The sequence below is a fragment of the Eublepharis macularius genome, chromosome 11 (genome assembly GCF_028583425.1).
Source record: "Eublepharis macularius isolate TG4126 chromosome 11, MPM_Emac_v1.0, whole genome shotgun sequence".
Taxonomy (NCBI): domain Eukaryota; kingdom Metazoa; phylum Chordata; class Lepidosauria; order Squamata; family Eublepharidae; genus Eublepharis; species Eublepharis macularius.
Genome location: NC_072800.1, coordinates 80,291,005 through 80,363,093, shown reverse-complemented (window position 1 = coordinate 80,363,093; position 72,089 = coordinate 80,291,005). Strand labels below are relative to the sequence as shown.

Sequence of the window (72,089 nt, the reverse complement as noted above, 5' to 3'; positions counted from 1 at the left end):
AGTTCCGGAACCTCTTGAAAATGGTCACATGGCTGGTGGCCCCGCCCCCTGATCTCCAGACAGAGGGGAGTTTAGATTGGCCTCTGCGCCGCTCGGCGGTGCAGAGGGCAATCTAAACTCTCCTCTGTCTGGAGATCAGGGGGCGGGGCCACCAGCCATGTGACCATTTTCTCCGAGGGCAACCCACTGAGTTCCACCACCTCTTTTCCCAGAAAAAAGCCCTGGAAGTGATTATTCTAATGTCCTTAGTATATTTGCATTTAATTGTAGACACACAAAAACTGGTATCCAACTTATAGCTGGTCATCACCCTTAGCAGCTTTGAGCTCCAAGGCTCTAAAAGGTATAACATTATTTCTCTGAAGACTGAATCAGTGGAGTAACAGTGGCATGAGACTCAAGTTAATGTGTACCCTCCCTGCCGTCTGTACCACATTTTAAAAGGTAATAATTGCACTAAAGTGCTGTTTTTGTACATGTAAGAGTAGCCATAATGGATTATATCAAGGAGGACCAAGCATGCAAGAATCATTCCCCACTACAATAGTTCACCTACCAACTCATAACAAGAAATGAGAAATAGTATGTATATTTTACCTATTCCCTAAAATTGTATAATCTCCACTACCTCTGGAAACACATATGGTGTTTTGACAGTTTTCCCTACCCTTAAGCACTTTTCATTACCTCTCGCCCTCCAAAAGAAACGGCTGTGACATTTCAACACATCAGATGCTGCCGCTGTATGCGGCTCCTGGTAATGGCTTTGAATTCCCCTCTTCAGGGCTTTTTTCTGGGAAAAGGGGTGGCGGAACTCAGTGGGTTGCCCTCAGAGAAAATGGTCACATGTCTGGTGGCCCTGTCCCCTGATCTCCAGACAGAGGGGAGTTGAAATTGCCCTCTGCGCCGCCAAGCAGCACAAAGGGCAATCTAAACTCCCCTCTGTCTGGAGATCAGGGGGCAGGGCCACCAGCCATGTGACCATTTTCAAGAGGTTCCGGAACTCCATTCCCCCGTATTCCCCCTGAAAAAAAGCCCTGCCCTTTTTTAATTAAAAGAATCCAGTTATATGTTTAAGTTCTTCCAATAGGCCTTGATTTTTTTAAAAAAAGTATAATCTAGCTCTTTGGGATGGGGTAAATCTAACACTCCTTTCTTTAAATTATGGTGAAGACCGTAAATGACATAAATAAAAAGATCACACTCCATGCTATTTCTTAACCACAATTTAAAAGGTTAGATCAGCACTGCTCTTAAGAGTGATTAAATGGGGATCCCTTTCAATCAGGGTTTGCTAGCCAACGCTGATAAACAATTTTATTTTTATTAGTGATGCTGATTCAGCACAGCAAAAAAAAGGCTAAGTCATGGATTGTTCCTCTAATAGAAGTTTTTTAATCTGTCTGCATACAGTATGTTATTTCATCTCAAACCTATACAGCCTCAACTGAAAGGGCTATTTGTTCCTGATTGTTTTCATTCTTAATGAGCTTAAGTACATGAGACCTATCAATAATGTATACTGGATGCATTTAAGTACTAGAATATAATATTTTATTCATACAGAGTTGAAACACTTGAGGCAGTCAAGCCTCACACAGATATTAAAATACTTAAATTCACACAAATGCTTTCAGAATTATTTACAATTTTTTCAAAAAAATTTAAACATGTCAGTTCCTAGCTACTCTGGCTACTAAACAGAAAACCAGATTTAACTCTAATGATGCATCCAACAACCTCGAAGTCTGGGAAGTATATGGATTTCCAAGATATCAATTATTTTAAGACAGTTTTAATATTGTTCTGCATGACTATTTTTGGAGACAGGTAAAATACTGCCAATCCTATTAGCTTAGGCTTGATAGTTGCATTTGTGAAGACATTAACTTCAAGATTGCTAAAAACAATATACTTGTAAAGGTTAACAAAAAGTTTATTACAGATCTAACACTTGAAGAAAGCCTCTAATCATATGTCAAATAAAAATGATACTGAACACCCCAACTGCACTATAATATTAATTTTACTCATTTCACACATAGTCTCACACACACAACCCCCTTCATTCCCTCAGCAATGAGGCTCTTTCACAAAATATGAAATAAAGACTAAAGTTATGGCAGGAATACCTGTTACAGAGAATTTTCCACCAGCAGCTGCTAAAGTAATGGCACATAAAGGGGGTGGGAAGGCACTCGAAGGGCTGCCCAGCCCCATGCACATTCATTCACCCTCCTCCCTTTATGGAGGAAGGACGAGTCCAGTTTCTGCACTAAAGCTCCAAAATATTCCAAAGTTAGTTCTGTGCCAGCCCATATCCTATGTGTATGACAGTCCCCAGGCAATGAAAAATCACTCCCTTTTTGTCACAAACCAATCTGTGCAGCAAGTTTGATAGGAGCTAAAGCAAACACCAGCCTGGCAATGACGGGATTAAAAACAGATATGCATTAATTAAGTAAGAACATTTGATTAATGTTATATAAGTTGCACTGTCTTAAGAGACATTTAAATTGCTTTCAACAGCCATATTCCTCCTTTTTGTATGTTCTTCAACATGCTTGAACTGCCATTTCCTCCAAAACCTTCAATGCTCATGTACTATTCTCAGCTGTTATTCAAGAAAAGCAGGCATCCCTTCTGTTTTGGTTATCAACAGAAGCATATTCTAGAAATCAAGAGTGCAGCTAATATTTGCCTCTGTGTGTGTTTCCCATTGAAGCATAAGGGAAACAGTCTCTACAAAGATGACAATTGTTATGTGTTTTTCCCTTGATATTCTGCTGCTCCTTAGCATTTCTTTTAAGAAACAGTGAAAAAAAACCCAAAATATTTTAATGAATACAGAATATATCATACCATTAAAAACCTAAGTTGAGATTTCATCTGTCTTGCAAGTATCCCTTGCAGTTATACAGCATCAGCATAATTTAACTTTTTAAGCAAAGTCAACTGGGTACATGAGGATTTCTCTATTATAAACTAAGGAAAAAAGGACTAGCACTAGCAGCCTTCTGGGCAGAACTGTGCTCAGCTAAACCAGCCAAGTGTAAAATATGAGCTGAATACAGTAACAGCTGTCTTTGATTCTGTGAACTGATAATTATTTACATTTAGAAATTCTTCCTATTTCAGCACACACATATGACCCAATCCTAAAGCTTGCTATGGGTTGTGACTAGGGGTGTGCAAGGCCTGCCTGTTCCGTTAAACCTGATTCGGTTTTAACTGAATCAGGAAACTGTTTCGGTATTCAGGGAATACTGAAACAGCAAGCCGATTCGGTATTCGAGTTTCGGCTTGATTCGGCCATTGTTTTCAATGAGAAAACCTTCTCCCGGCTTTCCGGGAGTCTGGGGGGGCATTTTCTGTCCAAATCACACCAAACTTGGTGGAGACCTTCTCCTAACTCTCCTCTAACTACCCCCCAAGTTTCAGAAAGATTGGACTTTGGGGGGCCATGTTATGCCCCCCCAAACAAGGTGCCCCATCCTCCTACACTCTCCATGGGTCTCTATGGGGAAAAAAAGTCATCTTTCTAGGTGGCTTGGGGTCCATGGACCTGGACTTACAATGATGCACTGGTAACAACCAGGTCTTTACAAGGGCTTCTGAGTCATATTAGTTTTCATATTACTTAACGATCATTGTGTCAAACAAGGACAATGTACTCAACTCATGGCTGTCATCCCCTTCTTGAAGAGGGTGATCACCAGAGCTCACAAACTATATGCTAAGTCTATAGAAGTATTATATCCCAGGTCATGTTGGATCTGGTCAATGACTACATGGGAGACTGACTGGGAAACCTATATATGTCCAGAAACTTCAACTGATCCAAAATGCAGTGGATAGCCTTACAGGGAACGTACCACCCCTGTGCTGAAAGATCTGCACTTGTTACCCATCTGTTTTCCAGGCACAATTCAAAATGCTGGTTTCTTATCTTTAAGGCCTTAAATGGTTTGGGGCCAGGGTACTTTAAAGACTGTCTCTTCCTATGCCGCACAGTCCATCAGTTAAGATCTGCTCTCTGTGGCCTCACCTTCAAGGTGAGGCAGGTGGCACCAGAGACAGGGCTTTTTAATTGGTGGCACCTCATTTATGGAACGCCTTTTGCCTTGAGGCGCAACTGGAGCCTGCGTTGCTTTCTTTTAGACACCAAGCCAAAAAGTTTCTGCACACTCAAGTTTTTAATGAATGGGTTGATTTTTAGCACTGTTTTAGCTGAGAAATCATTGTTTTAAGCTATCTGGTCTGTTTTTATGCTAGACTAGGGCTTTTAAATGCTGGATTTTAATAATACTTTTTACTTCTTATTTTTTTGTAAGCCGCCTTTGAAAAGCTCCTGGGCAGGCAGTATAACAATGGTCTAAATAAAGTTATTCTCCCTAACCAGTGCCCTACATAATAAGGCTTTGGATTTAAAAATGTACAAGAGGAGAAATAAAAAGTCCATATAGTAATGTTTTTCAGTAACTAATTTAGTATTTTCATGTGCGAATCTGTTTTATAAATTCCGCACAAGTATAATTTGCTGTTTTATGTGGGGTTGGTTCAGAAGTAGCTAGTGTTAAGCATGGCCGTCACTCTCTATTGAAAGCATAACTCCATCAGCTTATCCAGTAGGAGCTCAGACCAGGTCTCAGTCCTAACAAAGAAAAAAGGTGCACCTCATTAAAAAATGAATTTGTCTTATGACACTCTGGGCATTACAATTAATTACCTAAAATAATGAGATAGTGTCTGGGATTACAGACAGGTTCTACTTAACTAATAAGGACCAAATGTAGGCTAATAAAAGGTACTAGTGCCAAAAACATCAAACCTCTCCCCAAAAGGAAAAGGTTGATGAGCCAATAGGACTGGTTAATATCTATGGCTGGAGGAAAACAATCACCATTCTCACCTAAAGCATAAACAGACTATTACATCAATTTAAATTTGTAGTCTTTGAAGGGTACTACAAAAAATCCATAAATACTTCCAAAGTTCTCCTCTTTGCTTGGCCTGGGGATGAGGCTCCCGGAAGATAAACCAGGTATGCTGGTTTTAATCTCTGTAAAATCTCTTATTAAATATATTTCACTAGTCTCAGAGCATAATGTGTGGTTTGCATGGGCTAATTAACAGTATCCTTCAATCCACATCTGATAACAAGAATAGACTGCAGGAAACAAAAGACCCAGGCTGTGCTGATTGCTCACAGTAGGTAATCTGGCAAAATTTATGGCACTTATAATACCTTAGAAGAGCTATACTTTCTAGGACGAGCATACCTCAAACAGCATATTCACCCACATACCTATCATTCATGAGATCTGCTACAGCATAAAGCAAGGGCCCTCTGTTATAATTTACAGTACCATAACGGGCATTTCAGTGTGATCAGAATGTATTCAATAGTTCGTAATAATGGATTTTACTCAAAGCACAAGTAAGAGTTACCAAATGATCTGGAGAAAAAGGTCCTGTCCCTTTAACAGAGGCTTAATATATAGAAATTGGCAGTTGAAGCCTTTCATAGCATGGAGGTAAGTAACATCTCCTGAAAAACAACATCCCTGAAAGCCTCTATTAAAGGGACAGGATGTTTTTTTCTGCAGCCCCAAACGTGAGTAGAGTTTTCCTCACAGAATGGAACTTTCCTGCCTCCTCATGTGCCCTGCTACACTCCCACCACATCTCAAAATGCCATTCTCAAAGATTCAAGGGAACCCCAGAAACAATGCAAGGCCCCAAATTGGGACTGGAGTTGGGAGTCGACTCGCCCCCAAAAATCTTCCTCTTGTCACTGGAATTGCCCTTCCACAAGCATTGGCTACAATTCAATATTTTAAAACACAAAACAAGTACAAGATACAGTGTTTGGAGAGAAATGCAGTACATGTTTTATTTCCAGGCAGATGGTAAGCTTAGTTTTTGAAAACGCTTAGTCATTAAGCCACATTTCATAATACATTTATTCTGAACTCAAGCCCGTGTGCTAGAAGTGACAGCATTAATGTAGCAATAAAAACGAGTATAGAAAAGAGAGGAGGGTATCTTGTTTTGAGAACAGGTTTCTAAACATCAAAATCAGAAGGAACTAATTAGCAGTGTATCAGTTCAGCAGACATTAAGAATGCCCTAAGGCCTGTTACAGCAACACAGATAAAACCTGCCTGTACTGCATAGGACTGGCAAGTTCAACTCCATCTGCATAAAAACCTGAATACTACAACATGCGCACACAGAGTCTAGAATATTCAGAAGCTGAAACAACATTCTAGTTGCCTGTAACAACTCTTCATCATCTCCTCCCGTGCTAGATGTGCAGCGTGCCTATCAGTTATTTTTTTCATTTAAAGTTAAATATTCATGATATGACAGTGCCATAAAAGGGTGGGAACTGTAAATCTCTCGTTAAGCAATCAAGCAAGCACAACACAAACAATCCTAGTTATCTCTTCTTCCCTTTGCATGATCGCTAAAAGAAACAAGAGTTAAGTGAATTAGAATGAATTAGCTATTAAAGGTTTGAACTGCTAAAATAAATCTGGATGCGACATAAAAATACCTTCTCTTAAAAGCTTATTTCTATACAGCAGGACAGTAAGTGGCACTCAAAATGAAAAGCAAGTATTTTGGACTGGTTTACCAATGTTACAACAATGTTAACATATTTATAAACATATGAAGCTGCTTTTATGACAAATACAGTTAAACAGAACCAGACCAGTACTGTGTCCACTTCAACTGGCAGCAGCTTTCAAGAAGCGAGGCAATATCCTAATATCAAATGGACATGCCAGAGACTGAACCTGGAACCTTCTATGTACAAAATATAGGCTCAGTCTTTCAACAGTGGTACTCTACATTTTACCTATCCAGATGCTGCTACAGTGAAATAAGATTAACTCACAGATAGCACCGGACTAATTCCTACTTGTGCCTCTGTGGCTCACACAACCCGCTACCACTACAGTCTGAGAACTAGGACGGCTAATGTACACTGCCCTTCTGTGGAACAAGGGCTGTCGCATATTTGCAAAAGCGTATTATAGCACAATAAGCATATTATTCTTCAAGGCTGACAGTACTACTTTCACAATAACCTATATAAAAATATCTGTACATTCAAACATCTGGAGTAAATGGGCAGAAGCCTAACAGATTTTCTGCTTGATGCTGGCCAATTCACTCTGTACTGTAACCCCTCATTCTTGTGTGGGTTTTGTTCATGTTGTTCTTTTAAGTGTTCAGCAAGAGCCCTTCATCCCTTCATCAGCAGAAAAAGGTGTTAGCTCCAACCCAGAGTTTCTCAAGTAAAAGTGATTACATCACCCCACCTGTGTTAAGGTGAATAGTATTATCTACACATTAAGCTTATGAAATTTTCATATTGCCAATTTTTAAAAATCAATATATTTTGTATTTTAGGATTTATGAAGCCGCTTGTGATGGCAACATGGACACCATATTTCTAGTTTTCAAAGGCAGACACTTTCTCCATAACTATACAGTCTGGCAGAAATAATAGTTTTAACAGACCATGCGCACCCCAATCTTCCCTAAACTTGCAATCAAGTCATGTAACTACTACACTTTTGATGATGCAGCAAGAACTGCTATGCAGCTTCAACTGTCATCATGAAATCTACTTATGGACAAGGGTCTACAGATGGTCTAGAATCTGTGGTGTTAACAGAGGTTAACACAAAGGTGTTAACAGTATCAAAAAGCTACCTGGCATTGAAGAGCACTTCTACAGCCAGTCACATATCTAATTTTTTTTTCTAAAATCATCTCCAAAGTCTAGATTAGCTGTAAAAACTACTTACATCAGTCATGGCTTAGAACTCAGTAACAACACACACACACAGTGCAGTACTGCATCAACACACACACACACACACACACACACTGCAGTACTGCATCAATCTATTTCAAATGTTCAGTTGATTTCAACATTAGCACTTTGCAATCTGACATTATTACCTAGTTTATTATAGTGCTTCTAGTGACTGATGTTCTCTTCTGTATCAGTGCAACATTTGATTAAAACACAAGCAAGCTGGTCTGAAAACTTCATCTCATTTCAGTACTGGAAGCTCTCTCCCACGGACAGAGCATGGGCACGCACACGCATACACGAGAACAGTTTCTTCTAGCCAGCTACCTGGATGAATTCTGATACAAACTCCTTAACAAAATGGTGCCAAGCTCTTAATCTGAGTGGCAGGAAAATATACAAAAGGTCACCCCTTTTGAAAAATCGGTTACACTGTATGAGAATGTAAGCACAAAAGCTTTGTTTAAAAAAAAGTAGCCATTTCCTTAGCTTTTCCATTTCATTTACTTAAGAGAATAAATCATAACAGAACACTATTAAGTACTGTACATTTTGAAGACAGTACGTGGTGAACATGAAAACCTAAGAATTCAAAGTTAAAACCTTCAGGTTTCCATAAAGAATCTTGTCCACTTTTGCAATTTGCTTGCAGCACAATAGTGAGTGACAAGGGTTACTTTTTATTGGACCTGATGTGTGGAAGAACTCATACTGAATTCCAAGGGCAGGGATTGAAATTATGTGAGCTTCACATCCCTTCTGTAAGTCCATGAAGAGTACATTTGCCATTTTACACGTTTTGAGAAATCATCTAGAACAAACAGTAAAAACTGACTGTGGGAAATAGTAGTGTAGGTTAAGCTAAGCTTACCTTCCCTTTGTCAGCAAATGTACTTATACTGTGAACACATGCAATCCCATTACAGCCTTAAACACACCTCTACCAAAGCTTGACCCAATTCTCCTGACACCAATTGCTGTGGTATGTAATCTACCACTAAATCATATATGCCTCAATGTTGCTCTTTTGCTCTTTTTCATACAGCTGAAAATTTTCAGACTGTCATCACTACATTCTGCAAACGTTTAGATGGATTATTCTCCAGTCTCCCACGTACCAGAAGGTGGCATAGTATTGTTCCCCATTAACAAAGGCATTCATCAAATCTCACAGGATATCCCAAGGAGTTACTTTTGCAGTAGCAATGCTCATGATGAACTGGTTTTCAGTAAATATGTTCACCCAACTTTGCATGAATCTCAGAAACATGGATATGGCTTCCTCATCCATTTATACTCTTGGCCCTTGCAGGTTGCATGGTGAGGTCTTTTTTGCTGTCTGGCAGCATCTCTCCCAATTGTCCTGTTTTTTCTGCTGTCCAGGACCTGAGGCTGAAACATACGGTTTCCTTTGGAATATGCATTTCCTTGTTGCCACACATACCCAAAGGGAACTGTTGTCAGAAATCTGAATGGAGAAAATTCCATCCTTGCACACTTTCTAGATATAGAATGTTCTTCTGCTACACTAGTCATTTGTGCACAGTATGTTGGCAGATACCTTGCAGAATTTTTGAGATCAAAGATCTAATGGCATGGAGGTGCAATTATCTGAGTAAGAAGCACTCAGACGCGCAAGCAAGACATTTTTACCTACAACAACAGATGGCATCCAAAATGATGCCATCTCCATCACGAAGGTACTGTAAGAATTCTGTTCCCAGGTTTCTCAACTCAGAACGGTCTTGCTGTTCATCAGTCTGTCACGGGTGTTTTGGTATGGGGCTTCAATGATGCTGCTCATTTCCTTTAAAACGGTCTGAATTTCACTCCCAGGGCTTTTCAGGTGCCCAAGTCCTGAGCAGCAGTTACCACCAGTCATAAGTTACTCGTGTGCGTATCTGTAGACTTTGAAATATCACACCATCAAAAAATGAGCTGACAGATCCTTCCATGAGAACACCTGATATTTATCATTTGTCCTTGAGAGAAGCACCCTGGAAGCACTTCTATTGCATAGGGCATTGCAGAGAGTATTACATACCTATGTTCCTAGGCCTGGAATCAAGATACTTGCAGATACAACCTCCTCAATTCACATTGTGTACCTGAGGGCTCCTGAATCTCTGGGTGTCTGTACAACACAGCCTGCACTCACTAGGCAGGCCTGTAGGAAGTTTTATTCAGTTGCAAAGCACGGTGGTACCTGTCACAAGAGTCAAAGAACATTCTGGGTCCTGGAGGAAAGGAACATAAGGAGCTTGCTAAAGAGGAGGATTTCTCTACACAGGCAGGTATTATTGTAGCACAATCCTAAGAGGAGGCATTATTGTAGTACAATCCTAAGATGTTAGGAGTAAAGTTTATGCTGTGGTTTGACTCAAAACCAATTAAGTGCTGCAAGTCTATAACCCATTCCTCAACTTTCAGGGCGTAGACCTTACCAAAAATCACTAACTGCATTAGTAATTGCAGATAGCAAGGATTGGAGATCTAGCACAAGGACTATCAGAGGCGTGTGAGTTTTAAAAAAATATGCTAAGTGTTCACTGACTTGTGCTATTTAGCAAGCATCAACATGTTGGAGGTGGAGGAAATTGGGGCATCTACGCTGTTTCAAAAATATGCAAATGGAATGTATGCTGTGCCCTGGCAGCTCCTCTGCTCAGTAACCCTCACTTTTATCTGTTTTTAAATATTACACTTTGCACAAATTCAACCACAACACTTTCCCTAGCCAACAGGAAGTGTGGGAAAGGCTCTAAATAAGCAAGTTCTTAACTATTAACCCATTACTGCCCATCAATATGCACCAACATCATCAAACGCATCCTAAGCAAGAACTAAAGTTACAACGCTTAGAACACAAAGCAGCACTCCAGAAATGGCAACTTTATTTACATAGGTACAATCTATGGATAAAGTATTATATTATTGTCTTTTCCCCAAGTGGGAAGAGGGCATTCCTGTTTCTATCCACATTTTAAAGGCCTGAAAGAGAACTCCAGGCGCTGATTTTTTTCCCCCAGGGTGGGGAAATCTGCATAAAACATGCCTTCTCCACTGGCTGTCAGACACCATTGCAAGTGGAGAAGGAGCTGGCTGAAATTCTAAAATTCCAATTGCCTCCCAAAACTTGCAGAACTCTCCTTGGCAGGGCCACGTGGCCCCCTTTTAAAGATCACTGCTCTCAGATTCATTTTTTTAGTAACGGAAGGGAGAACAAAAGAAGTCAACTGAAATAGGACAAAAAAGTTAAAAATTTCCAGAAGAGTGTAACTTAAAAGATACTTGGAATCAATTTTAATACTTCAGCAGTGATAAGTAGCAGCTGATCAGGTATATAATTAACCAATTAGCCAAATGTCACCACTATAACAAATGGAAGTTCACCTGCATTGCAAGCATGCCTTAAAAGAGCTACATGAATGATTAATAATGCAGTGCAGGGACCAGATAAACATGTTTTCACACACTTGCTAGAGAAACAGGCAGCTCATCCATTCTAACGTCCAAAATCTAAATGGGAAATTTCTGACCACAACTTAGAGAAAATAAGGCATGTTAGACAATACTAACAAGAAAATAACAGTATCAGTGCATGCTGTAGAATCTTAAAGGATAAACTCCTGTAAAAAAGGTGCCACAGCATTTCCTGAATTACTAAGTTTAAGAACGTTATTAACAGCACAGAGCAACATAATAGGAAGGAAGTCTGAATCATGCCACAGGCTCAGCTGCTCTTAGACTTCCATCACACAAACATCAGCAGGGCATACAATGTTTCCATGATTACTTACTGGAAAAGTATCATGCAGCACTCTGTCCTGGAAAAATCTTATTACAAATAACAGAGCACTGCTAGTAACGATGGATCCAGGTTCGTGGATTCTAGAAGCACTCCTCTCCCTCTAGGGTCTAGCTAACACCATTATATTAAACAACATTTTGGAACGCTTCCAGAATGCAGCTATTTTGAACATGAAAAGGCATACATTTATTGTATTTCTACTAAGAGTAAAATAGCATTATAAATATATACTTAAAGGAACACTCAGTGCTGTATCACAACAACACAAGCAAACAAGGTTGGAGTTAAGGACACTTGTGTTGACAACTAGCTGAAAGTATAGGAAGGTTATGAAAACAGAATCCTGAAGAGGTATTCCAGGAAATACTTTAATTATATAACAACTTAAAATTCATGTTTCAAGTATACTGGCAAACATGTAATCCAGTTATTTTATCATCATGCACAGGTACTTGCCTTGGAACTAATGGAAATATATCACTAACTCATGCTGCTATATGATAAGGAGAGCCAAATGACAATGTGATGCTCATCATATGACAGTTATTTTCAGCTAAAGATACACTGGAGTCTCATTTTTAGTTACAAAACCACTGCACATTTTCCAATTAAATTTGATGACAACCTTTACTACGGAATTGAACCTCATTCCTAGACACATTTATTTGAATATTCCACTGATTTTAATCCAGTTACTTTCAAGCAGATACACTTCATTTCCTAGACAAATGATACAAAGTAAACTTTAAAGAAAATGGGTTCAGAAAGTTTGGCATGCTGGTATATTGACAACTGGCCACGTATTATTTGACTATGGTCAAAATTCCAAGAAGACTACAATACAACCATATAGGTGACAGATTTTTAAAAATTCTATTATGGTGTAATTTATTGACAAGTCAGGAATGAAGGTGGCTTACCCCCCAAGCTAAGTTGTAGTCAATGGAAAATCTACAGTGCAATCCTAAACAGAATTATAACCTTCTAATTTCACTGACTCAAAGAGCTTAGAAGGATGCGACCATGCTCAGGATTGTACCTTTAATCAATATTTGATCAGTTAATTGACCAAGAACTTAAGCAGGCAAAGGCCACATTATAATGCCCTGGGGAAAAAATCTAACTCACTGGTGAAATTAGCAGCCCCTTGAAAAAATGTTATTGCACTGATTCATTGCAAGGGAATGTCACTAAGAGATTCTTCCAGAAGTTTTTATAAACACACAAGTTCTGCATATTTAAAATGAAAATCCCCACCCCAACAGTTCAAAGCACAGCTAGTATGCTTGTTTCATTTTTGTTCATGATGAACAGGAATCACAACTATACAATGTTTGGAAAAATTTAAATGGCAAAGGCTCAAGAAAGCTCACACTGACAGCATATATTTCAGAAAGGATACTATACGACACAGAATTTATTCGTTTCTTGCTGATCACATGGTGGGATAAGGAGTTGTGCAGATCTCTGGCTATGACAAAACTTATTCAGTCACCCCCTTTCATTTCTGACATTTAACCAGGCATTATATGTTACCTTCTACAGGAAAGGGTCAATGTGTATTGGAATATTGGAAATGTTGCCCCTACTCTAAGGGAAAGTCACCATAGTGAGGCTTTAGTATTATCCTCTGTGGTTTCCCAAAGCTGGTTATGAACCAGAACTGGATTCCTACCTGCTACAGCAGGTGAGGAAGAAGAGCAGGGCAATGCAATATTGCAGGACTAGAACAAGAAAGAGCATTACAGCTGGAGGAATCACAACTCATTCCAATGGTGCTGCTGCACTCTGTATTCATCCATTTCTTCTCTCACCAACTGCAGCAAGCAGGACTCAAGCTCTTTTGGCATTGCAGGAAGAGAACAGAAAATCCCACACGTTTCTACTTATAGGGGATCAGACATATCTCACTACATAGAAGTAATTAAGTACTTTGACTCATGATATTAAAGCACAACATGGCTATACACACCACTCATGAAAGAGTAAACAAATATAGCCACAATGCATTCATTTACCGTCACAAAGCCCTATTAAATATACACAAATCAAGTTTAAGATGCATCTTAACTAGATTTAAGAAACTGTTTGGCATGTACAAGGGCAGCAGTTTATAGACTGGTACTTCCTATAATTACCTTACAGATAGCCTGTAATGGTTCGTAAAGTTTATGACAAAGGACTGTTTCTAAGATCATTTGATGCTTGATCAATTCTTGTGCTTTTTCAAAATACAGAAATAGATCTCTGATGTGGCTATTAAGCAAATAATATACTGGCATGCATGTCTTGCTCTTCGCTTCTTTGCTGAAGCAACGTTGAAGTGTTTATGACAAGGCATGTTTATTCTTGGCCTGGGCACAGCACAAGCCACAGATGCTGCCACTGAACATGCCAGTACAATTATTTGCCATTGGACTAGCAACCTGGAACATGCTGATGTCACCTCTTTCATATACACTTTTTGACGGACACTTCAGTTTCAATGATTTGCATTTCTAATATCCAGGTCCCAAAAAATATGTCACATTTAACATTCCCTGACCTGAGACCCTGCCTTGCTCTAACACCGATTTTGCTCATGGTAGCATATTACCTCATTAACAAAAAGTTATATCCACTACAGGAGTCTTACATAATGGAAAATCTATTGTATGTGCTACTTTTGCCATGAAAAGGTATTGCTTATATTCCCTATGCCTATGATATAAATGTTTAATCCTTTACCTACAAAAATATGTATCATTACAGATTTATGGAGGTGCTCCACCTATTTGCCCCAAACGTCAACTAATGTTTGTCTTATCTGTCAATCTTCAATTATAACATTTCCCATAACCTGCACATTTTTAGCATATTAATCACAAGAACATTGTATCTTCACCTTTCTCTAAGAAGTTTAGGTGCATTTTAAGCTTAGAACTATCAGGCAGGGTGTCTTAAGTCCGAGTCTATCCTTTGAGCTGTATTAACTGAGCATGGATTTGAACCTAGGTTTTCTATATTTAAACTCAACACTCTAACCATTGTGCTACACTGATTCTCAGACACAAGATGTAGAGAAATCTGAAAGTTTCTACAAGCGGCAACTGTTAATTTCAAGTTTTATGACAGTTATAAAGCTACATATTAGTTATTATAAAATAAGTAATGTTCTAGATTTTCAGGATCGGTTTTATAGAATGTTGTTCCCACAAAACCAGGCCATCTATACAAATGCTAATGAAAAACCCAAACATAATACGTACACTGAAAGCACGCCGAAAAAAGCCAAAAGTAAACTGGCAAAGCAGGAATGGAGAGGAACCTACAACATAAATGGTAGACAGAACAAGAATACCACCAAGTAATTATGGAAGGAAAAGGGTACCCAACAAAAGAAATTATCTGTTACGTATGGAAATCTCTGGTACCCCTTTCACAGCTATGCCAAATTTTCATCCATCAACTTTTTGTTTTGGTATAAAAGGCAGCACAGGATAACATAATCCCCACTCAAAAACAGAGCATATAGGGAACACTGTGACATCATGGAGCCACACAGTCAATCAAATGTGGCTGTTAAGTGTCAGTAAGACCAAACAAAGCTAACTGAAAGTTCCCTCACTGTCAATGGATGGCAGGAGGGAACACACCCACTACCAAGGCAACTGATACTCTTATTTTGCAAAACAACACTATAGCAGCTTCATGCATGCATAATAGATCATAACAATATGGCATAAATCTGGCTGCTTGAGGGATGCATTCTCCATCTTGCCATGGTGCATGAGGGGATGAAACTGCTGCAGTGCAGAATGGCAAAAGAAGAGCATCCGCTCAGGTGCCTCAGCAACGGGACAACCCCATGGTCATATTCGGACCTTTTTGCATATTGCCAAATGATTCTAAATAGAAGAAACCCTATGCAGACGTTGTAAAAATGTTCATGAAAACAGGAGCCATTTCAGCTCAGCTTTCCCTTGAACTACTTTACAAGGAGTCCTGAATCAATGCCGTTCTTTAAGAGAAGAAAGTTAACTGGGGGAAAACTTTCATAATTCAAAAACTAAACCTTACCATTTTTTTACTCATTATAAAGAACATGCAACACAAACATGTTCAAAAACACATTCATAGCCATTGTTTTACGTACACAGTGGTTTGATTTTACTTTGTGGCCAGCTGTGAATTTAACAGTTTTCTATGTTGTTACCAATGCAACTTATTGTCAATTATTAGAAAAGTTGAAGAAAATAAAATGTGTTTTCTTTTTATTTCATTTACACCCGCCTTTCTCCCAAATGGGGACCCAAAGAAACTTACAGTATTCTCCTCTCCTCCATGCTATCCTCACAACCACCCTGTAAGGTAGATTAGGCTGAGAGTGTATGTGACTGGCTCAAGGTCGCCAAGCAAGTTTCCACAGCAGAGTTGGGAAATGAACCCAGATCTCTCAGTTCCTAGTCTGACCACTATACCACACTGGTTCTCTATTAGAAGGGGGTGCGGGAGAAAGCTCCCAAACTTTTGGAGATGGCATCTAAGCTACTTATCACCTCAGACAAAAACACTTTACATTACAATGCACAGATTCTGTTCAATACCTAACACTATCCACTGTACTCGCTGTTCCTAACCAAACATTTGCACTTACCCAAATACGCTTTCTACTGTGTATGTATGATTATGCATGTATCAGACACTAAGGTATGTACCTAGACATGCTCCCCCATACCAAATACATGCACCTCTATACAAATGGATCCCGCTATTCTTGTATATACTAAACATTAAGATGGTCTTGGCAATTTCTCATCCTCTTACTCATAATAAACCATATTTCAAAACACACAGCCATTCACAGAAACCAAACTGCACTTTGCTCTCACAAAAGCTTGTTGCAACCAGGCTTCAGAAAGGTGACTTCTCCAGCTCCCTCTGATACACTTGATAAGGTGTAAGGACAAAACAGATTGGGGAATGGATCATATTAAAGCTGTACTGACAACAGGCAAACATATCAATCATGTTTTCTTAATACAAACCATAGTGAAACCTGAAGCTTTGTTTGCACGTTAAAAGTTCCTAGCGTGCATTCAGCAGACACACCCACAAATTACTGTTTTGTGTTCCATGGAGATACTAACAGCATGGAGCGTTAGAAACATTTTGGACCACAAATCCAATTAGGGAAAGGAGACCTGTCAACATGTGTAGGAATCCTGCCTAACGGGCAAGTCAACAGTAGTAGGAAGAATAAGACAGGTAGCACCTGAAGGACAGGCTGCAATGCTCTGAAGAGTAACTGTTTACAAACTCCACCCCTCAGACTAAACAGAGGGAATACCTATAAGGTGCATGCCTAACAGGAGAAAGTCCATAAAAGCAAATTCTGAGATACATGTCAGAACCTATGGGATACAGGGGAGGAAGATCTTTTGAGTAGGATTGCTACCTCAGGAATGAATTTTATAATGCTAAGAACAACACTGCAAATAGGGGACCCATGCAAAAAATCCTCAATACATTATCTTAAAAGACAACTACTGCAAAAGGAGGGCTTTGTGGGAGCTACAAAAGGAAGTTGCATTCTTAGAAACGTGAAACAGAGAAAGAATGGGTAAAAAAATTCTAAAATGAGGGCCAACCGTCCCAGATCACTTCTGACATTTAGAATACTTTCGAAGAACTGCCAGATCCGTATCTTGCTCTTCTAGACTCCAGACCAACATGGTTATCCACCTGAAACTATTTTCAAAGAATACAGAATAATCCCCAGATTACAGATAAGACAACATCGGATCACTTTTCAGGTGTAAAGTGATCCAACTGGAACTCACTCTTAGGAGTAAATTTAGGACTTTGTGACCAAGCAAGTCCCCTTTCAGGGAGGCCAGAGATGGTCTGTAACAAGACTGTCACTGCCTGGTAAGTGCTTAAGAAAGAAGGGGTTTCAGCTCAGGGGGGAGGGGACAAATCCCCTCCAGAATCATTCAGCCTAGAAGCTGAGTCCTAGCATATACTTTGAAAGTCAAGGAGCAGCAATGAAAACCCATGAAGGAAAGCTAAGAGCCACAAGCAGACTCAGGACAGGGTCTGTCTACATCAGTGGTTCTCACTGCCACCACACCCTTGGTTCCATAAACTCATTCCCAGTGCCCCCTCCCCTCCCCTATAAAAAGCAATATTCAAGATAACTGTTTTCACCACCCACTAAGGAAGATGATAAAATCCAAACATTCCAACAACTTCCACCAGATTTCAGCACCATGCAGAGGCAGACGCTTGAAGTATTTTGCTCTGGGCTCTAGCCTGGCCGATCATAAATAAGTGAACAACGTGCTAGGAGAGGGCCAGCTCCAGCATCCCCCAGCCACTCCCTTGCCTCTTAGCACCCCCTAGGGTAATCCCACCACCCCCTAGAGGGTGGTACTGCTCACTATGGGAACCACTGGTCTAGGTTTTGGGTCCAACAGGACCTTAAAGACTAACTATACTTCCAAGATACGAGGTTTCGAGAGTCAGCGACTCTGGAAAGCTCGTGCCTTGGAAATCTAGTTGGTCTTTACGGTGCTATTGGACCCGGATCTTGCTCTTCGACTGCAAGCCAACACGGCTACCCGCCTGAAACTGGTCTTGGTGGACTGCCCAGTGAAAACCTCCCCGCCTGCACCTAACGAACAGGGCTCCGGTCCCCGACTACCCATCTTGATCTAGGATTAAAACACAAACTTCAGCCCCTTAACTAAAGCAGCCCAACCGCCTGGATCCCGGCAGCACACGCTTTCGTGTTTCTCGCGATCCGACGCGGCAAGCCCAGGAAAGGCGTGCCACCCCCGCCAGCTCCTCTGCGGTCGGAAATTAAGCGCCTGTCCCAGGAGACGGAGAAGGCAGCGCCAGCCCCGGGCGGCTCAGCCCGCAGCTCGCCCGGCGGAGGGGCAGGGCAGGGCAGGGCAGGGCAGGTCGGACGGGGCTCCCGCCCGCAGGTCGCCCGCCCGCCGGGCCAAGCGCTCGCTCGCTCTCACTCACCCATGCGGGCAGGTCGCCGGTGGAGACGGCGAGCCGCACGGCCCGCTCCTCGTCGTGGAGGAAGGCGAGGGCCCGGCCGAGGCGGGAGCTCTTGCCGCCCCGGTGCCTCTGCACCCAGAAGAGGCAGCACAGGGCGACGAGCACCCAGCTGAAGCTCAGCCCCAGGTAGCCCAGCACGTACACGGGGAACACCAGCGCGAAGCTCCGCGCGAACTGCGACACCAGCCCGGCCAGGTCGACGCTCAGCATCGACGGGGGCGGCGGCTCGGAATCCCCCCCGGGCCCGGGGCTCGGCCCGAGGTCGGGCGGCGGCGGGGGCCCGGAGCCGCTCATGGTCGCTCGGCGGCGGCCGCGCTTCCTCCCGAGGCGGCGGCGGCTGAGGCGCTGGCTGAGGGGGGCGGGCGCGGAGGCAGGGCGCGGGCGGGACCGGCTGAGGCGGCGCCTCGCATCTCTCTCGCCCTCGGGCGCGCGCGCTCCCGCCTCACGGGCGCTGACTGACAACAACCGCCCGCTTCCGGGTTCGGAGGCGGAGCGGCCCGCCGGCCTCGGACCGAACCATTCTCGGAGGCGAGGGGGGGGAATGGACGGATGATAAAACTGACTAAGCCATTGCGGTGGGGGGGGGGTGTTAGAACTTGCTCAGCCGCTCGCCTACTTTGGGGGAGGCTCCGCCCCCTCCTATCCCACCCGCCCCCTCCTGCCGCCTATGGTCGCCTGTTACGTCATCGCAGCTCCCTCCCTCCCCGCAGTGGCGTCGACTTCGGTTTTCCCTCCTCTTTTCACTGACCCTGTCACGGTGTAATCCCCGCGCTGGCCCTCTGGCTGCTGGTACCTCATAAATTCCTAAAAAGGGCGCGAGGCGTCAATATTTGCTGACTGAAAATATGCAGAAGGAGGCTAATTCCAGGCGCGTAGACGTGGACACAGGAGTCCTACCGCTTCTTAAATAACAAACAGGAGTCTTACTGCATCTTAAATAACAATGCAGTAGAAAAGAGCAAGAGTCCAGTAGCCTTCAGGTATTTAAAGAAGTGAGCTGTGGTTCACGAAAGCTCCTACCCTACCACAAATTTTGTTAGTCTTATATAGGTGCTACTAGACTCTTGCGCTTTTCTACTGCTACAGACAAACACAGCTACCCATCTTGATCTAATAATAATGTGATTATCTTATTATTTAAGGTATAATAATAATAGCAATAATTATCATTACATAACAATATGTATGATTAGTGGTAGGTAGCTTTTGTAAGCCACAGCTCACTTCTTCAGATACCTCTGGCTCTCATACCCTACCACTAATTTTGTTAGTCTTATAGGTGCTACTGGACTCTTGCTCTTTTCCATAGGCTACCCATCTTGATCTATAATAATATGTAATTATTATTAACCCTATTTATAGCCTGCCTTTCTCACTGAGACTTAAGATGAATTAGGCAAGGCAGCGTAGTCAATTTCAAATATGTTTCAATGAACAATATAATATGTTTATTTAAATTATTTATTGTCTGCCTTTCTCAAGGCAGATTACACAAAGAGAGTCAGTACAGTAAGTTTCAAAGATATTTCAATAAACATGTAACAAGCAAATTTGCAAACCAGCATAAATCTAATACAGAGTTGAAGAAATACTCAAACAGCATGAGCAATTCATATTAAACAACATAGGAACTACACAGTAGGATCATACTTATAGCAACAGTAGTAGAATCTATGGTCTATCACACAACAACAGTAGTAAAATCTATGGTCCCTCGTTATTCTTTTACTGATGGATCTCTTTGAGACCGCTTCCTTACAGTACTACCTTCCAATCTGAGTAAAAAGCCCTGTGGAATAATTAGTTTTGCATAAACTTTCCTTAGATGTTCATTTCATCGTATACATGAAGTGTACATCCATTAGGTAACAGGTAAAAGGTAGTCCCCTGTGCAAACACCAAGTCATTACTGACCCATGGGGGGACACCACATCACAACGTTTTCTAGGCAGACTTTTTGTTACAGGGTGGTTTGCCATTGTCTTCCCCAGTCATCTACACTTTACTCCCAGGAAACTGGGTACTCATTTTACCAACCTCAGAAAGATGGAAGGCTGAGTCAACCTTGAGCCAGCTACCTGAACCCAGCTTCCCCAAGATCAAACTCAGGTCGTGAGCAAAGCTTGGGTTGCAGTTCTGCAGCTTACCACTCTGAGCCACAGAGCTCTTACTACATCCATTAGGCAGAGATATTTATTCTTGAAGCGACAAACAACAGAGCTAGCAATGTTGCAAAGGGTGGTCTAATACAAGATTCAGTCCAAAGTGTAATCAATCTACTCAGATCATGTTAGTAACATTTCCAGCATCCCATAATTCTGCTGTAGCTTTAAGTAAACTTGTACACTAATTAATTAATGTTGTTTGTTCCGGTGCTCTATGGCTTGCGGGCAGTAATAAAGATTGCTTATGTGTACCTGCATTATGGATGTACGCTTCATACATCTGATAAAGTGAGCTTTGATTTACGCTGAAATTAAATGAGCTTTGACTTACGCTGAAATTAAATGTGCTAGTCTTTACAGTGCTGCTGGACTCTTGTTTAAATCAGAAAAGGCCAATAAGCCTTAACATAAGTTGCTGTTTATAATGTGTTTTCTATGTGCAAAACTCTACACATGTCATTCCCCCCACCCCACATTGGGCACAGAAACTAATTATTTCCACATTAGAGCTAGAGAATGGAGATTATGGCCTACATTTCTGACAGGAGATAAATTGGTGTCTGGACTATACTTCTTCAACCTGAAGATGGCTGGTGATTGACCTCACAGAATGTTCTTCCTCTATGCAAAATAAACACTTAATAACAAAAAAGCTGTGTGTCATGAGGAAAAAGTTTTAAACTAGTTTCTCCAGTGACATCTAGTTCCCTGTAAGCGAGGATTTATTGTGCATTTGTACAGGAGCCTTCAGTCGTTTAGGCCTTTACCTGCAGTTTAAAGTGGCACTATCCAGGAACAGCCTTACCAGTCAGTCAGAACTAGGCCTGTGAGAGTGTGACTTATATAAAATGCTATTTTGCACGACTATTATGGCATCTGAACCTCCACTTCCATCTTCTAAGGAGGGTTTGTTGAACTTCAAATATTTTTAATTCTTCTCAGCCATATTTCATATCCTTGAGGCAAGATAAGCAGAAACATCACACAATACTCCCAAATAACTGAAATTCCTTTTGAATATAGTAATGTATGGTAACTATATTAAGTTGTCAAATACCAAGGAAAAAGGCAAATGTGTAGAAAGACAGTCCTTGCTCTTGAGCTTTGTAATCCAAAACAGCAAGGTAACGTAGGAGGCTATGTTTTTTATGGTGTGCACAGGATTTATATGACAGCAAAAGATGTAAATAAATTGGATAATATTTGTGAAATAGATTCTAGTGTCTCGTGTGGCTTTCCATACCTCTGTCTGGAATTAACCCATCAGTTTAGCATCTGTGCTAACCTGAGCATTGAAAGCCACTGAAAATTAGAAAAGTTACACATTTTCAAAAGCAAGAGTAAAGATGCACTTATTCTAGGGCAATTTTATTGGCATTTCATACCTCAAAGCTACCTGTACTAAGGAAGCTAAGAGTGCCAAGCAGTGTTCTGTATGCCTAAGCCATTTATTTCACTCTCTCTCTCCCCTCCCCCACTACTTCATAACTTACTAGTTTTAAGCAGACTAGTAAAATATAAAACCTAGACCACATTTAAATAGCTATGAAAATCAATCAAAATTGCATAAAATTTCTCAACTGAAATAATGATGAGTCTACTATTATTTTCTAATAAAAGAGGTAATGTCTCCTTCTTATCTATATTTTGGAGCAAAGGAAAAAATTAAAAGATTTCTAGCTTCAGAAAAATAGCCGCATTCAAAAGTCATATGATATACCAGGGGTGGCCAAACTTGCTTAATGTAAGAGCCACATAGAATAAACATCAGATGTTTGAGAGCCGCAAGACATTATACATTGAAGTGACTTCAGATGAAGAGGTGGGTTTGGGGAGTGTCCTGAAAGTGACATCACAGGAAGAGGTGGGATTTGGGTACAGTATGCTGGAAGTGACATCATTGGAAGTGGTGGAGCTTGGGAAGAGCCATCACCCGACCTTTGACTTGGAAGTGACATCATGAAAGTGATGGCACATCCTTGCTAGCCTTCACCCTCAAAGTCCCCAGGTATTTTCTGAGTCAGACCCAGCAACCCCAACATTTTTATTGAAAATATGAAAGACATGGAAAGAAAGAAGGAAAGGGAAGGAAAGACATGGAAAGAAAGGAGGAAAGGGAGAGAAGGGAGAGAGGGAAATAAACTAAACTAAACTAAAAGAAGGAAAGATGGAAAAGGAGGGAGGAAAAGACATGGAAAGAAAGGAGGAAAGGGAGGGAGAGAGGGAAATAAACTAAACTAAAATAAAATGTATGGCCACAGCAATACTCAGAGACCTTCAAGAGCCACACAATATGTCTAGAAGAGCCACATGTGGCTCCCGAGCCGCAGTTTGGCCACCCCTGTGATATACAGTGTCCACACGCCCTATAATACCACAGTTACCTGCTCTCTCAGAATACGGTTGCCTATGATACCTCCCTTCCAGAACTCTAGATGGTAAGGCATTTAGGTGCACCAACATAAAGGCATGTCTATACAGGGGAACAGTCAAATATGAGCAATAGTCAGGAAGCTGACCAGATGAAAGAATACCAACAGAGTTGAGCAAACACATTGTGCTCTACAAATCATGCTCTACAAAGAACCTAAATAAATGGTTCTTGATCATGCACATGGTGTCTTGCCTGGTGACTGAATGGAGGGAGACCAAGGAAATAACAACAACAACTACTTCAGGACAACTTAACACTCACTCAGAGCGGTTAACAAAGTGTGATAAGGAGCTGAAGTAATGGCTCTACAAGTTTATCCAAATGAGAAAAAGAGACCTCTTTAGTGTTGGAGTGAATGTTGGATGTTGGAGTGAATGACTTTAAGAGAAAAAACCTTTATCCAAGCCCAAGATGATTGTCCCAGTTTGGCTCAGAGGGCCACCCTTGCTACACAATTCAGAATTCCAGAGATGGAACATAGGAATTTAAGGGAAATCGAATCAAAGGACTCCCCTATTTTACAGGCCCTATTTCCACAAGACTACATAAATATTAGATGTTATTTATAGGAGTGCTTTGGGATTACTAAATAGATGGCTTACAGACTGAGGCAGCAATATTGAGCATATACATCTCCAAGCTTAGGACTAGGGTGCAAGAATAATTTTGTACAGTTCTTTGGAAGGCAATGATTGCCTGGAAAGAATCAGTAATGTCAGGAACGATTACAACATTAGACAATCTGTACAGAAACATATAAACATTTCCTCTGTTGAATAATTGTAGAAGTTTCCAACTTTTCTTCCTCTTCATCGAGCCCAGCTCAACCTTAAAAGGAACCGTTTTATACCATCAGAGCCCTGACCCATGGAGCTAGTACCATCACTTCTGATTTGCAGGGGTTTTCCCTAAAAGCACATGTGGAGCCGAGACTTTCTCCAGCTTGCTGCTTGCAATATTTTTAATATTCAAGATCCCTGTTACAGGGCTTTTTTTCAGCTGGAACGCGGGGGAACGGAGTTCCGGAACGTCTTGAAAATGGTCACATGGCTGGTGGCCCCACCCCCTGATCTCCAGACAGAGGGGAGTCTGATCTCCAGACATTTTCTCTGCCCGGAGATCAGGGGGCGGGGCCACCAGCCATGTGACCATTTTCTCCGAGGGCAACCAACTGAGTTCCACCACCTATTTTCCCAGAAAAAAAGCCCTGCCTTGTTACATATCAAGCATGTGCTCTGCCTCTGAGCTAAAGAACTTCCCCTGAAGAAGAGCCACCCTGGATCAGTCCAGTGGTCCATCTTGTCTATCATCCTGTTTCACACAGTGGCAAACCAGTGACTCCGGAGGGCCAACAAACAGGACATATAGGCTAAAGCCTCATAGTAGCCACTGACGAATTTATCTAATCTCCTCTTAAAACCATCTATACAAGTGGCCATTTAGGATTTTTCTTCTTGTTTTAAATGTGCATCTCCTTGCGCTTGCCAGTACTGGACTGCATTTGCCATGTTGTTGCCAACTCAACCAATTTGAAGAGATCCTTATGGAGCTCTTTACATAAGAAAAACAATGCTGGATCAGAGCAGCAGTCCCTCTAATCCAGCCAGTGGGCCATCTAGTCTAAGGCTTTCAGTTCCCTTTGGCTAGAAAGAGTGCTGTGAAGAGAAGAGCGTAGCTTGAGAAGGAGACGCAAGAGATAGGAAGTCTTTGTAGATCTGCAGCAGTACCAGAGACAGCCAAGCTACAGCAGAGGTGGCATTGCAGCCACCCCCCCACCCCCCAAGTGCATGCTGGAGATCTCCTGGAATTACAACTGATCTCCAGTTGACGAAGATCACTCCCTCTGGAGAAAATGGCTGCTTTGGAGGATGAACTTCACAACAGTACACCCTGCTAAAGTCCCTTCCTCCCTCCCCAAACCCCACTCTCCCCAGACTCTATCTCCAGGAATTTTCCAACCCAGAGTTGGCAACCGTATGTGAGAGACTCGCAAAAGGCCTCAGTGATCCAATAAACAACTCTTATCAACTCCATGGTTCCAACTTAAAGTTGCTAATTTTGAGTTTTATGTATGACCCTCCACGTTGAAGTAAACTCTACTTGTAGTCTATGCACTACTTGTGAATGATTATAAGTTGTTGGAGGGCCTGGGAATCTTTTTGATACTGTATTTTTGCCTTATTTTGCCTACTGGTGATTCCTCCTCTTGGTTAGGAACAGTGGAAGCCAATGGGCTAGAGGCACCGCTACTTTATTTGATTTTTGCATGCAACTCCTTCCGATAACCAACCCAGGTCCTATAATTCCCCCCCCCCTCTCCCAAAAGGGAACTGGGGTTACATATGCTTGTACTGAAGTATAGCTTTCTGGATATATTCTGACTTTGTGAATAAAATGAATAAAACATGTAACAATTAATGCATCTGGTGAAGTAATCTGTGGTTTGTGAAAGCTTCAGCCTTAATAAATCTTTAAGCCTTTGCTATTTTGGCTAAAACTTGTTTAGTTACCACTTTTTCCCCACTACTGAGTCAGCTAAAAGTGAGAGGGGAAAGACGCTAGATTTGGTTTCTTATGTAAGAGGCTTGTTTCTGCCACTTCAGGAGTTACACTTGGATAACTTGTCTAAGAGATTTGCACAGCTGTCACACAGGGACATATGATGACCTCAGGTTATTTTAAGAGAAGCGGAAAGCAGCGGCTGTATTTATTCAAACTGGAGTACTGCAAGCATTTCTGAGACGCTCAGGTCAAACCAACAGCTTCAGTATATTTTAATGGAGAGGCACAGCAGCTCCAACTCAAAATTTGCTTGTGCTCTAAGACATGGAGTAAATCCAGATGAAACCAGAGCAGCTTAAAGAAGTCCTATACAGCAGTCCTATACATTCTGGCTACGGTAGCTTGTTGGGGCTGGACCAGGATTCTTGCTTGCTTTGGAACTTTGACAGCCATTGACCACTTCATACAAATCCAGGTACTAGAACTCGGGACTGTATCACTTCAGGTGGAGGAGCTGTATATTTGAACACTCCCTCATGCAAAAAAAAAATCCTGTATGTATTAAACTACACATTCAGGAGATGGCTATACTAAACCTCTCTCTCTGATATGCTGTGACACCAGCAGCATAATCCTAAACAGAGTTACACCCTTCTAACCCATCAACTTAAATGACTTAGAAGGCTGTAAGATCTGCATTGTACAGGATTTTGTCACCACTAAGATATCCATCTGTTAGTGTAAAGTGGTACAGTCCAATATCACTTTATTTAATAAAAGGTAACGCCAAGGGACTTTCCACTGATTTGCATTTTCATACATTATTTGGTTAAAAGGAGCATGAAGGTGCCAAGAGATCGATTGCTTTGCTTGCCAAACTCTACAACAAAGGGCTCCTCTTTTATTGTGACTGGTAAAGCGCAGAGAAGAACCAATCAACTTAATATTCCAACACTGTTCTCATGGGGAAGTGTAATTAAATTAGATTAAAATGTAAGCCAATTCCCCCTTTTAAAAGGCTATACATGAATTTTGTATTACTGCACGTAATTGTAATTTGAATCAAAATTGAAGGTGCCTTCTTCCTGTTCTTGATGGCACTTGTGGGGATGGGAAACCCCTAGTCTTCCTTTCAGGTAAACAGGATACTTCATATATGTTTAGATTCCCACATATCCACTTTCAGGTTAGCAGTGATCACTCAAAAATGTCTTGTAACATTAAACAGTGGCATGTGTGTCTGGTATGTGCTGTTAAGTTGCTTCCAACCAATGAAAACCCTTTGAATTAATGACCTCCAAAGCATCCTATCATTAACAGCCTTGATCAGGCATAGTATGTGCATAGTAAGATGGTAATTAAGAAGAATTACAAATATCTCTTGTAGAAACGCAGTACTGATGTAAAATGCCGAACTGCTTCTAGGTGAAATGTTTAATCGATTACTATACATCGATTAAAAGCAACACCTGCCTAGCTACTACTACCCATAAGAACTCTGCAAGACATTCTGCTCTTTTCAAAACCAATTGCTAAACTACTTTTTCGTGATGTGTGACCTTATTTTCCTACACAAAACGTGATTCTGTTTTATATACAATTTGTATTTTGTGAAGAGCAAATTAAGTATCTGGTTCTATGTAGATTTAGGAGAAGCACACACTGATTTCCGTGAACATACCAAACACTGTATAGGACTGAGATATAAGTGTTGTTGTTAGTTGTATGTCTTTGTAGTAACCTCTTACATCTAGCATCCCCCTACTCCTGAGTTTAAGCACATACTCAGTGTATAGAACTGGAGAAAAGACATCATATCCATGTGCAGGTCCAAGAAGGATTTTTGTCTTAGAACAGTTAACCTTCAAAACACATCAAACATGAGATTCTACCAAGCTTCATATTTCTTCATTTCTGCAGAATGTGCTCCAAGAAAAGATCAAGTGTTTGCCAGACAGGGCAATGACCCACCTCAGTCATTATGCTATTCTTAAGTGCTCTTCATACATTATGCTGCGGTTACAGTACATACATTATATCAGCAACTCACATAATAATCTTTTTGCAAACCAGCCAGCACGATTACTCCTGTACTACAAACTGGAGGTAGTGCATAAATAGCACCAGGGCTTTTTTTCAGTGGGAACGCGGTGGAACAGAGTTCCGGCACCTCTTTAAAATGGTCACATGGCCGGTGGCCCCACCCCCTGTTCTTCAGACAGAGGGGAGTTTAGATTGCCCTCTGTGCTGCCGAGCAGCGTGGAGGGCAATCTAGACTCCCCTCTGTCTGGAGACCAGGGGGTGGGGCCACCGGCCATGTGACCATTTTCACCGAGGGCTGTTTAAACTTTAAAAAACTCCCCCCTTATTCCAGCTGACCGAAAGTGACATCATTGTGCGGTCTTGAGTTCCACCACTGAGTTCCACCACCTCTTTCCCCAGAAAAAAAGCCCTGAATAGCACTGGCTTGCCTAAAGTCACCCTGAAAATTCACAGCTAAGATTTGAACAAGGGTCTTCTTAGCTCAGAGTTCACAGTCTTAACCATTGTACTACATAAGGTAGCATCACATTAGTGGCCTTCAAGTTTTCTGCTTTTAGAGGATACTTTCTAATTGCTGTGCCTATCATAGAACCCTGGTGTATTCCAGAGGATTCTAAGGCATGTTATATAGAGTGCACACTTAGTTCAGTTCACAAATGTTTGGGATTTCAATATTGCCATACACAAACTGGGGACATTCCCAAAACACACCCACCAGCCTCCTACCTCTGCAGGACATGTAAGAAAGGTAAGTGCTGATAGCTCTGCCCATGTACACAAAACAGATATTGCATGGGCTCTGTTGAGAAAGTTGATGCTTGCAATGTGAGGAAATGCATCTCTCTGGCTGTCATTTATTGGCTCATAATTGGTGTGTGTATGGCCACTGCTATGATCTCTAAACATGTCCATCACTCAAAAGGCAACTAGTAGCAGAAAGGAGCCATTTTGAGTAAGGGACACAGCAATGATCAAAACCAGCCCTTTACATCCACTGCACCACACCTCCAGGCAACCCACGGATTTCAGCCCATAATGTAACCTCAAGCAAACAGCGGAACAATGAGCGTAGTACACCACAGCAAGGTACTTCACCTTTTCTAAAAATGTCTTTAACATTCCATGTCAGTAATCACTCAAAACAATAAATGCAGACTAACAGTTTTAATAGCAATATTGATCTCCTTATATACTCTCCATTCTCATTCCTTTTCCCTGCCAGGAATTTCTTTTCCTATTTAAGTGAGTTTGGCATGATATCCTAGCATTTCTAATTAAAAACAAAACTAGAATATTAATGTTATTCTGACTAGTATTAAAGGAGGTCTGTAGGATCTGTTTTTCTAAACTTACAGTAAATGACTAGTTATAAGCAGCATATGAATGGAAACTTGGCCATCAGCAATACATGACTGTATCACTCGCACACACACACTTTTTTTAAAATGCAGGGGACAGTTGGGAGTAGGATTGCCAGCCTCCAGGTAGTGGCTGGAGATCTCCTGGAATTACAACTGGTCTCCAGGCCACAGAGATCAGTCCACCTGGAGAAATGGCTACTTTGGGGGGGGGGGGGGTTGACTCTACGGAATTACGCCATGCCAAGGTGTATTCCCTCCCCAAACCGCACTTTCTCCAGGTTTCACCCCCCACCCCACCCCAGATCTTCAGGAATTTCCCAATTTGGCGCTGGCAACCCTAGTTGGGAGTAGGGCATCAAATCATTTTAAACCACACCATTAAATATACTAACCACTTCTCCCTCGCTCCTTAGCGAGCAACCTGACTGCAGCACTCTCTGACGTGTGTATGTGGGAAACAATGGAACAATGGAACAACCTGATGCAATATTGGACTCAGTTCATTCGTTTATAAAACAGACATACGAAAGAAGCGAATGTGTCTACTTCTAGACAGGGCCGTGCAAGATTTTAAAAGTTTGAAAAGGAACAAAAAAAGTCCAGGACTATTATCTCAAAGCTATGAAAAGTCCTTCAGCATTTTTAAATCTCTTGACTACAACTAACACGGTTACAACGCCGAAAATTTGATGGAAATTTCCTACTGCCATTCTCCCGCTTCCCGAAACTACAAACAGCTTGCCTTCATTTCCCATAACCCTTTGTAATCAAACGTCCCACCCCCACAACCCTATTTTTCACACGATTGGTCGGCGGGATCTATTCTTTTGGCCAATCAGCGATGATCTCGTATTACCTCGCTGTTGCTAGGCAGAATTCCATGCGGTTGCCTAGGTTTCCTAACCTAGCTGCGGCCTGCAGATTTTAGAGTCCGAGATGAAGCCATAGCGACTTGGAGATGCTGGACTTTGGGGTGCCGCTATGGAAGGTGATAAGGTAAGTGGCCTTGGCGAGGACAGGGGACAAGACAGTGGTGTCAATCTTGTACCGGTCTCGCCCAACCAGGTTGTCGGACGATTGTCAACTCTGGCTCGGATAATGCCTGGAAATTAGGGGATGGGATGTAGAGGGCAGAGTTTTGGGAGGGGTGGGAGCTCCGCGGGGATGTGATACCGTAGAGGCCAAGCCCCGTCCAGCTGCCATTTCCTCCAGGAGACCTGATCTCTGAAGTTTGGCAATCACTGGTAATTCCGGGAGAACCCCAGGCCCCGCCTAGAGGTTGGCAACCGGTTGCTTTTAGGCAGATCCAGGACGATTGCTATTTCCCTGTACCATAGGCAGGCAATTGCTGTTTAAGTCTCAAGCATATAAGCCCTGTTGAGCTCCATGGGACTGTCTTCTGAGTAAATGAGCACGGATTGCACTGCAGGGCGGAATTCCTAGGCACGCTTACTTGGGAATAAGTTCCAGGCAATCTTCCAAGTAATCATACAGAGGCTTCGGCTACAGAGGGCTGCCATCCTGTGCTTGCGAGTAAGCCCTGACACCACCACTTGAACTCAGTGGTGTTGGCTTCCAAGTAAGTATATGAAGCATGCTGAGGTTGTAAAGTGCATTGTGCGATGCACCATGCTCCTATGTACCCTTTCAGGGCATGAAAGTCCCAGTGTGTTTAGTAAGGTTTACTTTCACATGAAGTGTGCTTGGAATTCATAGAATCATAGGATTAGAAGGTACCTCCAGGGTCATTTAGTCCAACCCCCTGCACAATGCAGGAAATTCACAACTACCTCCCTCCCACACACCCCTGATTCCTCAAAGTTGCCACTGCATGTATCAGAGCGCAGTCAGAGGAATGATCATTTCACCCATAAGTGTGCACTGGAAGGATGGCAGAAGTGTACGGTACTTGGTTCACAAGCATCATTGTGAGCGTGGCATGGTAGCGAAAGGATTCAGATGAGTAATTGATCTGCATTGAATAAGCTTGAGTGTGCTCCTCTAGTGCTGCAGCAACCCACCCATTACTGTACGCTTTCCTGTCACTCCTCTACATCTCTGAACTTCTGTTGCTGTCATTTCTTAAACCTGTCTTTGTACTTCCTTCTCCTAATCTCTCTCTACCAAACAGAGCCAGCTTGATGTAGTTGTTAGACAAGGCTCTAGAAGAGTCAGGTTCAAATCTTCTGCTCTGCTGTAAAGCTCAATGAGTAGCCCTGGGTCATTCACACTCTCTCAGCCTAGGCTACTTGACAGGGTGGTTGTGGGGCTGAAATGGAGGAGTGCTGAACCATGTGTGACTCCTTGCAGGAAGGGCAAGATAGAAGTATACTGTCCATTTTCTAGAGGAAGTTTCGCTTTTTCCCCCCTGGAGAACCATCGAGAAAAATAAGGAATCATCTTAAATTTGCATGCAAAAATTGATATGTAAATAATCATTTTAAAACTTTTTGTGTATAACCATTTTGGGGTGCTGTCTTCCATTCAAGGTCATCTTCCTTTCAGATAAATATGGTAAAGAAAATGTCTGGTCGTGGGCTTGGCAGACCATAGTTTGGCCCTTGAAACTCAACTTCTAATTTCTCAGATTCCAGTCTCATTTGTGGGACAGAATTAATTCAATTTATTTAGTAAATAAATAAAACTTTGCCCCTCAAATGCTGCACTGGGGACAGGGAAACCCCTGATTTCCTGTTTAGGTTGACTAACATAGTTGTTTGTTGTTGTACCCCATTCCTTGGATTTTCCTAAATTACTTTTTGTGCTGTTCCTCTAACCATGCAGCTTAGTCCTAAGCAAGTTTACTTGAAAGTATTTTCCACTAAATGCAGTGGATCTGATGCCATATAAATATTCAGAGGATTGTAGTTGAATAATTGCTTTGAGTAGCGGAGAGTCGATAGTTTTATGTTCTTTGCTTTTAAAAAACTTTTAGATAAACTAATCACCGCTAAAAGAAAAAAAAATCTGGCTTTTAGTGGATTTGGTCCCATAAAGTACACAGGCTTAAACCTTGGTTGTAGGTTAGTCTATTTTTCTAGTTCAGCACTGCCAGACATTAATTGAAGAATTAAATTAAAAATCTGTTGTTCTTATTTTTATTAGGGATAAAGGCTTAGGGATAAAGGCTTTCCTACACTGATTAACTTGTTGCCTTAAACAGATATGTTTGCATGTGTTATTCTGTCTTCTCCCCCTGTTTGGCAGTCCCAGCCCAACTGCATTATTTTGTCTTCGCCATTTGATTCAAACATTATACTATCTTGCGATCCACTTACAGATTAGCTGATGTTACCTTGTTTTGAAATCTGCCTGCTGATCGACAGAAAAGGTTTTTTTTATTGTAATCCACCTTGGGTCCCACTGAGAATGGTGGACTATAAATGAAAGTAATAAATAAATATTGGATGAAACATTGAACAATTCATGTTTTCACACCAGCAGCTTTTAAATTTGGGCTGCTTAATGCACAACGCTTGTCTTATGTCCTACACTTTTGTGTAGGAAAAAAAGTATATGCCACTATATTTGACTATACAGCGAACATAAGAAGAGACCTGACGGTTCAGACAGATGGTCTTTGTAGTCCAGCATCCTGTTTGACACAGTGGACAGATAGTTGCCCTGGGTAGCCAACAAGCCAAGCCCCTCCTCAGTGAAACAGAAACTGGTATGATCTTTACACATGGCACTTTTCCCTATATGCATGTAGGAAAGATGCGATATGAGATGCAGCTCTTAATAACAGTCAGAAGAGAGATGGATACAAGTAACCCACCCTGTCTTGTTCCATTGACTTCACTGAGGTAAACGAGATCCAGTTGTTTGAAGTTCACACTAGAGCTTGATGCAAGCCCTCTTCCTTTAATCTCACAAATCGGGACTTCAGGTTTTCTCCCCTCCCCCCAGTGCTGCTAGCACTATAGGATAAGGGCCAATGCAGATGTGGGTAAATTGCTGTTACAGGCCCAGATGCTCAAAGGACAATGTGTGAATAGTCCCCACCCAGTTTAAGAAATATCTATATTCCTTTTCTAGAGAAGAACCAGAGAAGACACTTGGAAATCAGATGAACTAAAGAAGCATCTTAGGGTAATATTTATAAAATACTTGATTGATATCGTTCTTCTATTGATATTTTATTGTGAACTTAATGACTAGGGTCCAAACAGCTACATTTTAGGTGCACACAGACAAAAACTTAGGTGTTCACAATGGACTTTTGACAGTGTTCTGAGAATAGTACATTCCTATCCTCAATAGGAAAGTTCTTTTTTAATTCACTATATTTCCGAATCAGCTGGCCCATGTAGCATGGGTGTTTGCCAGTCAATAAATACAAAGATCCCCTGGATGTGTCGGACTTGTAGAACAGTTCTTTGAAGCTTAACCAAATAATGTTATACATTCATCTCAACCCCCCCCCCCCGGGTTTAATGTTATAGATTAGTATTCAAAGATACCCAGATCCATTGGAATTTTAGATTAAAATCTGAAATTGCCTCTTTTAAGTGCCTTCAGAAGAGAATATTCATAAAAGATTTTCAGCACTATTCTAAGCAAAATTACTCATGCTGAAATAGAAATGAAATGCTTGCTGTAGATCAAGGTTAGCAAACAGGTGGTCATATCCTTACCTTCCACCTAAGCTACTTTATCTGGCCTCTGGTGGCTCTTCCACATTTTAATTAAGGTGTGTTAAAAACTCTTGTTCCTAATTTTCGCTTGTAAGAAAAAAGAAACATTGAGGTTATTACATTACTCTTGCACGTTCTGGAAAGGTAATTCCCTGTCTCTTGAAGAGATCTTTCAGGAAGCAGGTATTCCTTGGTCACCTTCTCCAAATGGTGACCTTATAGTGTCCAAGCATCTGTGTTCCACAGCTGTGAAGGCTCATTCCCAGTCAATGCCAATTTTAATATAGATCCTGACTTTAATGGAAGGCCATAAATTATCTCGGCTTTCATATCAGAGTTTGAAAAATACAGTGGCCTTCAAGAATGCAGAAATTGGCCATTTCTGTTATAAAATAAATCTGAGCACTGGCTGATTCCACACACGTTGAATAATGCACTTTCAATGCACTTTATCAATCATTTGAGATGGATTTTTTGTTCCGCACATGAAAAAATCCGTTTCAAATGATCTATAAAGAGGATTGGAAGTGCATTATTCAACGTGTGCGGAATCAGTTAAAGGTCTATTGCACACTAAGCAATCCTAGGATTTAGAGCTTCCATTGTTTGTGGATCTCAGCCATAATTTGCAAAAGGTGATGTTTGGAAAATGAGAAGTAGTATACAAGCATTAGTTATTATTGTTCCTGGTTTCATTTTTCAGGGATCTCGATCAAATAGTCAGTCTGATGACAGTAGACATCGAGAGAGAAAACTGCAAGAAAGAGATGGCCGTGATATTGATGACTACAAATTTTCTTTGCACAAAGAACCAGACAAGGACAGAGTAAAATCAAAAGAAAAAACAGGTGAAAAGGCAAGGTTTAAATCAAGCGAAAAGCATAGGGAAGAACGGAAAGAGAGAGGAAGAGAAAGAGATCATCCTAGAGAACGAGAGAGAGAAAAGGCTAAGGCTACTCACGACAGACACACCAAAGAAGAAAAACATAGTGCTGGAAAAGGTGGAGAGCAATACAGTGGAAGAGAAAGAGAGAGGAAGCATAGGAAAGATGATCGTAATCATACACATGTGCAAAATATGGTGGACATTTATGGGGAAAGGAATAAAGAACACCACAGAAGACGAGACAGTGATTATGGAGGTGGGCTGATTTGTGCACTGTATGCATTTTGAAATAACCTTCCTAAAATTAAGAAGAACGCCACAATTGGTATTTTGTTTGACTATTTTCATTAAACGTGTGATTAGAGGCTGCTCTGGGCTTTAGGGTTTTTTTTCTTTTCATCTTCTTTTTGAATGCAGTCTGCCTACAGTAAGATGGCAGATTCAATAAATAAGGGTGTTCTTAACCTTACTTTTGTTTTTTTATTTTATTTACTTATTTTATTTTTTTATTTTACTTCATTTATACTCCATCTTTCTCCTCAAGGTAAAAGGTAAAGGTAGTCCCCTGTGCAATTACTGACCCATGGGGGGACATCACATCACATTTTCTTGGCAGACTTTTGTTACAGGGTGGTTTGCCATTGCCTTCCCCAGTCATCTACACTTTACCTCCAGGAAACTGGGTACTCATTTTACCGACCTCGGAAGGGTGGAAGGCTGAGTCAACCTTGAGCTGGCTACCTGAACCCAGCTTCTGCCAGGATCAAACTCAGGTAGTGAGCAGAGCTTGGGCTGCAGTACTGCAGCTTACCACTCAGGGGACCCAAAGCAGCTTACGTCATTCTCCTCCATTTTTTTCCTCACAACAACCCTATGAGCTAGGTTAGGCTGAGAGTATGTGGCTAGGCTAAGGTCACCCAGCGAGCTTACATGGCAGAGCATGGAACTGAACCTGGGTCACCCAGATCCGAGTCAATCACTCTAGCCATATATGCACTGGCTCTCAGTTCCTTGATGTTCCCATTTCTACTTTCAATGGAATCTGTCATTACTCCTGTGGGGCATTCTCCCTAATTTTTGGTGTGTTCTTTTGCAATTTTCTCTGCATATGCATTCAGAAAGCCAGTTTTATGGCTTTTCACGAAGGCCAGTCAGCCACAATGTCCTTAGATAGCATTGCCCTTCTAGAGGTATGTTTCTTTCCCATGTTCTAATGCATATAAAACATACAAAAGGGATTGAATTGGAAGACAGATTAGATACTTGAAGTGAAATCTAAGAAATGAGCTAGTCTTAAAGGGAAATTAGACTGGTTTATATACTGTTTTTTCTAAGTTTTCAGCAATTCCTCACCCCAAGTATGATACATAATGCAATCCTAATCAGAGGCCTTTCTGTTGAAGTCAGTGGGCTTAGAAGGAAGTAACTCTGTTTAGGATTGCACTATTAACTTAGCTTTTATATAGAATGTGTGGATATATTCCTGTAAAATATGTTTGAAATTCTTATAACAAGCCTAAGGGTTTTCTTGCAAAACTGGACATACGCATAGACTATAAGATAGTGGCAGGGTGATCTTTTTTTAAAAAAAAATTTATTGGATGGGTTAACATACATTCCACCAGTCATATTACAACATACTTTCCCATTATGTTGATATATATGTAGCCCACCCATGGCAGGGTGATTTTACCTGTATACCAGGGCCCTAGTTGGGGTTGGTGGTGCTGAGAGCCAGTGGGGGTGATAGGAAATACTGATGGTGGAAAATAGGGTAAAGTCAAAACAAAAATGCAGTCCATTTTTTAATTATGTAATTTGTGTGCTGTATTCTTGCTTGGAGTGTGTTAGGTGGAAATAAAGGGGGGCGCATTCTTGACTTTTGCCTAGCACCTCAAAATCACTAAGAACCACCTATATAATGATACTCCAGTGGTCTCAAGATTTATTAATTTTATTGATTGGATTATATTTTAGATCATTCAAAAGCGAGAGGTGAAGAAAAAGAAAGAAGACATTCAGAGACAAAGGTAAGAGAAGGAAAGACATTGGCGGGCGTTACACAGCAACAGAAGATAAAAGTGAGAGGCAGCTAATAAATAGATTAGGCAAAATCTCCAGTGTCAATGGAAGTATCATCCCAGTAGGTAATCCCATTCTGTCACATTTAAACACAATTCATTTGCTGTATTTTTTGGGAATGCAGCAACCATGTCAACATGAAAACATATCAATTTTGCACAAAACTCAAAGTACACACTCCTCAGAACGCAATGGCATTTCATGAACATTGTCTAGAACGTATCACCAGCTATTATTATCATTGGTATTGTGATTATTAGACTTTTTGTACAATTTAGCTGCCTATGAATTAATGCAAGAGCTTGAAAATGTCTTCAAAAGAATAAAATTTGTTCTTCAGGATAGAGTTGGGCACAAACCAGGAAAAAACCGAACTGTGTGGTTCGTGGTTTGTCCCGTTTCATGAACCATGAACTTTCACGAACTTGCCCTAGTTTGCGAACCGGTTCGTGGTGTGTGAGGTTTAAATACCCTTTTCCATGCTGCTGCGAAGCAGAATGGAAAGGAGCATTTCACCCCCACCAGTTTGTATCAGCTGCTTGTCGGGGAGATCCCCGACAACCAGCTGATCCGGGGGTTTAAATGCCCCTTTCTGTGCTGCTTCGCAGCGGCAGGGAAAGGGGCATTCCCCCCACTGGCTTGGGTCAGCTGCTTGTCGGGGAGATCCCCAACAAGCAGCTGATCCGGGGGTTTAAATACCCCTTTCTGTGCTGCTTTGCAGCGGCAGAGAAAGGGGCATTTTACCCCCACAGGCTTGGATCAGCTGCTTGTTGGGGAGATCCCTGAAAAGCAGCTGATTGGGCAGTGAAATGCCTCTTTCCCTGCTGCTTTGCAGTGACACAGAAAGGGGCATTTCCCCCCCTGCAGGCTTGGATCAGCTGCTTCACGGGGAGATCCCCGACAAGCAGCTGATCCAGGGGTTTAAATGCCCCTTCTGTGCTGCTTTGTAGCAGCAGGGAAAGGGGCATTTCACCCCCCACCAGCTTGGATCAGCTGCTTGTCAGGGAGATCCCTGGCAAGCAGCTGATCTGGGGGTTAAATGCTACTTTCTGTGTTGCTTCACAGCAGAAAGGAAAGGAGCATTCCCCCCACCGGCTTGGATCAGCTGCTTTTAGGGGATCTCTCCGACAAGCAGCTGATCCGGGGTTTAAATGCCCCTTTCTGTGCTGCTTCGCAGTGGCAGTGAAAGGGGCATATCACCCCTGCAGGCTTGGATCAGCTGCTTGTTGGGGAGATTCCCCGACAAGCAGCTGATCAGAGGATGAAATGACCTTTTCCCTGCCGCTTCGCATCAGTACGGAAAGGGGCATTTAAACCCTCCAATCAGCTGCTTGTCGGGGATCTCCCTGACAAACAGCTGATTGGGGGGGTTTAAATGCCCCTTTCCATGCCACTTTGCAGCTGCACAGAAAGGGGTATTGGGCTTTTACATGAACCAAACAAACTGGCAGACCAGTTCGTGGAAGTTCATGGAAAATAGGCTTCCACGAACCACTGGTTTGCGAAGCACGAATCGGCCCAGTTCGTGTCAAACTTTAGTTCATCTTGCAGTTCGTGCCTATCTTTACTTCAGGATATTGGCCTTAGCCTTCAAAAATTATGGAAGATCACAGGCCGTATTGAAATTTGTATATTGAAACCATCAGAATACCCATATTGTAAATTAGAAGGGTTTTGTTTTGTAAGAACAAACTAATGAAAATGGACAAGACACAAAGCTTTTTTATTTTTAATTTTTTTAAAAATGACGTATCTGTGAACTGTAGACATTTTGCTAGGCTGGGCCATCAGGAGAGTATTTGCATGTTGTGACATCATCTCACCGCCCTCTTTTGCTGAATAGAATGAGCAGAGCCCTGGATGGCTTGAGAAGAGCTGAGCTGTCCCCACTGCTATTACACAGACATTTCTAAATTCTATAAATAAAATAAGTTCAGATTTGATGACAACATACTAAATATGTTTCAATTTTCCCTAAAAAGGTTGTGCTGGTGGGGGGTTCCACAGCTTCAAAATTTCCAGTAATTTTATTATCTCTATCAGTAGTCAAGATAAGAAGGGCTTTCCCTCCTTGTCTGCTACTTTCCAGATCAAAGAGGTATAGAACCTCCTTGTGGTATCCAGACTACTAGGCAACTGGTTCCATAAGTTCTATGCATCTTTATTATCATTTCTGAGAGCTGCTGTAGCATAGCGGTTAAGTTGTTGGGTTGTGAATCAGCACTCTGCTGGTTTGAATCTCACGACTGCCATGAACTCAGTAGGTGACTTTGGGTAATCCACTCCTCTTAGCCCAGCTCCCCAGCTGTGTTGTGGGGATAATAACAACATTGACTTTGTTCACTGCTCTGAGTGGGGCACTAATCTGTCTAGAATAGCAATGTATAAACACAGTGTTTTGTTGTTGCTATACATCAATCTTTCTGATCCAAATGTTTTGGATCATGTTTAAAACCGTTTCATGTTTAAAACCGTTTCTTTTGCAGAATGGGGAGGCCAAGAACTTTGTGAGTGAGATTTCAAAACACAGAGATGAAGAATGCGAACACAGACACAAGTCACACAAGGAGCATGACCCTGACAAAGACAGGAAGAAAAGGCACAGGGAGAGGAAAGAGTGGGAACGCTCGATGGTGGAAGGAAAAGAGAAGCAGTTGAAAGAAAGAAGTCTTACGGCTGACAAGGATGGGGAAGAAGGCCACGCACCCAAAGTACATAAGGAGCGACCCCTTCACGAAGACAGACGTTATAGAGAGAGCAGTGAAAGGCAACAGAAAGAAAACAGTGACATGAAGAAAAGAGACCACAAGGTTTGTGTTTCATTGTCTTTAGATCTGTAGCATTGCCAAGAGAAGTTTTAGTCAGGAACTTTATCATTTTGCCTAGAACACAGTTTTCTAGAGGAAGAAATTTATTACAGTCTCACTTTTGCTTAGGCGAGGAAATAGAAAGATACTGTGACTTGAATAAAAAAGTATTACATGACATTTTTTCCCAAAGAGCAATTATTAGTTAAAATGTATTTTGATGAGGTCACTGATGATTAATGTTTTATTTTATCAATCATGTTTATATCCCATTCTTCCTCTGTTGGGCTTACTTATTTATTATTTCTTTATGTCATTTATAGTCTGCCTTTTTCACTGAGACTGAAGGCAGAGTACACAGTGTGAGATTAGTACAGTCAATATCAAGAACATTTCCATAAACAATGCCATAGGGTAAATAGATAAAAGTACACAAAGACGTAACATTAGCAGGAATCCACTACAACATAGTGGTGAAGTCTGTGGTTCCTAACTCATTAGCAGATCATCTGAGATCCCCTCCCTACAATACAGCCCTCTGAGTAAAAAATCTTTTTGAATCATTCGGTTTTGCATCATTTGCGGAAAGCCAGGAGAGTGGGGGCTCTCCTGACCTCCTCAGACAGACCATTCTACAGGGTAGGGCCCTCTACAGAGAAAGCCCGTGTACGGGCTGCTGTTGATTTTGCCGATGTGCAGGATGGCATCTGCAGGAGACCCTGTTTGGAAGAGCGAAGCTGCGGTGGAGTAGCATATGGAGGGAGGCAGCCCCATAGGTATGCTGGACCAAGGCCGTGAAGAGCTTTGTAAGTGATAGCCAATACCTTGAACTGAGCACGGCAACTAATGGGTAGCCAATGAAGTGACTGCAGGAAGGGAATGATGTTCATGCTCCTGTTCGCTCCTGATAATGGTTGAGCCGCAGCATTTTGCACTAATTGGAGTTTCCTAGTTAGTTTAGATGGGAGACCTGTGTATAGGGCATTAAATAGTAAAGTCTTGATGTTACCATATCATGGATCCAGGTGGCCAGATCGGCTGTGTCGAGATAAGAAGCCATTTTCCAGGCTATGGAGAGGTTGTAGAAAGCATTTTTTTGCGGCTGCCTTAACTTGGTTTTCTAGTAATAGCGCTGAATCCAGTAGAATTCCAAGGTTCTCAACCACGTCTGCAAGGGTCAGACGAACTCCATCAAAAGTGGGGAGTACAGTGTCCTTCGGGACCTCTGCCTTCCCAACAAGCATCACTTCTGTCTTGTCTGGGTTCAGTTGATCCAGTTAGGAAGCAGCAGCTCTTGATAAGAACCAGAAAAATGAATATCAGAGTATAAATAATCAAACGACTCATAAGTCTCTCAGAGGTTACTGGTCACATATGTTTAAAGCACACTTTCCCTTGTAGTTGAAGTACTGATGTAAACTCACTTAACAGCCCGAGCCTGTGTGTGTCTACTTGGAAATAAATCTGATTGCATTCAGTGGGCCTTGCTCCCTAGTAAGCATGTATGGAAGTGCAGCCACTATCTAGCATGAGGGCTGTGTCATGATACAGCACTCAGCTGCATGTTTCATTTATTCATAATCTTCTGCACACATGCAAGATCCACATCAGAAGAGGAGCATGTGGTAAGCCACTTTTGGTTTCCATTTGGGAGAAAAATGGAATTTGTGAGTACTGTTGTTTGCTTTTCTCACCTAGAATTTGTATTTTAGTTATTTATTATTATAATTATTACGTCTTTATTATTATCTTTTCACTGCTTTCTAAGCCACCTTGAGAATTTGGCAGGCAGGGTGTACATCATTTCATTATATATAATAAACATTTTTGTCTACTACAAAAATCAAGATATCTGTGTTAAATATTTTGATATAAGGAGACCCTCTTGTTTGCTTCCCTCAGATAGGAAGATATTGAATACAGCAAATGATTGTAATTGTAAAAATTATTTTTCAGCATAGGGAACACAGAAGCCAAGGGAGAAGCTCAAAGCATGAAGGTGAAACTGACTATCTACATGAAAGGTATGCTGTATTTAAATACTTCATATTATTTATACTTATTTAGAAATGTGTCTCCATTGTCCAGAGCAGCAAAGGAGGAGGATATGTCTATCAAAGGCTGTTAGTCATTATTACTAAAGGAAACCACCATTATTAATAGCAGTAAACCCCTGAATTCCAGTGCTAGGAGGCCGCTTCAGGGGAAGGCCTTGGTCTTCATGTCTTGTTGGCCCCCTCCAGGGCAACTGATTGGCTGGTGTATGAAAAAAGAAGCTGGACTAGATAAACCGTTAGTCTGATCCAGAAGGCTGTACTTATGTCTGTATCTGTTATTTCTTGAAATGTTCCAACATAACTATTGTGGTAGATGTTCCAAAGGAACATAACTGGACATTCAGTGCAATCCTAAGAAGAGTTACTCCAGTTTCAATGGGCTTAGATTGGTGCAGAGTGTTAAGCTGCAGAACTGCAGCCCAAGCTCAGCTCACACAACCTGAGTTGGATCCTGGCTGAGGCTGGGTTCAGGTAGCTGGCTCAGGGTTGATTCAGCCTTCCATCTTTCTGAGGTCGATAAAATGAGTACCCAGTTTCCTGGGAGTAAAGTGTAGATGACTGGGGAAGGCAATGGCAAACCACCTCGTAACAAAAAGTCTGCCAAGAAAACATCGTGATGCGACGTCCCCCCATGGGTTAGTAATGACTCAGTGCTTGCACAGGGGGACTATCTTTACCTTTACATTGGAGTAACCCTTTTTAGGATTGCATTGATTGTAATGTAAGGTGGTTTGGAACTCTGCTGACGAGCGATATCACCAAAGTTCATAAGTAACTGATTTGGAATATGAAGTTGTTAGCTTCGTGATGCACTTGCATATTTTGATTTGAGTATCATTTTTGTAAAAGCTCTTAGGTTCAGAATGTAAAAATTATCATAGGGTTTTCTAGACTACTTTTTGGGCACACAAGCTTAAATTTTTAAATGTTAACTCTTTACAGGGAAGTGGGCCTTTTGTTCAGCTTATAATTTTTTGCTCACACTGGACCACTAGAGTTGCCAACAGGCCTGGAGAAAAAAATGTCATTTTAATGTATAGAATGCTTAATGTGTGTTTAGTATGTGGAAATGGACAGCTGAAGCTTTTCATGGCGTGGAAGTAACTAACATAACCTGGTAAACAACATCCTAATAAGGCTCTGTTAAAGAGACTAGACAATTTTCTCCAAGCCGTCGGCAGTCGTGTTGACCACTGTAGCAAGAAAGGCTGAAAATGTAGAGTTGTGCTCTAGTGCAGATTAAAAAAAAATAAAGTCACAAAAATGTAATTTTTTAAAATCCCTCTTTACTAGAAGAAACAAATTTTCTTCCTGTGTATTTTTCTTACCTTCATCCTCATCATGACAGCACTCCAGTGCAGAGGAAAAAATAAAAAATAGCATTTTAATAATCAAAGGTGCCTATCCAGAAGAAACCAGGATTCTTTAGTGGTATTCTCAGGGGACTATTCCCATCTGCCAGGCCCCATTGGCTCATATGCACCAACATAATATTGGCAAAAGAGATCGCTTGGGAAAAGGTGAGGTTTTCTCTGAGCATTCTCCCAGAAAATGTGTTAGTACTGAGCCTATTACAAATTGAGCAGAGAGGAGTTTGCTAATTCTGACAAAGAATGGATTTCTTTATGTGAGAGAGCCACAGATCACATGTCCTTTTAGTTATAATGGAAGCAGGAAGAGATGAAGCTCTCCTGTTCTCTCTCTTTCAAAATTTCCTTTTAAGGTCAAGATTCGAGTCCAGTAGCACCTTACAATCCAACTAGATTTCCAAGGCTTGAGCTTTTGATAGTCAAAGCTCCTTTAGTTGAAATCTGGTTGGTCTCTAAGGCATTACTGCACTTGAGTCTTGCTCTTCTACTGCAGACCAGTATGGCTAACGCCTGAATCTATCCCTTTAAGGTGTAAAGCAGTTCTGAGATATTTTGTTTCTTTGGAAACAATGTCTTTTTTTTAATATTTTATTTTAAATTTCCAAATCCAATAAACAAAGTTAACAAACAACTGCAAATGAACAAACAACCATATTCATATATATATAGATATACACTTGTCATTTCTATTGATTCTATACATAGTTTTGTACTAAAAGAAAGAAGAGAGATGGTGAATGATAAACGAATTTGCTAATTCAAAGAAAACTAAAGCTTTATAAACTTAGTAGCCATTTCTTCAGTCTTGTGCAACAAAGAATAAATGTTTAGGGGGTTGTTGATTAGTAATAGTTATAAATTCAATAAATGGTAACCATTTTGCTATAAAGTCAGTTTCTTTTGGGTAGTGTTCATTTTGATATAATCTATCATATATTTTTTCCTGAATGTAGTGATCCCATACTTTCTCTAGCCATTTTTCTGTTGAGGGTACCTTCTTTGATTTCCAGTTTAAGGCTATCAGATTCTTAGCTACCACTAAGAGGTTACTGATTAATTCTCTTCTAATTTGTGGAATTTCAATATTGTTCCATTGATTCAAAAATAAAATTTTGGGGTCAAAAGGGATTCTGTAACCTGTTATTTCTTTTATGAGATCCAATATATCATTCCAAAAAGTTTCTATTCAAGGACACCCCCACCAACAATGTGCGAATGTCCCTATATTACCGCAATCTTTCCAACAAAGTGGTGAGTTTGTTTTAGTTATCAATGAGAGTTTTTTTGGCGTTATATACCACCTATGGAGTATTTTGTAGGATTGGATCTGAGACGCGATTACTTTTGAGTTTAATAAGTTTGAAGTCCAGATTTCTCTCCATTGTTCTGGTGTGAATTCTGTTTTACAATCTAAATGCCAATTTGTTTGACATCTTAAGAGTTTAATTTGAGTTGAGGCTAAAAGGATGTTATGTAGCTTTGAGATTAATCCCTTTTGTTTGAGTGCTTTAGTATCCAGTAATAGTTCAAAATCAGTTGGATTTTTTTTAAAAAGTTTCCGTATTTTCAGTTGTTGTAACATATTTGAGAGTTGGAAGTAATTAAACCGATGTATTTTATGTTTTATTTTGTGTTCTATTTCTATTTTGCTTATGATTCCTTTATTTGTTGCTATATCGATTATGTGGGTCATATTTGATTGCAGCCACATTTCTTTAAAAGCTTTCGTTTGCCCTGGTGGGAACCAGTGTTGTTCTATAAAAGGTGAAAATCTTGATATTTTTGGCATAATTTTGTATCTGATTTGGTCCCGAGTGTTGATTATTGCTCCTAAGAAGGGGTTATTTATTTTATAAGGACGATCTTTTTTAGTGTTCCAAAATAAATTTTGTATTTTGTTGTGTTGGATTTCTGATTGTAATATAGTAATCCAGTCAAGAGCATCTGGTGAGATTAAAATTTGTAAAGTGTTAAACAATCTTGTGGCTGTTTGGTAAAGTTCCAAGTCGGGATAGTTAAAGCCTCCTTGTTGTTTGTTAAGTCTAAGCACTTTAAATGCAATTCTCGGTTGGGAAACAATGTCTTTTTGGTGCATGATCCTTTTCATTCGATCTATTTTTTTTCTTTATAGGAGTTCAAAAGAAAAAATAAAAAGCCAAGACAAGAGTGAAAAAGAAGACACAAGACAAGTGAGAGAGTTTTATTTTGGTGATACTAGAATGTCAGAAAATCACGGAGAAAGAAAATATACAAAGGAAAAAACAAAGCCGCAAAGAGAAAAAAAGGAGAAGTACTAATATGGGGCACGATCCTGCCAAAATTAAGCAGTTTTAGTCCTTGTTGATTTCAGAGGTAAGCGAGTGCTTACTTTCTGTCATTGACTTGAATCCAGCAGAACATTTCCAAAGGCGGAGGGAAAAGCATGACTTTCTCATGTCTCCCCTGCTCCCACTGTCTTAGACATCTTTACTTAGAGCGGAATAGCTCAGTATGGTGTCGTGTATCAATTAAAAATTGCTGTTTAGAAAGATAAATGTAATATATCCCAAACTAACAAATGGCCAAGGAGTACTTTGGAACAGACACCCGCTGAATACTGCTTGTAGCTGGGCATCTTCTCTGCAGCCTCTCAGAACTCAAACGACATGTCACCAAATCTTTCAGTGTGATTTTTAAGCCTTAAAAAGCAGCTGGACGAAAGCCCCCCGATTTGTTTCGATGCTGCTGCGATGTGGATTTTGCCCCTACACTCATTTTCTAGTATCCATCTATCCTCCCCTGATATTATGCCTTTAATAGCAGCTGGGGGTGGTGGTGTGATTTCCGCTCAGAAAACAGCGCATAGCAGAGGGTCAAACTCTGCCTTCCCTTAAAGCCACACCACTTCCTGCAGCTGCTTTTAAAGTATGTTGGGAGATCTGATTGCGGATTAGCAATATGTAATTTGATCTTAATGTTTAGTCATGAATGACGTTCTTTTACGTGTTAAGATTAGACATCAGGCTTTTATGGGGGTTGCTCCTGGCTCAGCCAGCCTTCCTGTATATGGGATCACAGTTTCTACAGAAATGCTACCATCTTTGAGCAGAAGAGGCAGGATTTCTTCATCAAAAACAATATACTCTTCTTTAGCTTGTCCTTTGAATTGTCAGCAAGTCTTGCCTACATTGTTTTGTCCTCCCAAATAGCATCTGCTGTTCGTTTAGCCAAGGTTTAACTGGTGCCACAATTAGTAAAATATACCTATTTACAGATCAGTTGTTGTGGATTAAAATTCCTTATCAGTATAATGCACAGTCGTCCTCAAAAGCACATAGCTACATGCCAGTGTCAAGCATGTTTTTCAATTTGGCAGGTAAATCCCCTGGAGCCAGATGACACATGTAACATATGCAGACTCCTGCTGTGTACAAAAATGAATGAACTTTCAAAAATTGTGCAGTTAATATAAGGTATAATTAGTCTAGGAATGGCCTTATTGTTAGAGGTGATTATTGTAGTGGGGTGGGACTTTCCAGATGACTTGTAAAAAAAAAATGGTAGTTTCCCAAGCGTGGCCACAATTTGCAGACCCCGGCAATGTAATAACCATCAGTACAAGCAACCCTGGTAAACTGCAAGCTTCTCACTGGCTGACTGCCATCTCATTTGATGGTGTGTATTGGCTCTGGGATGCTTCCAAAAAAGGACGGAAAAGGAGTGAAACGTTCCAGCAGTAAATCCCCAGTGGGCTATTACGGAGGCAGCAAATTAAAGTACTTCTTCATACCCTTCCTCTTCTATCTAACCATCCCTGAACCCCAGTACTAAATACACTAATCTGTAATTCCTTGAGGCTTGATTCTGATGCAGGCACTTAAGGCGGGCATGTTACTGTCTGCAGGCTTGCACCTTTGCACCTTAAAAGGATGATGCACGTCCTGGACAATAAGGTTTACTATTGAGAATTAAGCTTCTAATTAAGTTCCTGGCCACATTTTAATGATTTCCTCTTACAGATGTTTGTATATTGATGTATTAGCATCACAAAGACGTTAGCAAGGAGGGGCGTACTAAGAAAGGCAAACCACAAGCAAAGGCAAAACAAGAAAAAATGTTGCAGTGCTTTATTACTATGGGTTGATGAGCAGGAGGCCGGTCTTTCTTTGCCTTCTCCAGCAGCCCCCTAACACCATTGAAAGGCCTATGCTATAGGTTAAGGAAGACTCGTTGACCAAATAGCAGGGGGGTGGGGCTGCAGCGAGGACTCTGGATTGGGTGAAGTGGCCCTTCCGACCTTTTGTGCAAATGGAGACGTTCCTCCACCATGCATCGCAGGCCAGCAGAAGAGGGAGGTGGGAATGATTTTTGCTGATTCCCTTTCCAGCATGGCAGAGTGGTTTGAACGTTGGACTAGGATCTGGGAGACCCAAGTTCGAATCCCTGCTCTGCCATGGAAGCCCTTTGAGTGACCTTGGAACAGTCACACACGCTCAGCCTAACCTGCCTCACAGGGTTGTTGTTGGGCTAAAATGGAGGAGAGGAGGACAATGTAAACCACTTTGGGGCCCTACTGGGGAAGAAAGGTGAGATATAAATTAAGTAAATAAATAAAAATAGAGTCGCCTCTTATGCCTCAGGGCATTTTGTCTACAAGGCTCCCTCAACTGTAACTCACTCTATGTGGGGCTGCCCTTGAGCCTGACCTGGAGATTACAGCTGGTACAAAATGCAGCGGCACGTGTTATTATGAGAGTGCTAAATAAGGTGCATATAACACCGTTCTTACGCGAGCTGCATTGGTTGCCAGTGGAGTACCAGATTAGATTCAAGGTTCTGGTATTGACCTATAAGGCCCTGTGCAGACTGGGACCAGCGTATCTATGGGACTGTCTCTCCCCATATATTCCCCAGAGGACACTCCAGGGGACAAACAGCTGTTGGTGGTCCCTGGCCCCAAGGAGGCCCGCCTAGCCTCGACTACAGCCAGGGCCTTTTTGGTCCTGGCTCCCACCTGGTGGAATGCTCTTGTCTGCTGAAATCAGGGCCCGGCAGGACCTACTATCTTTTCGCCAGGCCTGCAAGACACAGTTGTTCCGCCAGGCATATGGCTGAGGCTGGGCCTCCGCCGGCCTGGAAAAAAGGGGTGTATAAATCTTAACCCTCCCTGTGATGGCTGTCCACCATCCTGTTTTAAATGTGTTGTTTTTAATGAACATGAATTTTTAATTGTATTTTTAATATATTGTTATCCGCCCTGAGCCCGCTCATGGGGAGGGTGGAATACAAATTTTAAATAAATAAATAAACTGCCCCCCAATCAGTTTTTCAGGGATCTTAGGGGGATGCTGGGCGGAAAAGAGGATGGGGAAATACCTGCTTTGTGGCTCGTAGGATCGAACCCAGAGTCATTTCCTTAAGAGCCCAGAACAGCCAAATAAGGTCTCCTACACAATAAATTCCATTAATGTTTTTAGTTGTACGGTTACATAACAATTTAATTCTACTGTTGCATCTTCCTTGCTAGGAACTGAGAAAGGACATCGCTAATCCCTCTGATTCTGATGCAGATTATGATAATTATTCAGTGAACTACGAGGAAGATTTCGAGGTGAGTGCGAACAGGCAGCCTTTCAAGAGGTCAGAGGGATGATACTAATGCTGCTGATCTAAAATGGATGAGAATAGAGGAATTTTAGTCTCTGTGATCTCAGAGCCATTTGTGAAGTCTGCATATAAGTGATGATGAATGCTGGAACAAAAAACAAAATACAGCCAATACCGTGGTGTGAACCCTTGTTGCTTCTTTCAAGCAGATCAAACGGATACTTCTTATAGGAGATAGTTGTCATCTCTTGAGGTTTCATTGTTGGTATGAAATCCGCATTTAAATAGATACAATAGAGGTAAATGGAAGGCAAAGAGGATTTGCAGATGTAGAATTGGCAGTGCAGTAGAGATCACTGACTTGCTTTTGTAGGACAATATCTGAAGTACCTCATTGGATTTAGCTGCTCATTTATGCTCTGAAAGAAGTAATTACTCTTGTTCTTATTGAAGGATTACGAAGATGATTTTGAAGACATGGGCGATGAAGATGAAGTTGAGAGCCAAGGGAATCGAGAGCGAGAAGAAGAAAAAGAGGCCGAAGAAAAAGTACAGAAAGTTCCTGTACTCAAGAACTCAGAAATAGAATTAATTCAGAAAGCGATTAATGCCGAAAATGAGAGAGTGAAGACCTTCCTCTCTGAGCAAAGGAAGAGTGAAATTCTTCCTGAAGAATGTGAAAAGGATCTTGGAATGGGTATGTGAAGAGGCAATTGCTTGTTTGTTTAAACAAAATTCCGTGCTGCCTCTCCACCCAAATATGGTCTCTAAGACAGCAAACACCAAACCATTAAAACATTTCAAACATTAAAACAGCGTTTAAAACACAAGTGTATAAACTCTTTAATACAACTAAATAAACATATAAACATATGCAAAAAATCTTCACCTGCTGGAAGAAGACAGTGATAGAGGGAGACAGATGAGGGAGTTCCAAAGTTTCGCTGCCACAACCAACAGGGCTAGTCTTCAAGGGCAGCCCCATGTAGAGCATATTGCAGTAATCTAATCTTGCTGTTACGAGGGCGTACACCACTGTGGCAGGATCTTTGCCACCCAGGAAGGGCAGCAGCTGCTCACCCTGGTCACGACGACTGCTACCTGTTTATTCAACCATAGGTCCAGGTCCAGCAGCACCTCTGAGTTACGAACCTGCCTCTTCAGGAGGAGTCAACCCCTCCAGAACAGGAGACATCAAACCTTCCCCCCACCAGTAGCACCTCCATTTTGTCAGGATTAAGTTTCACTTTGTTTGCCGTCATATTTAGATGCAAACAAATTTCTTGTACATCACATTGGATCCTGCAGATCTGTTCATCTGTCAGAGGCGCTGCTTTCTGGCAGAATAAGTCTTCTGAGTATCTTTCATCAGGGTAAAGCTGGAGGAGAGTGCCTCCACGAGTAGAACAGATCCATAGGATCCAACCCAAGTTGTACAACTTAAGGTCAAAGTCTAGTTCTAAATGTAGCTAAAAATAACAACGTTGATGGATGATGCAGGACCTTCAGTCATCATCAGAATCATATTCAGCTGTATCCATTGTTGGAAAGTTACAGCCTTCTCAAACTACACAAAATTCATATCCCATTTATCCCTTTTCTGTCAATGGCAGACCCTGTATGCAGCCCCCAGAACGTTGCAGGCCCTGCAGAAGACGTGTTCCCTGGGGGAGGTTTCTGCAGCTATACACTTTGGGAATTGTGGCTTTGACAGCTATCTTGAAATGCTTCCCAGGCTTAGTTACGTGTCAAGTCAAGAGTTGCTGCTGTTGTTGGAAGGCTACTAGTTTTCTTGGGTCAGCCCATTGGTAAGAAAGGGACAAATCTAGGAGGGCAAGTTGCTGCCATGATTCTCTGCTCAAGCCGTCTTTCCAGGCACAAGCTCTTCTTTTGTCTCTGTCCTGATAAGCTCAGCCTTCTTATCTCTACCGTCCAAAATCAATAGGGAACCCAATGCAAGGATTTTTCGTGTGCATTTTCATAGTACTCAATCAGTGAAATCCTAAGCAGAGTTAATCAATGGTCTTAAACTGGATTAACTCCTTTTAGGATTTTACTGAATGAGTTATTTGCCACTTGCATTCTTTATCTTCCTTAATTACACTATATCTTATTAGATGTTACCCCAACTGCTGGAACAGAATCTTGTATTTGAATGCTTTCCCATATCAAACATTCTGTGCATGTAGAACACTACCATACAGTGTGCAAGGCTATGCTAAAATTTTCCCCTGCCTTGCTACTTTTAAATGAGAAAGGGTTTTTGACACAGGCAAATGTTCAAACGTGGTCACACGCCATCTGTCTTAAGTGGTTTTATCCAGGAAGGATCTTAACTGTTGCTGATTTTACTCATTTAAATTGGCTTTTGAGCTATGATGCAAAGGTAGAATGAAGTTCCAGTGAAGTTTACAAGATTTATTTTCACATACTGTGTTTATCATTTGTATATTAGAGTATCCTGTTCTCTTTTTTAAAGATTTTGTTATATATTTTCTTAATAATCCAACAGAAAGACAAGATTCGCCCAGGAGAAGTCCTGCTTCTGGGAAGTTCATGGATTTCCAAACCGCCAAACATCGCCAAAGTATCAGAAAGGTTGCCAGTCAGCAGAAGTATGTAGTATTGAAATAGAATCACCACTGCATGTAACTATTGCAAGGTGGTTTTGCATGTAATATTTTAATTTTTGTAATGTAATGTAACAAAGTGCAATAAAGTGTTTTTATGTGGAATTTGTGTGTGCTAGGCATAAATTGATTGAATGCCACTCATCCAGTAGAAACAGAGATGCATGATTGCATGATTCTAGAATAACAGTTTTCTGCAGAGATGCCGGGGATGACATAAAAGACATTCTGGCCATTTCCATGGTGCATCATGCAGGGCATGGGACATAGAGTGATGTGATCATTTTGGAGACTCCCAATTTATATAATACAGGAACAGCCCACTAGATTGGATCAAATATCAATCTTGCATCCTATTTCCAACAATGACCAACTAGCTGCTTCCAGGAAGCCAAGGCTTGAAATTCCTGGTGAGTTGGCACTTTCTGGGGCATCTCATTGGCCAATGTGTGACATAGAATGCCGAACGAGATGGACCATTGGTCTGATCCAACACAAATGGTCTTGCGTTCTTATGAAGTCAGTAGTTCTTCTACACTGCCTGCTAGCAGCTGAGTGTTCAGTGCCATACTGCTTCTGAATATGGAGGTTGTCTTTATCCATCTTACATACTAATAACCAAGTGACCCTGATCTGAGGATACTTAAATCTAGAGATTGGAGTCGTGATCAGACAAGACAGATCTTCCTACACACCTGAAAAAATGCCCCAGGTCTGCAGAAAAATCTGAAATCTAAAAAAACAAACAAACCCAAATGATAAGGAATGCCTGTATCTTTAGCCAGATGCACTCAGTGGCAGTTGCTAGATAACCATAACAGTTCAGCCAGTATTCCAGGCTTGGTTTCTGTCCAGAAAAGGCAGGGGGAGGGCGCATGGCCCTTTCCAGGACTGTTTTGGTCTTTGAGGGAGGACTCGTTGGGATCAGACCCAGAAGCAGCTACCAGGCGACTTGATACCGCATGACTTGCATGATTCACCCAGGCCCAGCTGCTTGTTTCTGTTCAGCAAGAGGAAACAAAAGGAATAAACCACCATGATAACTGACTATAATAGATAATACAACAATGTAACTTATAATAACAATATGACAAGGTTATAATTAGAAGGTTACATAATTCTCCCCATTGTCCACATTCATTACATATAAATACTCCTAAGTACATTCATAATACAATACTTTATAACTATTTCCAAAGTCACTTTTAGTGCTTGTGTTTAACTCAAGGTTTTGCAGTTTGGGATTCATTGTAAAAGTGTTTTACACAATTTCATAAATTGTGTAAAGAAATTTTCTGTTGTCTGACTATGCATTAATTTACCAATGGCTGATCCAGAGTTCTCTTAATAAGGAAGAGGGAGAAAAAAATTCTCCCTATCCACTTTCTCTAAACTTTCATGCACCCTCTTGGTGGTCTTTCTTTCTAAACTGCATTGTATCACTATTTCTTTGATTTTTTTTCGACTGCTTCTCTCTAGTACCAGACAAAATTGTTTCATCATAGCTGCGCGTAGAAAAATTGAACATTTTCAGCCTTGACTGAGCCAGATCTAGTGCAGTATTAGGATATCACATGAACATTATTTTTGGGCAGGAGGATTTTCTTTCCAGCCTTTCTCTGCATATTCCTGTGACCATGTTCCCAAATATTGCTTTGAGTCACATCATTCCATTTTTCCTCAGGGTGTTGGCTATTTGGGATTGTACTTTTGTAAAACGTATTTAGAGCTACACCGTTTATCACATTTTAAAGTGTATATCTAAGATGTTTTCAGTATGCAGTTAAAAGTGTACATTTTTTGCAGAAGTGCATCTTGCGGCTTCTTGTGTGTGTGTGTGCGTTTTGTGCCATCAAGTCACCTCCGACCTATGGCGACCCTATGAAGGAAAGACCTCCACAATGTTCGATCTTTAACAGACTTGCTCAGATCCTGCAAACTGGAGGACGTGGCTTCTTTTATTGAGTCAAGCCATCTCGTTTTAGGTCTTCCTCTTTCCCTACTGCCTTCCATTTTTCCTCGCATCTTCTTGTAGAGTGTATTTGGGGGTGGGGGGCAGCAAATACATGTTGCTCCTGTATAATGGAGGAAGTAATAGCAGTTTCAACAACATGCAGAGTGCTGTAAAGTACACAGAAGTAAAAACATTTCCCAACCACAGAGAATGACCTTTACTTCATTCTCTTCATAGAAACATGCAAAGAACCCTGATGGATCAAACCCAGGTGTCCAAACAGATGCCCCTGGAAGGCCTGTAGGCAGGGCGCTGAAGCCAAAGTCTCTTCCAGTGGCTAGGCTACCCCCCAGCAGGTGCTATTCAGGGATATCTCTGATACTGAAAAATGGAAGCTCTATTTAGCCCTCGTGGACAATAGCCATCGATACTCTCCAGGCAACTCTCAAATCCCCTTTTCATCTATGAGAACAAAACGGCTTACTCAAAGCAAATGTGAATTTCTGACCCAAAAAGTTCCTTCAGTATATGTGTCTGGGTCCTGAAGAGCTTCCTTTAACGCTGATACTATGTCTAGACTCAATATGCCATCTGTCTGTATGATTTATGCTCATTTACATTTTGCTTTCTTGTAATGTTTTCAAGGAAACGTAGTTCCGAACTGCATCGCCTTATTGATCTGGACTTTTCAGTCAGCTTCTGTTTGTTGGATTTGCCTTCAGTGAGTGAATATGACATGTACATCCGGAACTTTGGGAAAATAAACACCAAGCAAGTAAGCACCCGACTTTAAAGAATACAGCATATTCATCCTCACTGCTTGCATTGTTTCTCTGGACAGTAATTTTTCTTCAGTTGGTTTCATTTGGCAATGGGTGTATCAACACTAGTGGTCTCGAGGCTATTGTTAATGTCCTTTGAATTTTCTGTGTGGAAAGAATGAGATATATGTTGCAGAAGAGAGAATACAATAATAAAATGCTGTTTGTCAATAGTAGTGCTTTTTAATGTAAGTTTTATAGCCATGAGAATCTTCAGCTAGTACAGTCCATGAAAAGGTAGATGCCTAGTAAATCTCATCAGGCATAATGTTCTAAATTATTAAAATAAAGGATCCTCCCTCTCCCATACCTATTTGAAATCCTTCCTCTTTCTTAGAAACCATAGTTTCCCCATTATCAACCTGATGGCAGATTATGGTTTGGCATCCAGGTGCCCAAGAGAGAGAAGGAGGGTGGAGCAGTAATCCAGGTGCACAAGACAGGGAAGAAAGTGGATGAATATTTGTCAGAGATGCTTTAGGCTGATCCTGCACTTTGCAGGGGGTTGGACTAGATGGTCTGTGTAGCCCCTTCCAACTCTATGATTCTATGATTCTATGAAGTGAGAGGGGTAATCTGGATGTGCAAGGAAATGGGATTTCACAGAGCGGAGGCTTTGGCTTGAATGACCAAACCGTGATAAGCTGTGTGTGTATGAACTAAGGCAGTGAAATTAAATCAACTTTAATCAATCATTTGTTTCACTGTGCTGTTCAATGGGTTAGGTGTACGCAACTCTAAATTCTGTCCAGAGGTTTATAGGAAACTATATTTCAAGTGAGTTTGCCTCTGCCTGTACTCTAGTGCCTTGACTGTTGGTGACTGGTGGGATGTTTGTGTTAGATACAGTGTTGCTTGTTGGCCATTTGGCTGCTGAGGAAATGCTGCAAAATCATGAAAAGTACCACTTCTAGCTATGATACAGGGGATAGTTCAGCGACGTCCAGGTTTCCATAGAACTCAGTCAAACAAAGTCAAGTTAATGTGCTTGATTCTAAACAAATATTTTTTAGTTCTTAAAATTGTACAAGTACTGTGTCAGGTTGTTGGGAATTGAGTTCCAGTATTTTGTTCCCAACATAGGTAGCAAAAATAAATATTATTGCTAAATTATAAACAAATGTAACAATAAAATTGAGTATGTTAAAGGTTATGTGAAATATGAAACAACTTGAGGTAGAGCAGATTTATGTTTCAAAGCGGAGTGCAGCTGCAAATGTTTGAAGCCGACAAGAAATTCTTGCCAATAACTTAATCTTTCTGTTTTAGGCCTATGCTCAGTGGAATGAGGATAATCTAGAAAGAGATGTTCAGACTGAAGAAATAGAGACTCGGGAAAAATGGACACAGCATCCAGGAGAAACTGCCATTGTGTGTGGAGGTGATCTGAATAAGTTATATACTGGGGGGGGGGAGATGGGGGCCAACCCAAGTGCAGCGGCTCAGTGGCTGGCAGGCTGGGACCAGTTGTGCGGTGGCTGCTGAGTCGGCCCAGGCTACTCAGTTGCACAGTGGCTGCTGAGCCAGCCTTGGACTAGTCGTGTGTGTGATGAGGCTGCAGAGTTCACTGCCAGGCCTATCCCCAGTGATTCCTCCTCCATCAGAGAACAGAGGAGGGAGATCTTTTTCTCAGTTGTTTTGGCATCAGAGTTACAGAAACCAAAGCTTAGAAGGCTCAGCAATATTTGTTGTTGTTGCCTAGCAACGTCTAAAAATAGTACCGAGAGCTTCTTTTCTTAAAGCTACAGGCATTATTTCTATTATTTTGAGACGTTTTAATCTCTTGATTTATTTTTTCTGCAAACCTGGGACTTCCAGGCTTGTAGAGAAAATCTCCCCTATCTGTCTCTAGCTCCATTTTGTGGAATCCACGCATTGTGGTTCGGTTTGGAATTAGATATATGATGGCTGCAGTCCTGAGAATATTTTCTTGTGAGTAAGTCCCACTGAATAAAATGAGATTTACTTCTGAGTAGACTTGTTTAGAAGTGCACTCTACAGAACTTTAAATACAGTGTATTTTTTAAAAGGTTAAAAAGATAATATTTCACTCTGCATCTCCATCCTCAAGCAGCCTGCAGTGCAAGCAGCTCATGGAGCTTTTGTGCAGCTTATGATAGTGATTTGGTCCCTGTTTGTAAATGTGTATCTCATTTCAGGTTCAAAAAGTGGCAGTGATGTATCTGTCCTTACACCAAAGATTGATTCCCAAAGACTGGCAAATTTCTTGCGGTCTGCTGGTCAGGTAAATTATGGAGTTTAATGTATTATTTGTTATTCTTATATATATATTTTAGAGACGGACTGAGTCTCTCTGTGTGTTTTTCTGTCTCTAGAGTATATTTCCCAAATTAGGCATGGACAGGTATTAGACCAGACATAGATTCCTCTGTGGTCCGTTTGTTACCGGAACTGGTCTCCTTGCAATAAAATGATTTGTGGGGGGATCAGCTAGCAAGGAGGATGGCTATGCAAGAGGCCGGTAACCACAGGGATCTGTCCCCAGTTTCTACCAGGTCCCTTCCCAAGATAGCAAATGAGGCCGGTTCTTAAGGTCCAACAATAACTTTTATTAAGAACAAAGTGACATGCACATGCACGTGCAATTCCAGGGTAAAAATACTCTCTCACACACACACAGTCCTAGGAAGCTTAGTCAGAAGTTGGGAATAAAGAAAGAGGGAGCAAATATATCTACCTATCCTGAAGAGAGGGTCCAGTCCGCGGGAGAAGAGAGTAGCTTCGAACAATCAGCGTCCTCAGCCAAGAGAGAAAGAGGCTTGGGCAAACCTCAAGGGAACGGCGCTTGTGGATCTGGAAGCGTGTACAATTTGAATGAGCCCAGGGCCCTACCTTTATAGGTAAAATGTGCCCTGAGGTGGAAGAGCCCACCTAGACGTTAGAACAAAGACTCCAGTGGTCAGTTCCTGGGTTTGACAAAAGGTTTGAGGACCTTGATTAGTAGCTGCCGGGGTGTGTGAAAGCAAATGCAAAACATGTTCAAGCGCTGTACAAAAGGGATAGTTTGTTAGTGAATTCCACCAGAGCTAGGTTGATGGTTTTTAGGTGGGGACTGTACTTTCCCAAGAATGACTGTATATACTTAAGAATGTCATTTGATTAGCTCCTCAGTCAAGGACAGGAGATCTCATCCTGGAAAAAGGGAAAGGAATGTGTTAGGTAGGGATGACTCTGCGAGACCTTTGTTGCAGTGGGCACCTTTGGGGCTGGAAGGATAGTAAATCCAATCACCTCAATCACTCCGCATTCCTGTGCAGCATTCCAGGCATGCCGTGTTCTCCCAGGTGGGACTCAGCAACTGTTATAGGCTCTCTAGTGGCAATACCGCAGCCATTTTAACTCCAGAGGCCTGAACATCTTTAATATCACAAGCAGCCATATATAAAACTGCTATTAAAATGGCGGAGGCCGGGTTGACCGCTTACACCTTTGCAAACTCAGTTTTTCTTTCATGCCTTTAAAGCAGCAGGAAACAGAATACTCTCCCACCAGTCACAACAGCAGGACTCTGTACCCAGACTTTTATTTTGGAAGTCTAGCTTTCTCACAGTTAAAGGGAGAGGAACAATTTATTTCATTTCTGTAAATAATTACTTTTGAAAGGTGATTGCAGTTTTGCTTGAAGAAGATCAAGTCGCAACACAGCCCAGACGGAATCTAAGATCACGACAGACCAGTCTGTCTATTAGCGATAAGTGTTTCCAGTTGAACACCAGTCTTCCTCTCCTGCAAGGTGAGAGAGTTCCCCCTTCGCCCTTTAGTAGAAACGCTTCTTCTTTGCACGAGGTTAGATCTTTGCACAGAAATATAGAGTCACTGAATACAGGTCGTAGATCCAGAGGAGTCAGCCGTGTTAGTCTGTAGTAGCAAATCAAAAAGAGTCCAGTAGCACCTTTAAGACTAACCAATTTTATTGTAGCATATGCATATGCTACAATAAAATTGGTTAGTCTTAAAGGTGCTACTGGACTCTTACTGAATACAGGAACCTCCATGTGCAGAGGCAGTATAGCTCTGAATCCTAGATGCTGGAGACAGGCAGTGTGGGGAGAGATTCGTGTCTGTGCCCTCCTTTTGAATTTTCAGAGGCATTTTGCCACTGCTGTTAGAGTGCTAGCTGGAGCTTGGCTTGATCCTACAAGGCAATTGTTATAAAGTTGCCTCATTGTTCCTCTAATCTGCCTGCACTTGGTTACAGAAGCATGTCTGGTAGTTTCTCCGGATTTGCACCTATCCAGTGCACAAAGCATGTGAACTGACTGTGAATAGGTTCGTGCATAACTGTCTCAATTTGTCTAATATGTTTTCAACACCCATATTTTGTTAGTGTTGAGAAGCATAACAGCTAAGCAGAAAAAGTGAGTGCTCTAAACCCAGAGCACAAGACCTAGATGAAGGCAAAACAGTTGCTCAACACAAGACCTAGATGAAGGCAAACAGTTGCTTAACAGTTGCTCAGTTGTGGTGTTGCTGAATTGTTTGTTGTCGGTGGTGCAGAATTCCTTCTCTTTAAGCAGCATTCCCTAAGATATTATGCAATTGGAACAAATCTGTAGAGGTTGGCACCTGCAGGACACCCTTCTAAAAGGACAGAAACTTGCCAACGCTTGCTTGTCTGGATCCTCTTTCATCCCAGCCAGCTCTTTAGGCTGCCCTTCACTTAAGATATACAGACTTTCCCCAGGGCTTTGCTATACCTAAATAAATCTTAACTTCATGTCTTGCCCTCAGGCACTGGAGAGAACTCGGCTTTCCTCCCAGCAAATTGGTTTCTCTCTTCCCAAGGCTCTTTGCAGTCAGCAGCATAAAACTTTTGCCAAGCACTCTTTTTCAATAGCAAATTAACCTCTGCCATTGATCTGGAGATTATCGTGTATATTTATTAGCATGTGATTACAGAAGCTATAGGTTTTCAAACCATATTGTAGTGATTTGGGGTTTTTTGTATTTATGTTTTCTTAGGTCGAAAAGTTTCCTGCTTACACATCTCACAAGCTCAGAGGCAGGCATTGCTTTCTGTGCACGAGTTACCAGAAAATTCAAGTGATCTACAATTGGACGGAAAATACATCATCTGCGTGTGGAATGTCTGGCAGCCTTTAAATCCTCAGAAAATTTTATGTTGTAGATCGCAGGTATACCTTTAAGGACATCACACCATTGTCTACACCAGTAGCTCCCAAACCTTTTAGCAACGCACCATTTTGAGAATACTCTAGTTGAATGTGTACCTTTAACATCCTAGATCCACACCACCCACATTACCAGATCTTACCCTTCTAATAACATTTGATTTATATACCGCACTGCAAGGACAACATAACGCCCACTCTGAGCAGTTTACAAAGTATGCTATTATTATCCCCACAACAAACACCCTGTGAGGTGGGTGGGTGGGGCTGAGAGAGCTGGGACTGACCCAAAGTCACCCAGCTGGCTTCAAGTGGAGGAGTGGGGAATCAAACCCAGTTCTCCAGATTAGAGTCCCACACTCTTAACCACTACACCAAACGGGCCCTCTGCAGCCAGTAACCCTCTCTGTCTGCTCCCACCTACCCTCATACTGGGGTTGCAAGGAGAGAAGAAGAGAGACAGAAATTTTAAATAAGGAAATCCTCTTTTCAGTACTGCCTGTGGGAAACCAGAGTATTACAGATGAGACTGAATCTTTTACAGCGCTTTTCATCTCTCTCTCATACATTCACATTCTGTCCTTGCAACATCCTTGAGAAGGTGGTAGAGCTAAGAGAGCATGATTGTCTCAAAGAGTGCAGTCGTAAGCAAAGTTACTCCAGTCTAAGCCCATTGATTTCAATAAGCTTAGACTGGTGTAACTTTGCTTAGGATTGCACTGAAAGTGACCTAGTGCTTGGTTGGAAAAGCGAGATCCACACAGCCCTTGAAGGATGTGTGAATACTTGCAGGTTTACCTTTGTGGGCAGTCAAGAATGCTCTAGAGATGATATGAGAAGTTTTTTCTTCTAATGAGTAGGATTCCCATGAAACCAGAGTCTCTAATTTCTCTGAATTTGTTGGCCTTAGATGGTGAGTGCAGCTGAACCAGCTCCCTTTCCAAGCTGTGGTTCTGCAATATTTTATGTTGTTGCACAGGTAACATGCTGCTGCTTTAGTCCCAGTAAGGCTACTTTAGTGTTCGCTGGAACAGTCGATGGTTTGGTGTTGGTATGGGATCTCAGAGAGGACTCCAGGATGCATCACTGTATAAACTTCAATGAGATGAACTGGGCATTTCGATCGCCAACATTTTCTACAGGTTAGTTAATGTGTCGCAATTTATATTGCCATGTTCAGTCTGAACGGGCAGTGCCATAATAAATGAACAAACACAATTTGTAGGTCTAAAGTTGCTTCCATTTGATTAGATTTTTTCTCCTTCATTCCTTGCAAAAGACCTATGTCATATCAGTATGACGATGAGCTGAAAGAGGGAACCTCATATTCTCAAAACCAACAGAAAATGTTTCTGTAAATGGGCCTCGCAGTTATTTTAATCCAGAATTCAAAATCTGATGTATTTCCAGATGGATCACTTTTCACAAAGGCAATATTTTATACAGCAGTCTAGCAGAGAGATGCAAGTTGGTCTTCTCACCATTCAGCCTCTGAGGATAACTGCTTTGAGAATTTTCTTTTCTCTCGCAGAGAACTGTATTCAAATCAGCACTTAAGATGCCTACTTAAGAGCCCCTCAGCTTGAAAAGCACTGGTGTTTTCTATTAAAATAATTTTGATCACTGCATACCAAACTTTTTCTCTCGTGCCGCAATAGAAAAATGGCTTAAAAATGGAGGCCTTGAGTTGGATGTTGTGGTTTCCTTTTACTATGAGGAAAGCTTCAGCTGGAGGAAAGACTCCAGCAGAAAGCTTCCTTCGTCCTGGAGAAGATTCTTCACAGCACAAGAGGCCCATTAACATTTTTTGCAAACCATGCAGCTTTTGAGAAAATTCATTTTTGCATCAGTTCATCAATCACTGAAGTCCTAACCAATATGATTGAGAGCAACTATTGAAAACAGTATGGTGGGTTCAATCAAAAGGAGGAAAATATATTTATTTACTTACTTCATATACACCCTGCCTTTCTCCCCGATGGGGAATCAGAGTGGCTTTCACTGTTCTCCCAGTCATTTGATCCTTACAACAACCCTCTGAGGTAGGTTACACTGAGACCATTTGACTGGCTCAAGATCACCCAGCAAGCTTGCGTGGCAGAGTGGGGATATGAACCTGAGTCTCCCCAATCCTAATCCGACTCTAACCATTATATCACACTGCTTTCAACTAGCAGCTAGCATGTGCACCAGACACTTGCACAGAGCTTGTGCAGTTGGCCACGCAGTGCTGTGACAAGGAAGTTGCATGAGCCCTTGCACAACCAGAAGAACTTCAGATTTAGTTTCTTGCACAACACTCTGGCATGAGACTTAAAACATTCCTCCTGTGAACAGAAAGTACTCACTGCATGTGGAGGGGCGGTGTTGAATTCAACCTAATTTATCAGTACATCGATTGAACAGCTTTTCAACTTTCAGCATTCTCAGAGTAACTTACAGAATGGAAGAATGAATGTTGACTAGTGTTACTATTCTGTGCAGCCTCCAGTGGGCTGTTCTTTGCAGCCTCTAGTGTTACACAATGAGTCTTGGCTGCTCTGGGAGATGGTGGAAGCCAAAGGAGGAATCTGCAGTGGTTTGTTTCTTTTTAAAATCCTAGATGGAGTATTTACATCAGTAAGCCATATGTGTCCCATACTGACAATTGAACCTGTAGCAACAACCATCTTCAAGGAACAGAACTGTGGGCTGTCCTATCTCTCATCTCGGGAAGGTGTGTGGTCTGCTCTCCAGAGATTAGCAAATGTTATTCAGAGAGACTTGTTGTAAATACAGATATTGGTGAACTCCAGAGATTGGTTAAGATTCTTTTGTTCCAGAGGATCCTATTAGCTGGGTATTTCTTGCTGCTTCTATTGAATTTCATTGCTAAGTTGTTTTTATTATATTTTTTGCGGATTGGGAAGGGGTAAGACAGTATCTTATGATATTTTAAACTGTTTTACTGGGGTTTTACCCTTGTGAATTGACTTGATGGGTGGGAAGGCAACATGAACAATTTTGTCTCCGCATTTTGGATCAAGTTCTTGCATGGCTTCGGGTCAGTGAATGTATCTCAGTCTTACAGAGGCTTTCTGTAGACAGAATCAGATAAGAAGCAGGATTCCCCTAAGGACTAGTGAGGGGGGAGGGATCTCACTCTCCCTCACTTTTCCTCTTTCCTTCCCCTGACAACCCTGTCGCCTCTCCCCTTTCCCTGCTTCCTTTTCACTCACCCATCCACTCAACTGTGTTTCTGTCTAGGGATGTGTGCTTTGGGTTACGGATGTTTTGGCATTCCCGAATCAGCCTCATCATTGCTGAAGTGATTCAGGAATGCTGAAGCAAAGCTTACCGAAGTGTTTCAGAATGCTTCGTTAGGTTTCAGGTAGCGTGGAAGCAGTCTTTCCCTTGCCATTCCTGAGGAATGTCAAGAGGAAACAGTACTTCTACTGCTAGTGAGGATTTCTAGGTGGCTGGGGGTGTCATTTTGCAAGCAAAATGCACCAAATTTGCAGGGGACCTACTCCTACCTGTCTTCTCAAGACCCCCCAAGTTTCAGGAAGATTGGATTTCAGGGGGCCACGTTATGGCCCCCCAAAGAAGGTGGCCCTATCCACCACCAAGCTCCATTGTTTCCTATGAGGACCAACCGCTCCCCCCAACGAGAAAAAAAATCACTCTCAAACCAGTCTCTTTTGTTCCTTATGGGGAAAATTAGGGGGACTTTCTAGGTGGATGGGGGTGGCATTTTACAGGCAAAATGGATCTGGACTTGACTGGACCTGATGGCTGCACCTGGAGGAGACTGGTTTGAGAGTGATTTTTTCTCTTTGGGGGGAGGGGGAATTTTTCTTAGTGTGATTTTCTAGTGTGAAGTTGTTCCCTTTGCATCAGGTTGGTCCTCATAGGGAACAATGGAGATCGGCAGTGGATAGGAGCACCTTATTTGGGGGGATGTAACATGGCCCCTCTGAAGTCCAATTTTTCTGAAACTTGTGTGGTCGTGAGAGAAGGGTTAAGAGAGGGTCCCCTGCAAGTTTGGCACATTTTGTTTGCAAAATGCCACTCCCAGCCACGTAGGATTCCCGCCCCCCCCCCCCAATTTTCCCCATAGGGAACAATGGAGGCCGGTGGTGGATAGGGGCACCTTCTTTGGGGGTCATAATATGGCCCCCTGAAGTCCAATCTTCTTGAAGCTTGGTTGGTCATGAGAGGAGGGTTAGGAGAGGGTCCCCTGAAAATTTGGGGTTATTAGGGAAGAAAATGCCCCCAAGTCCCTGGATAGCTGGGAGCGGCATTTCCCATTGGAAACAATGGCTGAATCTTCTCTAATAATCCCGAAGCAGGTTAAATACCCTATTTCTGCCCCTTTTGCCTTGGTCTTCAGCTTTCTCTTCGTCCCTCTCCTTGGTAGCCCCTGCAGCCTTTCCCCTTTCCTTCACTCCCATCCAGCTGTCTGCTCCTCCCCTATTCCACCTTTACCTCCGGTTTATCCCGTTTTTTCTCAGTCTCTTTTTCCGCTCCTATCCTTGCACCATTAGTTGAAATTACCTGAGACATGGAAGCTTTGACAATGTTATTTGGGATTTCTTAACAACCTCCAAAATGGCTCTCTCACATCATAGTCTTGTAAGATCTCTGATGGAATTCTTTCTTAAAGTTGCAGGCATTGGTGGGGTGGGAGCAGGTTGGGAGGTAGTTAAATGTCCAGGTTTTTTTTTTTATTTATTTCAAAACTTTCTGCAAATCTGTAGAAAAATCCTCCCTTTCTGTATCTGGCCCCATTGTGTGGGGCTTTTTGAGTCACGCTCTGGGGACAAGTTCAGAATGAGTTATATAGGTACTTGCCTGTCGTTTATGCAGATACATAGGGTTAAATTCTACAAATCTCAAGTGGAAGGTGCTTGCAGCTCCTTGCAACTCCACCCACCCCAAATCTCCTGAGTCTCCCCAAAGCTGATGCTCAGATCATGAAAATCCTGTGGACAAAATGGCATGGGACGACTGTGAAGAGGGGAATTGGGTGACACTGCCCCCATTTCCTTTGTGCACCGGAGCTGGCAGGAGCGGGATCAATGTTATTTGCTTTCCCCCTCTTGACAACAGCCTTCTCCTTGTACCCCATAACAATCTGTTCACTGGCTCCCGTGACTCTAAGCATCAGATTTTCAGGACACTGTTAGGGGAAGGGGGAGGTGGAAAAGATCTGTGTCCGTAAGCACCTTTGTGCTCCTGTTCAGAGAATCCAACTCATAGTGAGAGAATGATGCTTTTTCTTTCCAGAAATGTCAGGACTTTCATTTCAGATTGCCTCCATGGATGAAAATGGGACACTCAGTCTGTGGGTGAGTAGCGTCCTTTCAAGAGTCATTTCGTAAACGTGATCCCAATGTTTTCTTCCAGAAGCACTGTAGTTGCAGGGCAGTTGCATTTTCCCAGCTTGATTCTTATGAGAGAAGCTCTGCATAAATGCCTAACATAATCTAGCCACCGGAATATGCGAGCTTTGTACATCCCTGGCTATTGTGAGTGCCCCGTGGGATGCTGTTGCATAACTAGCATGAGCATCTTTTGGCCGATGCCCGTGGAATCACCAGCCGTGAGTAACGTGGTGCTTCCCTCACTAGCGATATGCCTGTGCTGTTCGTGACATTTGACTTCTGTACTTTTTCTTGCCTCTGGAACAACCTCCTGGAAGTGGTTGGAGGCGTTCCTACCCTCCAGTCTTTCCAGAGAGGCTGCAAAACAGAGTGGTTGTGGAGCGCTTGAGCTTGAGCTTGGCAAAATGGGGAGTACCCCGCGGGTGGGGTCATGAGCTGTCTTTAGATCGGTTTTTCGTGTTTTTATATCTGCTAATGTTTGTTTTATCCAATGGTTTTTATATTGTTGTTACCTGCCTTGGGTTCTGAGATGTTCAAGAGAAAAAGTGGGCATATAAATATTTCAAATAAATCAATGAGGGTTCAGAGGTTGAGCACACTACTTCAGTACGGCTAAAGCTCAGGAGTAGTTTGTAGCTCCGTTAAAATCAAATATCTTTGGCATCCTAATGCACTATGTTTTTTTTTTAAAAAGGCAGTGATCTTTCAGTATTAGGCTCTTGAGATGGAGCTGCATTTCATGACTTGTAACTGTGAATTTGCTGTTGACTTTAATTTGACTGAGCCCAAGCCGAGTGCATATAGGCCAAAATTGTCTGGGGATTAGAATTTGGACCTGGAGATACAAGTGGTGTGAATGCTCCCGTAGGGTAAATGCTCCCGTACACAAATGCAACAAAAGAAGTCATAGAGTCAAATGTACAACATGGTTGCAGTTGATGTTTTCCCTCGGCTTTCTCTCTGTCGTTTTTTCCTCTCTGCTTGGCACGAAAGGTATTTGCCTAGCCAAAGTATCCTGTTTTGGTGTGTAGACTCACATAGTCTTCTGTTCTTTTGCACAGAGGTGCAGATCTGCCAAATGAATTTGTGAAGAGAATGGGAGATGAAAAAGAATTTCTTTTTGAAAAGAATAAAGCCAGCAAAATAGGGAAGAAACCCAGGACGTCCTTTGGGCCGTGTCTGCCGAGCAAAATTTGCAGGGGATAAAGACAAAAAAGCCTCTGCTTTGCGTGCAGCTGCTCCTAGGCTCAATCCCAAGCATCTCCAGCTAAAATGATCAGACAGTTGGGCAAGACCCCTGCTTGAGAGGCTGGAGAGCTGCTGCCAGTCCGAGCAGACATTACTGGTCTTGATGGACTGGTGGTCCGGTTCAGCATAAAACAGCTTCCAGTGCTATACAGGGTTTAGCTGCTGTGTGGTCATGGCTATAGTGAAAGGGCATGAGAAGCGACAGTAGACGTCTTTTACGGAATACCTGCAATGATGCCTTTGTGTGTATGTTAATTCTTGCCATTTTCTAGGTAGTTGTTGAACTTCAAAAAGAGGATTTGTCTGGCTCACAAAGGGATTTAGGTATGTAAAGCTCATTAAGGAACCAGATGCTCCTGGAAGGGGAGGGAAGAAAAAGTGGCACATTGAGGCAGCAGTCCTACAAAAAACTTTTCTTGGAGTGCCATTGAATAAAATGGGACTTGCTTCCAAGTAGACCTGCTTAAGATTGAGTCCCTAAGAGAGCTACATTGTTAATAATTATGGGAGAAAAAGTGGAGGCCTGGATTGGAAGCAGAACTGTTCTGGATAACCTTAAGATTAACAATAGAATTACATACAAAATTTATGGGAAGTATTAAAAAGAATTCTTTCCTAAATGCATTCCGGGCATTGAGGTAGTAGCCTCTATCAAATTGAATTTGCCAACAGAATTGGAATCTTGAATTCATATGTTATATTTTATTATTTTTAGGCCTAATTCCCGGGGGGAAAGTAAAGCTGGTTCATAGCTCTACCATTCAACTAAATTGCAGGTAAAATAATATATATGTTTATTCTGGAATAAATATTTATTTCCTTATTTCATGTATATCCCACAGTAAATAGGCAGAATTCAAGGTAACATGCAAGGACTTGTCTTTGAAAACAGTCTGGAAATTTCAATTGACCCATAATGTTGTGGCCAGACTGTCATCAGGGGTTGGTTACAGGGATCATATCGCCTCTCGTTTCAGGTTCCTGGTTATCCATATAGTTCAAAGTGCTAGTTCTTAACTTTAATGCCATAAATGGCTTGGGGCAGGTATCAGAAGGACTGTTTCCTCCCATAAAATCCAGCTTGCCAGTTAAGATCTGTCTTTAACCGGGATCCTTATCTATAGATGTATAAAGCAAATCTGTGGCCTAAAAGGTCTTTCACACTTTTGACAGAACAATATTTTGGAGCAAATATCATTTTCAACAGTACTGACAACACTAAACAATACAGGTTATAACCATGGTATGGCTGAACAACCTGTTCTTACTCAAGCTGAGCAGAATATGCCCAGTGCTTGAAAGAACGATCTCCTGGGAAATTTACATACAGCTGCTGCAGCATAGTGGTTAGGTGATTGGGCTGCGAATCAGCACTCTGTTGGTTCAAATCCCATTACACCCATAAGCTCAGCAATTGGCCTTGGGTAATCCACTCTTCTCAGCTAGCTCCCCACCTGTATTGTGGGGATAATAATAACGCTGACCTTGTCTACCAGTCTGAGTGTAGCACCAATCTGTCCAAAAGAGCAGAGTTATGATGATGTTGATAATATTTCTATGCCGCCTCTTGAGAGTCCTACTTGAGGCAGCTTATAATGAAAACCAGGTCACAATATGAAAAACAAGCCATTAAAAACAAGCAGTTGGACATAGGCAGCTTAAAAACTATCCACAAAACAAAAGCAGACCATTACAAAGCTGTAAGAGAAAACCCTCAATTAAATGCCAGGCTAAAAAGATGTGTTTTAGACTGTTGCCTAAGTAGGCACCAGAAGGGCCTCAAGGGAGAGGGTGTTCTAGACTCTAGAGGCAAGGTGCCACCACAGAAAATGCCCTGTCTGCAGTTGCCACACCCCTCACCTCTGAAGGCGGGGGCACAGAGAGCAGGACCACAGACTATATACCTCTATAGATAATGAACCTGGTTCCCTGTTTTTAAGAAACCCTGAGAATACCCAGAACTTTCCATTGTTACTGAAATAAGGAAAAGCTGTGGGAGAAGAATTGTATCTATTTATATTTTCTTTGCAATTCCCCAGCCATTCAACAAAAGATCCCATGTGCCTGGGGACATTGCAGCCATTGAATATTAAATTTCTGCCTTCTAACCCTAACCATTTCATTGTGGGCACAGATCTTGTAAGTAAAATTCTGAAATTAATTTCTCTAGTATCTCCTTTCTGTTCCTAGTTGTCAATTGTAGACTTGTTTAACTTTTTAAATAACATCATCTCTAAATCTCCATCGGAGGTCGTAGTAAAATTACTGTAGTGTTTACATCTGAACAAAGTGAACAAATGCTTACTTATTAAGCATTTTAATAAGCAAGCATTTAATGTTACGTAGCTAATTGAAGAAACCTTCATTTTGTGTTTTTTAAGGCCGTAGTGAGTCATGGTACAAGGCATGAGCTAAGAGCTCCTCCTAAGTTGTTCAAACCGCAGCAAGGGGGGCCGAGATCTACCCGAGTCACGGCAATGGACTTCTCCCCTTTTGGAAAGCCACTGTTTTTGGTATGGACACCCTTTTACGTTTCATGATTAGAACTGTCGGTGTTGCATCAAGTTGCTGAGGGTGAATGTGTCTGACAGTTGGCTTTTAGTTGTCATGTAGCCACATGGGAATGAACCCTGTGCTGGACTAGCCAATGCATTTCTGTTAAGTTTTGCAAGTAGTATCAAAGTCACCCAACCCTGCTGTGGCAGCTGTTCTCATGGCACATCTCAGTGTATTAGAGAGCAATCCTAAGCAGATTTACTCAGAATCCCACTCAAGTCTATTCAATGTGGCTTACTCCCAGGAAAGCGCCTTTAGGAATGCATTCTTAACTCTGCTTCCTCTGAAGACTGAATTTTAAGTCCTTTATAGTGGCAGCATTAAGCTTATCACAAGTTATTTGAAAGAACAGATAAACAGCATCTTTCTAGGAACAATTCAAAGTGTGGGTTAGAAGAGGGTACTTGAAAAAACACCTCCTCCCATTCTGTCCAGCCTGCCAACTAAGCTATTCCACGCAAGCCCTGCTCTCCATGCCCTCTTGTCTCCAGTGGGTGGCAGCGAGATATAGGGCTTTTTCAGCCATGGCACCTCATCTGTGGCATGTCCTTCCCCTTGAGACTCATCTGGTGCTTACCCAGCTCTCTAGTGCCAGGCCAAAACATTTCTTTTTACCCAGGCTTTTTATTAAGGGGTGGATCTTTTAGAATCATATTTGCAATTGGCTTTTGGCCCAAACTGTTTTATGAGATTCATTTTAAGCCGCCCAGTGTTTTATGCTGTTTTTATGCTTTGGCTGAGTTTTTAAGTAGTTAACAATGTTTATGGCGCTTTATATATTTTACTTTGCAAGTCGTCACAAGCAGGTTCTCAAGAGAGGCAGCGCAGACATTTTCTGATAAATAAATCCGTCTTGTATTTCTTCATGAAATCCTCAGTTGGAAATATAATATACAGAAAGGACTACAAATCTGTAATTCAGCTGGAGTGAAATCGTACATTTCACAGGCTGACATTTAGTGCCAAAAAACATGTTACATTTTTTTTTGAAAATTTTTTTATTGGGTTAGAATCCATTATTTTTACATTACATTCAATTTTCCCCAAATTTTCCATTCCTAACCCCCTCCCTTTCCCCCCCCCTTTTGTTGACTTCCAACAGCTTTCCCACCCTTTGTCCCTTTTCCCTTACTTCTGTTAAATTCCTCTATCTAAAACAGATATACATTCTCTATTATATTAAGCAGTACATACATGTTACATTTTTTGATGAGTTGGGTCCTGGTTCCCCAGACCCAATCTGCTTTCCTGGCAGATTGCAGGGACATTCTTTTATTTGACCTGAAACATTTTAAAACTTGCTTTCCACCCAAATTAAGGTCCTCTTATTAAAACAAGATTAAAAACACATATACCTATATCAAAACAATTAAAACAAAACACATAAACACGTGAAAGGAGGAAGGATCAGTGAGAATCAGCCAACCAAAAGAAAAAAAAAGTCTTAATCTGGCAGACAAAGACAGTGGTGGAAAGGGACAGATAAATCTCCCCAGGGAGGCAGTTCCATAATTTGAATCCAGACCTTTGGTTACTCCACCATTCTAATCATCAAAACTTCCCCAAAGGAAACAAATCGTGCATAGCACAATTCCCAATACCAGTCTTGGTGTCTGTTATCAGGGACACCTGTGGCAGTGCCAATGGACAAGCAGTGGCAGATGAACAGAGGCCTCTTTAGAATATGTTGGGCTTTTTAATCAATACAAGAAAGGTTTATACTAATAAACTGTTGTGGGTTTTGTCTATGTGTGGCGTTGTGATTGCAGGTGGGCTGTTCAGATGGGAGCATAAGATTGCACCAGATGACTTCTGAGCTTCCGCTCATTCAATGGAACGACAGCACGATGGGGCAGCCCATAATCGCCCTCCAGTGGGCTCTGACCAGACCAGCTGTATTTTTTGTTTTGGATGCAACATCTGTGGTTTATGTTTGGGACCTGCTGGAAAACGATTTGTCTCCAGTCGCCAAACAACCCACCCAGGCAGATAGGTAAGCCCAGAACGTTCTGTTTGGACTGCAGTCATGTGGAAATGGATGGAATACAACCCTGTTGTTAAAATCTCCTAAACATTCTGCTTCCTTAACATTCTGTAATGTTACAGTTGCAGTCTGGCTAATCTTTGTATTTAGGGTCAAAAATGAAATTTCCTACATCTTTTCTCCAAGAAAACCAGTAACTTCTTATTTGGTGGGAGGATTTCCCCCCCTTTTCCAATCAGTCACAACTCACAACTCTTTTAGAGCTCTCTCAGCCCCACCCACCTCAAAGGGTGATTATTGTGGGGATAATAATAACATACTTTGTAAACCGCTCTGAATGAGTGTTAAGTTGTCCCAAAGGGCAGTATATAAATCAAATGTTTTTATTAAAAAAAAGTTTTTGTGCTGCTCATATGTCTGAAAAAGGAACGTACAGGATCTGTTTTCTCCATTGCACCTTGAGAGAGACCTTGCTTTGTGGCTTCTCCCCTAGTATGCACGGGAGAGATTGTTGAGTCCACCCTCTTCTTTTTGTTCCGCTCGAAATGATTTACTGAGAAGAAACTCCCCCGGAGCACACCCTCTGTTAAACGAAAGCTCTTTTCCCCTTCTCAGGATTCTGACTATGGCTGTTCTGGGTGAGCCTGAAAAACTCAATGGTCTCCTAGGGATTGCACTAGCCAAAGAATCCGGAATAATAGAAATCTGGTACGTAAAGAAGAAATGGGCCGTCCCTCAGCCGGAGGAATCTGAGAAACTCCACTTGCTTTTGCAGCAAGCCTTATAGGATCCAGACCGATGCCTTTCTGTGAATAGGCAGAGAACGGCTACCTGATTTTAGGTGTATTTATTCGTTTTGGGGTAAACATTGACAAGGCTTGGTCAAAAGATAGCATTTTATAATGTCTCCCTTTATTTTTGTTAATAGTTTGTATATATATATTTTTAAAGTGCAGTATTTCAGCTGGAGATACAAACTATTTTTGTCAAACGTGATATATAGAACAAACCTTCATGAATTCATATCTAAATGATATACATTGTATTTATAGTTCATTCAAAAATGTATTTACTTCCTATGTACTATCCATGATAAATGTGTATAGATATTTTGGAATAAAATCGTACTACAAGACTGGGGTGCCTATTTTGCATTTTCGAAATGACAGCAGCAGCTCAGTAGCTATGTTCATTTATCATCCATATGACATTAATTAAAGCATTTGGCTAGCATTAGAAGAATCGTTGCTCAGTTCCGATGGCTGTTGAAGTGGCTGAAAGCTCCTATTTGTGTTCTACTTAATGTTGAACAGACACCTTTCTCTACCACCACTTCTAGTCCTGCAAGAAAACATCAGAAAGTCATCTTTATATATTTCATCCATGTTTTCTTTACAAGGCAAGTCCTATATAGAAAATCAAATCCGTAGCAATTGTCTTCAGGGTCATAGGAGGAAGGATCCTTGCTGGTGCAGGATTTGTCCGGATTCTTAGCAGCCTCATGTTTGCCAGCAGTTATCCTGCTAATAATCAGGGCTTTTTTTCTGGGAAAAAGAGGTGGTGGAACTCAGTGGGTCGCCCTCGGTGAAAATGGTCACATGGCCTGTGGCCCCGCCCCCTGATCTCCAGACAGAGGGGAGTTTAGGTTGCCCTCCATGCCGCTCAGCGGCACGGAGGTCAATCTCAACTCCCCTCTGTCTGGAGATCAGGGGGCGGGGCCACCGGCCATGTGACCAATTTCAAGAGGTT

At 41.7% G+C, this 72,089-nt stretch overlaps 2 protein-coding genes across 6 annotated transcripts in view; one reads left to right on the top strand and one right to left on the bottom strand.

Moving 5' to 3' along the window:
- The window catches only part of ESYT2 (extended synaptotagmin 2), an 83,047-nt gene extending 63,972 nt beyond the window's left edge, over window positions 1-19,075 (bottom strand). For all 3 annotated transcript variants that reach the window (XM_054991714.1, XM_054991715.1, XM_054991716.1), the window contains exon 1: window positions 18,660-19,075. In XM_054991714.1, coding sequence (XP_054847689.1) covers window positions 18,660-18,992 — 333 coding nt within the window. In that variant the 5' untranslated portion in view covers window positions 18,993-19,075. The remainder of the gene's footprint in view (window positions 1-18,659) is intronic.
- An 11,027-nt stretch (window positions 19,076-30,102) lies between these two features.
- On the top strand, window positions 30,103-71,456 carry DYNC2I1 (dynein 2 intermediate chain 1). Of its 3 annotated transcripts, none has more exons than XM_054992170.1 (24): window positions 30,103-30,199; window positions 33,242-33,295; window positions 34,544-34,688; window positions 36,704-36,756; window positions 39,295-39,618; window positions 41,572-41,639; window positions 45,174-45,231; window positions 48,549-48,632; window positions 49,082-49,325; window positions 51,141-51,243; window positions 53,858-53,987; window positions 55,303-55,414; window positions 56,193-56,278; window positions 57,658-57,787; window positions 59,017-59,189; window positions 60,166-60,328; window positions 61,789-61,902; window positions 64,455-64,516; window positions 66,073-66,124; window positions 66,516-66,576; window positions 67,840-67,939; window positions 68,182-68,313; window positions 70,126-70,349; window positions 70,956-71,456. In XM_054992170.1, exons 1-24 carry the CDS (start codon window positions 30,185-30,187, stop codon window positions 71,125-71,127), a joined length of 2,859 nt encoding a protein of 952 aa, XP_054848145.1. In that variant the 5' UTR covers window positions 30,103-30,184; the 3' UTR covers window positions 71,128-71,456. The 3 variants fall into 3 exon arrangements, with proteins under 3 accessions (XP_054848145.1, XP_054848144.1, XP_054848146.1); XM_054992169.1 differs by having other exon boundaries at window positions 34,544-34,982; XM_054992171.1 differs by lacking the exons at window positions 30,103-30,199; window positions 33,242-33,295; window positions 34,544-34,688; ... (2 more) ...; window positions 41,572-41,639; window positions 45,174-45,231 and adding an exon at window positions 45,308-45,394.
- The last annotated feature ends 633 nt before the right edge of the window (window positions 71,457-72,089 follow it).

Bases quoted from the DNA above. Each gene is read 5' to 3' on its own strand.
- DYNC2I1 (XM_054992169.1), top strand. The intron at 36,757-39,294 runs GTAAGAGAAGGA...TTTCTTTTGCAG, and splicing joins GAAGACATTCAGAGACAAAG to AATGGGGAGGCCAAGAACTT. The intron at 57,788-59,016 runs GTGAGAGAGTTC...ATGTTTTCTTAG, and splicing joins CAGTCTTCCTCTCCTGCAAG to GTCGAAAAGTTTCCTGCTTA.